This window comes from Sapajus apella, unplaced genomic scaffold (genome assembly GCF_009761245.1).
Source record: "Sapajus apella isolate SASKATOON/1434 unplaced genomic scaffold, GSC_monkey_1.0 scaffold89, whole genome shotgun sequence".
Lineage (NCBI taxonomy): Eukaryota > Metazoa > Chordata > Mammalia > Primates > Cebidae > Sapajus > Sapajus apella.
This window is the reverse complement of record NW_022437029.1, coordinates 4,944,495-5,016,583: the sequence shown is the minus strand read 5'-3', so window position 1 is coordinate 5,016,583 and position 72,089 is coordinate 4,944,495. Positions and strand designations below refer to the sequence as shown.

Here is a 72,089-nt window from a genome sequence, read left to right as displayed (position 1 = left end):
AATGACGTTTCACCTATATTTAATGGGTGGAAACAATAGAGACGATATTAAATACTTAATTGAACTACATAATTAAGCAATACAAGCGGATGAATGTCAGGTAATCCAAGGTAATACACATTAGAGATTAATTAAACCTGCTTCTGTTCCTTCATGCCTGCTGAATTAGCTCTAATGACTTAAACAATCACACCAAAAAGCTACGCTCTTCTGATTTTCATTGCATCCATTATTCAGCCCTTGCACTCATCATCAACAAAAAGCACACCCTGTGTGTCCCATCTGCATTCATCTGCCATGAGTTAACACCCCATTTGGCTGCACAGCTGCGCAGCCTCATTCCCTGAACAATTTAGCGCTGGCCTGCACCTACAGTAACAACTGAAGTCAGCATTTTGGATTGCCATATCCATCTGTTCCTCTTCTACATTCTAGTGGCGTTCAAAACAGTCAGATGCCAATACATGGTTAAGAACAAACTGAAAAACTATAATGATATTAAATAATGAATTTGGGTCGTACTCCAGGATTACAGGGGAGAAAAAGAAACAGATTTTTTTAAGTGTCTCTTCACCTCTAGGGTAAAGGTGAAAACAATTTTTTGAAAAAGAAGAAAAATACCTTTTCATTGGATGGTGATGGTGTTTGTCGAATTTAGAGAAAGAGGGACACATACTTTCACGATCCTTGCATTTGAAGTAATTGTGCACACATCTCTATTAAAGTATACTAGCTTACAGGAGGTTTATGGATGAAATCAGACCAAGCAAATACATTTCTGTTGGTTTTAAAGGAGTCATGGCCAAAGATTTGCAAGTCTTCCAAGTTTCTCGGAGCTAAGGGAGGGATGATATATTTGCCATTCTCTGATAGGAAGATGTGCTGGGTCAGCTGAAGTGGCCGAGGAGAGCTTCAGCTAACTTAGAACCTCCACACCTCTTGAATCTCTTCCTTGCCAATTGAGTAACCAATACCAGATTGCTGTTTTTATAGGTTCCTCCCCACCCCCATTTAATTGTTTATTTGATGATGGGGGAAGGAGAGGCTGTGTGGGAATTTGACCCGACTATGTCAGCTCCAGAGACTTGTTGAGAATGTGGGGATTAGTACCTGTCTGGAAACTCCCAGATTGATGGGTGCTACAGCCACATGGAGACCGTGGGTGCCTTTCATAGGCTCCCTCCTGACTTTCACGACCCATCTGCTTTCTCCAGTGTCTGTCTGTTCTCCGGTGTCTGTTAAGGAAGAGTGTTGGTTTGCTCTCACGAGGATATTTCTCACAAATTGCAGAGCCCTCTTCCTTTCCCTAAAGAGAGCCCATCAGCTCCCCGCCCCTGCACCATCTCTGCCTTGCAAAGCCTCCCACGGAGTCCTCCCCGGACCCTGAGTGTTTTCCTGAGAAATCAGGAGTTCTCTTAGTAAGAATAAATGCATGGGCCAGGCACAGTGACTCACGCCTGTAATCCCAGCACTTTGGGAGGCTGAGGCAGGTGGATCACCTGACATCAGGAGTTCGAAATCAGCCTGGCCAACATGGTGAAACCCTGTCTCTACTAAAAATACAAAACTGGGCATGGTGGCACATGCCTATAATCCCAGCTACTTGGGAGGCTGAGGCAGGAGAATCGCTTGAACCTGGGAGGCTCAGGTTCCAGTGAGCTGAGATGGTGCCATGGCACTTCAGCCAGGGCAACAAGAGTGAAACTCCATCTCAAAAAAAAAGAAAGAAAGAAAGAAAAAGAATAAATGCATGAACTTCCCCTTTACATCCCAGGGCAGGAGCACAGGCTTGGTAGAAGAGTTCAAATGGTAGTTCCTGCGACAAGGAATGGTGTAACTGTCTCTTTTTGTCTTCTCCCTTTAAACATTTCCCTCTTGCAGCTCATCCAGGTGCTGGTGGAAGACAAAGCCACTGACAGCGCAGTTAAGCTCAGCCTTCCTATGGGACAAGAAGCCCTCGTAACCCTAAAGGATGGACAACAATTTGTGATTCAGATATCAGATGTACCTCAAAGCTCTGAAGACATTTATTTCAGAGAAAGCAATGCTAATGTGTGAGATTATTTATTTGAATAGAGAATAAGAAAATGGATAGACTTACATTCTTTTTTTTTAAATAAATGTTGGCTATTTATTATTATCTTAATCAGCTGCAACCATCCATCATTTTTTTATCGCATTTTAGGTTTTGGGGTAGATGTGAAGAACATGCAAGATTGTTGCATAGGTACACACGACTTGCGTTCTTAAAAATATTAAACACTAAAGTTTTTCTATTGACTAAAGAAGATGTTATGTATATAATAGATGTAGCATTGTCTATTTTATGTTTATATGTATTTCAAGGAGGTGGTTTTGATAAATGTATAAACTGATTTGGACAATAATTTTTGTCCCTCTTGCTTTTCTTTTGAGGATTTCCAAGTATTTCTATTTTGAGACATAACAGAAAAGAAATTTGAGAATGCCTGTTGGGAGTAAAGAAATGGCTAAGGCTCCAAAGAAAGAAAAAGTTCAAAGTATACCAACTGGTGCAATCAGTAAAATGCCAGTGGTAATATTTTTCTTCCCTTTGGTGGAGCGCCTCAATCGAAATAGAATTTGTAGATAGATCCTTCTCAGGCAATGAGGAACAGAAAAAAAAAATCAATGTAATATCACTGTTAAATTCACTCACTGGTCCATTAAACACCTTTGGTTCACTATCCTGATTTTCTTACAGTGAGATAGAATTTTGAATGCAACAATGTCTGTAGCAAAGGCTAATGTCCTGCTCTGAATCGCTCTTTAGTTCTCTTTTTGTAGCAAAATCCTACAAACTGCTGAAACTAGGAATAGAGCATTGTTACACAAAATCCATTTTTATGTAACTGATTATAGTATTTCAAAGAAATTTTAAAATTCGTGCTAAACATGATTTCCAGTGTATATGGAAAAAATAGAGAAAATTTTATTGATCTCATATTATACATGAAATGAACTAAATTTCACATATATTTCATATGGAATGAATTAAATTTACTTATGAAATGAATTACATTTCCCTAAATACTTGGAAATTTTTTTTAAAAACCTAGGAACTACATGTCTGTGGATTCATTAAGAATTATTCATCTTTATGGTTAAAAAAATAATCATTTTTAAGAGCCCTTTGCAACTACATTTAATATATTATTTCAAGCTATCTGGGAGGAGTTGTTCTTTGTCAAAGAATGAGTCAGAGAGACATTTATTGTTTTGCTCACTGCTCAGTGACTTTGCATGTCAAGTGTTTGCTAATAAGTAAGTAGACAGTTGGTGAACTGAGTCACAGAACAGAGGCAACAGGAGGATCTGTAAGTCTGGGAATGGTGAATTTTGTTTGCATATTTTGGGATAAACTGATTAGCTAAGAGCTAGCAGAAGTCATTCAGGGCATTCTGTCCTTGAATGCCCAAGCTTACCAAAGAAAACAATTTTCACTGTTTCTCTGTAGTGTTAACATTAGGATAGGGGATGAGGATGGGTAGCAACAGAGAAGAGGAGGGACTTCTGGGACTGTTGTGATTTGTATTATGGTTTCTTTCTTATTTGATCCTGAAGCCTGTCTAGGAGAGCCCTGATAGAGTGGATGGAGGAGAGAGTAAGGTTTGGGTGTGTTGGTGAAACTAAAATGCAAGAAGCAGAAGTTTATTGCTCACAGACCCAGAGAGGTTAGGAGCACCGCGACACTGGGAGGCCCAGGAGGAGTCAGAGGCAGCAGGGAGCTCAACCAGCCTGCGGCTGAGCCTGCTGGACCTGCCTTTATTAAGGCTCAGGGCGCTATTCCTTAGGCTTTCCCCCAGGACTTAAGGATCCGGGTCATTTAAAGAATACATGCATAAAGGAGGGAACTCATTTACACGACTCCAGTGTTGACCATTAGACTTTTCCACAGCCAGCAGCTGTGGCCTGAGCTGGGTTTGGTGTCAGTGAGAAGAAGAACAAGCAGGCTCTATTGCAAACACCACACAGAGAGGAGAAGCCTCACTAAGGCCAAGGATGACAGGATTCAGCTGGATTTCAAACGGCTTATGTCAGGCCTAAAAATGGGTGTCAAGCCTGCAACTCCATGAAGCCTATGCCAGGAACCCTCATGGTGCTCCCATTCTTGGTCTGGGGGCTAGCCATACAGTATAGTGAGTTCACCTTGCAAAAATGTGTCTCTAAGCTTGTGATTTGACTCGATTACATTTCTGCATATGTTATATATGAAAGTGTATCTTAAAAAACATAAGGTGGCTGGGCATGGTGGCTCACACCTATAATCCCAACACTTTGGGAGGTCAAGGTGAGAGAATCGCTTGAGCATAGGAGTTCAAGACCAGCCTGGGCAACATAATGAGATCCCCATCTCTACAAAAGAAAAAAAATTAGCTGGATGTGGTGGCACGTGGCTGCAGTAACAGCTACTTAGGAGGCTGAGGCAGGAGGATTGCTTGAGCCTAGGAGTTCAAGACTGCAGTGAACTACGATCATGTCACTGCACTCCAGCTTGGATGACAGAGACCCTGCCTTAAAAATAACTAAATAAATGGCATTGCCCACTTTATGGGACTAGATGGAAGAAAGACTAAAAAGCACACGAGACGATTTCAAGAGAAAGTGAGCTGGGCTTGAAAAGCCATCAGGTGCAGTGGCTCATGCCTGTAATCCTGGCACTTGGGAGGCCAAGGTGGCTGGATTGCTTGAGCTCAGGAGTTTGAGACCAGCCTGGGCAATGTGGTGAAACCCTTGTCTTGATGAAAAATATACAAATTTAGCTGGGTATAGTGGTGAGCGCCTGTAATCCCAGCTACTTAGGAGGGTGAGGCAGGATAGCTTGAGTCCAGGAGGTTAAGGCTACAGCGAGATGTGATTGTACCTCTACACTCCAGCCTGGGCCACAGGGCGAGGCACTGTCTGAAAAAAAAAAGAAAGAAAAAGAAAGAGAGAAGGGAGGAAGGAAGGGAGGGAAGGGAAGAAGGAAGGAAGGAAGGAAGGAAGGAAGGAAGGAAGGAGGGAGGGAGGGAGGGAGGGAGGGAGGGAGGGAGGGAAGGAAGAAGAGAGGAAAGGAAGGAAGGAGGGAGGGAGGGAAGGAAGGACAGAGGGAGAGAAGGAGGGAAGGGAGGGAGGGAGGGAGGAGGGAAGGAAGGAAGGAAGGAAGGTCGGTTCATCAGGGCCAACAAGCACTGATGTCAGAACAGAGCTGCACTTGCCTCATGGGCAAGTCTTTGTTTTTGATTCCCAATCCCCCTCCTTGATGAGCTGGGATAGAAGGTCCAGTAAGGAGGAAAATTAAAAGAGGATCCAACCACATCTGCCTCACCCACCTCAGCCCTCATGTCCTAGAGCAGATAGCAGGAGAGAGGAGATGTCAAAATGTTTGACATTTTGATTATCACACTGACATGTTAATTGCCAAAGAGAGATGGTTCCTATGATTGAATGTAACTGGTGGTCTATTACTTGAAAGTGAACGTGAATATGAACAGGAAATCCCCCTATCCTCTACCCCAAACTTAGATTTTTCTTCAGGAGCCAGAATGAATCCACAGAGGAGGTTGCAAAGATTGCTTTCTGCTTGTACCGTGGATCAGCTCGCTGTTACAGCATAACAAACGAATCCTTCATGGCTTAAAACAACCACCATCTGTGTATTATTCCTCGCCAGTCCACAGTTCGCTTGGGTGGCTGGTTCTGCCGTTCTGGGCTAAACTCAACAAATCTCAGCTGGGCTCACTCAGCCCTTCAAGGCTCCTGACAGGTGTGTAGGGGGCTGGCTAGTCTAGGATGGCCTCAGCTGTCCTCCAAGTGGTTCCCACATCCCTTCAACAGGCCAGTTCATGCATGTTCTTATGGCAGGAGGGAGTCCAAGAGAGCAGATACGGAAACACACAAGCATGTTTTCACACCTCCTTTTGCATCAAGTGTGGTCTTGTCCCACTGACCAAAGCAAGTCATGTTGCCAAACCCAGGGTTAGCAAGGTAAGGTTCTCCTAATGGGTATGGGTGCAGGGAGGGGTCAAAGAACTGGAGTCGTCAATCACGTCACTCTACCACCTACCTTATCCAGTTCAACTCACTCAAAATAACATCTAAATCATCCCAACAGCTCCGTTCACAAGTGGAAAAGACCTGCTCAGGGCCCTCAAGCAGCAGTGAGATCCTGGTCATCTGAAGATTCCACAATCAATCACCCCCATCAGTTGTGACATTATTACAGCACTGCCCTCCATGCAACTTAACTTGATAGGAAACAAATGCATAGAGTCAATATTATTTACTGAATCAGTAATTTGAAACAGGAATAGTAATGAGAACCTGTACAGACAGATATCCCCCTAGGGCTGGTTATTGGTAACCTGGTTACCAATATGGTGAGCACAGAAAGAGGCACATCACATTTCTTTTCACGGTAATAATAACTGCACCAACATGTATCTTGGAACATAAATGTTCACTCATGATGATGATAAGTTGGAAGCCCACTAACATGCTGGCAGCAGGTTTTTCAGAAACACATATCTGATAAAAAATGTACAGTAATATATTCAAAATTGTATTTGTCATGTATTTTTTCTTTTACCAGGTGCTCTTTAACACTTGGAATTGTAGGGGTAGAAAGCTGTGATACCTTTCCTCACCCATCATAAAGGTCATGGCCAACACTCCTGTATCAAAAGAAAAATAAGAAAAACATAATAAATGTATTTAATATTTGATCAAATGTATTAGGCCATTCTCACACTGCTACAAAGAAATACCTAAGACTGCCGGGCGCGGTGGCTCAAGCCTGTAATCTCAGCACTTTGGGAGGCCAAGGCGGGTGGATCACGAGGTCAAGAGATCGAGACCATCCTGGTCAACGTGGTGAAACCCCGTCTCTACTAAAAATACAAAAAATTAGCTGGGCGTGCTAATTACAGGTGGTGCGTGCCTGTAATCCCAGCTACTCAGGAGGCTGAGGCAGGAGAATTGCCTGAATCCAGGAGGCGGAGGTTGCGGTGAGCCGAGATCGCGCCATTGCACTCCAGCCTGGGTAACAAGAGCGAAACTCCGTCTCAAAAAAAAAAAAAAAGAAAAAGAAATACCTAAGACTGGGTAATTTATAAAGAAAAGAGGTTTAACTGGCTCATGGTTCCACAGGCTATACAGGAAGCATGGTGGCATCTGCTTAGCTTCTGGGGAGGCCTCGGGAAACATACAATCATGGCAGAAGGTGAAGGGGAACAGACACGTCTAACACAGCCAGAGCAGGGGGAAGTGGACAGGATAGATGCTATACACATTTTTTTTTTAATTACATTTTAGGTTTGGGGGTACATGTGAAGAACATGCAAGATTGTTGCATAGGTACACACATGGCAGTGTGATTTGCTGCCTTCCTCCCCATCACCTATATCTAGCATTTTTCCCCATGTGATCTCTCCCCAACTTCCCACCCCCTACTGTCCCTTCCCTATTTCCCCCCCACAGACCCCAGTGTGCGATGCTTCCTTCCCTCTGTCCATGTGTTCTCATTGTTCAACACCTCCCTATGAGTGAGAACATGCGGTGTTTGATTTTCTGTTCTTGTGTCAGTTTGCTGAGAATAATGGTGCTATACACTTTTAAACGACGAGATCTCACTAGAACTCACTCACCATCAGGAGAGTAGCACCAAGGGGGATATCCACCTCCGTGATCCAATCACCTCCCAGCAGGCCCCACCTCCAACTTTGGGGATTACAATTCGACATGAGATTTGGGCAGGGACACAGATCCAAAGCATATCATTAAAGTTTTATGTAATGTGGAAGCCTAAATAAATACTCAACCACTCAGGGAAAACCGTCCATTTTCATGCTTAGGTGCAGTGAAGAATGAACTATAATGAAGAAAGTGATTGAACAAAAAGTGAATGATCTAATGGTAATAGGCTGAGTGGGAAAGCCCAGCAAGACCTGTCTATTCAGATTCTCCTTCTTCCCTCTGTGTGTCATTCCCTGCCCCAAGTGTAGGTCAGGACCCTTTCTGGAATGAGGTCTCATGACCTACTCACAGACAAGGTGGGTCCAAGAATCTCTTTATGGCCAGCTCCTATACAGAAAGGCAGAGGGGTTTAGAGTCATATTTCTAGGCTTTATGACTGGCTTTGAAGGAGAGGGGTTCTAATTTCTATGATCCATCTTTGGGAAGAGAAATTCTAGTTCCTATGGCCTGCCTTGTGGGAGAAAAGGGAGCAGGAGAAAGAAGGGTAGGAAAAGGCCAGAAAGAGATTTTGCTTCTGAGGCTCTTCCACCATCCTTTACTTCAAAGTACTAGCATGTGCAAGCGTTATACTCTAGGCATCATTTTCTGAGCCCCAACAGTATCAACCATGAATAAAACAGACAAATCTCTGCTCTTATTAAGCTTATGTTCCTGGTACAGGAAGACTGATACTGAACTAATCAGCAAATAAAAGCAAAATACCTTAAGTAGATAGAAGTGTTATAGTGAAAATTCACTATGGGGATGGGATTGCTGCTGCTGGTGCTTTTTTTTTTTTTTTGAACAGAGTCTTGCTCTGTCGCCTAGGTTGGAGTGCAGTGGCACGATCCGAGTAGCTGGGATTACAGGTGCATGCCACTATGCTCAGCTAATTTTTGTATTTTTTAGTAGAGATGGGGTTTTGCATGTTGGCCAGGCTGGTCTTGAACTCCTGACCTCAGGTGATCCGCCCACCTCGGCCTCCCAATGTGTTGAGACTATAGATGTGAGCCGCCACACCCAGCCAGATTCTGCTTCTTATAGGGCATTCAAGCAAGATCTCTTTCACAAAGTGTAATTTGAAAAGAGACCTGAAGAAAGCAGGAGAAAGGAAAGGTGTTAGAGTTGCATAAAAAGGAGAGGAGAATGAATCAGAGAAGTAGGAAAGCACTACCAGCAGTGCTAAATGCCCTTTTAAAGTTAATGGCCATAAATCTGAAGTGATTAAGGAACTTAAAGTCATATATATGCTCTATATATACAATGTATATATATATTTAAAATCATATATGTACTACATATAAATCATATATACTGTATATAGAAAATCATATATACTATACATGTATATGACTTATATAGAGAGACTTTTGATTTATGGCCATTAGCTAAATTATACACATATATGATTTTAAGTCCCTTAATCACTTCAATATATATAGCATATATAACATATTGATAAAAGAAATTAAAGGCAACACAAGTTAGTACAAAAACATCCCATATTTATGAATCAGAAGACTTAATTTTGTTAAATTGTTCGTACTACCCAAAGGAATATATAAATTCAATTTAATCTCTATCAAGATCCATATAGTGGCTGCAGGCAGAGGCTCACACCTTGGGAGGCCAAGGTGGGAGGATCATTTGAGACCAGGAATTCAAGACCAGCCTGGACAACATAGCAAGACCCCATTTCTACAAAAAAACTTTTTAAAATTAGCCATGCAAGATGCCATGTGTCTATTTATAGTCCTATCTACTCCAGAGGCTAAGGAGACAGGATTGCTTGAGCACAGAAGTTTGAGGTTACAGCGAACTATGATCATTACCACTTCACTCCAGCTTGGGCAACAGAGTAAGACTCTGTCTCTAAAACAAACAAATAAGAATAGTTAAAAAAAAAAAAATCCTGCCATGATATCACCTTACATTCATTAGAATGGGCATTATAAAAAATAACAACAGGGATCTTCCGGGTCCACTGGCAAGGTCACTGAATAGGAATAGCTCCAGTCTGCAACTCCCAGAGAGATCGACACAGAAGGCAGGTGATTTCTGCATTTCCAAGTGAGGTACCCAGTTCATCTCATTGGGACTGGTTGGACAGTAGGTGCAGCCCCTGGAAGGCAAGCCAAAGCAGGGTGGGGTGTTGCCTCACCCGGGAAGCACAAGTGGTCAGGGCAGTTTCCTTCTCTGGCCAAGGGAAGCCTTGAGAGACTGCAGTGGGAAGAACAGTGCACTCTGGCCCACATACTGTGCTTTTCCCACAGTCTTCACAACTGGCAGACCAGGAGACCCCCTCCGGTGCCTACGCCACCAGGGCCCTGGGTTTGAAGCACAAAACTGGAAGGCCATTTGGGCAGACACCGACCTAGCTTTAGGAGTTTGTTTTCATACCCCAATGGCACCTGGAACACCAGCAAGATGGGACCATTCATTCCCCTGGAAAGGGGCTGAAGCCAGGGAGCCAAGTGACCTGGCTCGGTGGGTCCCACCCCCACAGAGCCCAATAAGCTGAGATACATTGGCTTGATAGTCTCACTGCCAGCACAGCACTCTGAGGTTGACCTGGGACACCTGAGCTTGGTGAGGGGAGGGGTATCCACCATTGCTGAGGCTTGAGTAGGTGGTTTTACCCTCACAGCGTAAACAAAGCCACTGGGAAGTTTGAAGTGGGTGAAGCCCACCACAGCTCAGCAAGGCTGCTATGGCCAGACTGCCTCTCTAGATTCCTCCTCTCTGGGCAGGGCATCTCTGAAAAAAAGGCAGGAGCCCCAGTGAGGGTCTTATAGATAAAACTCCCATCTCCCTGGTACAGAGCACCCGGGGGAAGGGGCAGCTGTGGGTGCAGCTTCAGCAGACTCCCTTCCTGACATCTCTGAAGGGAGCAGTGGATTTCTCAGCACAGTTTGAGGTCTGATAAGAGACAGACTGCCTCCTCAAGTGGGTCCCTGACCCCCTTGTATCCTAACTGGGAGACAACTCATACAGGAGAGCTCTGGCTGGCATCTGGTGGGTGCCCCTCTGGTATGAAGCTTCCAGAGGAAGCAACAGGCAGCAATCTTAGCTGTTCTGCAGCATTCACTGGTGATACCCAGGTAAAGAGGGTCTGGAGTGGACCTCCAGCAAACTCCAGCAGACCTAGGGCAGAGAGGCCTAACTGTTAAAGGAAAACTAACAAACAGAAAAGAATAATAACAGCATCAATAGAAAGGACGTCCACTCAGAGAAACCTGATCCAAAGGTCACCAACACCAAAGACCAAAGGTAGATAAATCCACGAAGATGGAGAGAAACCAGTGCAAAAAGGCTGAAAATTCCAAAAACCAGAATGCTTTTCCTCCTCCAAAGGATCAAAACTCCTTGCCAGCAAGGGAACAAAACTGGATGGAGAATGAGTTTGATGAATTGGCAGAAGTAGGCTTCAGAAGGTGGGTAATAACAAACTCTTTCAAGCTAAAGGAGCATGTTCTCACCCAATGCAAGGAAGCTAAGGACCTTGAAAAAAGGTTAGATGAATTGCTAACTAGAATAACCTGTTTAGAGAAGATCATAAATGAACTGATGGCACTGAAAAACACAGTACAAGAACAAGCATTCACAAGTATCAGTAGCCAAACTGATCAAGTGGAAGAAAGGATATCAGAGATCGAAGATCAACTCAATGGTGAGAAGACAAGATTAAAGAAAGTGAAAAGAAATAAACAAAGCCTTCAAGAAATATGGAACTATGTGAAAAGACCAAATCTACATTTGATTGGTGTAACTGAAAGTGATGGGGAGAATGGAACCAAGTTGGAAAACACTTCAGGATATTATGCAGGAGAACTTCCCCAACCTAGCAAGGCAGGCCAACATTCAAATTCAGGAAATACGGAGAACACCACAAAGATACTCCTTGAGAAGAGCAACCCCAAAACACATAATCATCAGATTCATCAAGGTTGAAATGAAGGAAAAAATGTTAAGGGCAGCCAGAGAGAAAGGTCAGGTTACCCACAAAGTGAAGCTCATCAGACTAACAGTGGATATCTCTGCAGAAACCCTACAAGCCAGAAGAGAGTCGGGGCCAATATTCAACACTCTTAAAGAAAAGAATTTCAACTCAGAATTTTATATCCAGCCAAACTAAACTTCATAAGCAAAGGAGAAATAAAATCCTTTACAGACAAGCAAATGCTGAAAGATTTGGTCACCACCAGGCCTGCCTTATAAGGGCTCCTGAAGGAAGCACTAAACATGGAAAAAAAAAAAACTGGTACCAGCCACTGCAAAAACATACCAAACTGTAAAGATCAATGATGCTATGAAGAATCTGCATCAACAAATGGGCAAAATAACCAGCTAACATCATAACGACAGGATCAAATTCACATATAACAATATTAACTTTAAATGTAAATGGACTAAATGTCCCAATTAAAAGACACAGACTGGCAAATTGGATAAAGAGTCAAGACCCATCATTGTGTTGTGTTCAGGAGACCCACCTTACATGCAAGGACACACATAGGCTCAAAATGAAGGGATGAAGGAATGTTTACCAGTAGCAAATAGAAAGCAAAAAGAGCAGGGGTTGTAATCCTAGTCTCTGATAAAACAGACTTTAAACCAACAAAGATAGATCAAAAGAGACAAAGAAGGGCATTACATAATGATAAAAGGATCAATGCAACAAGAAGAGCTAACTATCCTAAATATGTATGCACCCAATACAGAAGCACCCAGATTCATAAAGCAAGTTATTAGAGACCTACAAAGAGACTTAGACTCCCACACAATAATTGTGAGATATTTTAACATCCCACTGTCAATATTAGACATATCAACAAGACAGAAAATTGACAAGGATATCCAGGACTTGAACTCAGCTCTGGACCAAGCAGGCCTAATAGACATCTACAGAACTATCCACCCCAAATCAATAGAATATACATTCTTCTCAGCACAACACTGCACTTATTCTAAAATTGACCACATAATTGGAAGTAAAATACTCCTCAGCAAATGCAAAAGAACGGAAATTATAACAGTCTCTCAAACCACAGTGCAATCAAATTAGAACTCAGGATCAAGAAACTCACTCAAAACCACACAGCTACATGGAAACTGAACAACCTGCTCCTGAATGACTACTGGGTAACTAGCAAAATTAAGGCAGAAATAAAGATGTTCTTTGAAACCAATGAGAACAAAGACACATCGTGCCAGAATCTCTGGGACACATTTAAAGCAGTGTATACAGGGAAATTTATAGCACTCCATGCCCACAAGAGAAAGCAGAAAATATCTAAAATCCACACCCTAACCTCATAATTAAAAGAACTAAAGAAGCAAGGGCAAACAAATTCAAAACCCAGTGAAAAACAAGAAATAACTAAGATCAGAGCGGAACTGAAGGAGATAGAGACATGAAAAACTCTTCCAAAAAATCAATGAATCCAGGAGCTGGTTTTTTGAAAAAATCAACAAAATAGACCACTAGCAAGACTAATGAAGAAGAAAAGAGAGAAGAATCAAATAGATGCAATAAAAAATGATAAAGGGGATATCACCACCGATCCCACAGAAATACAAACTACCATCAGAGAATACTATACACATTGCTATGCAAATAAGCTAGAAAATCTAGAAAAAATGGATAAATTCCTGGACACATACACCCTCCCAAGACTGAACCAGGAAGAGGTCAAATCCCTGAATAGACCAGTAACAAGTTCTGAAATCGAGGCAATAATTAATATCCTACCAACCAAAAAACAGCCCAGGACCAGATGGACTCACAGCAGACTCATACCAGAGGTACAAAGAGGAGCTGGTACCATTCCTTCTGAAACTATTCCAAACAATAGAAAAAGAGGGAATCCTCCCTAACTCATTTTATGAGGCCAGCATCATCCTGCTACCAAAACCTGGCAGAGACACAACAAAAAAAGAAAATTTCAGGCCAATATCCCTGATGAACATTGATGCAAAAATCCTCAATAAAATACAGGCAAAATAAATCCAGCAGCTCATCAAAAAGCTTATTCACCATGATTAAGTCAGCTTCACCCTGGGGATACAAGGCTGGTTCGACACATGCAAATCAATAAACATAATCCATCACATAAACAGAACCAATGATAAAAGTCACATGATTACCTCAATAGATGCAGAAAAGGCCTTCAACAAAATTCAACAGCTCTTCATGCTAAAAACTCTCAATAAAATAGATATTGATGGAATGTAGCTCAAAATAATAAGAGCTATTTATGACAAACCCACAGCCAATTTCATACTGAATGGGCAAAAACTGGTTTGAAAACCAGCAAAAGACAAGGATATCCTCTCTTACCACTCCTATTTAACATAGTATTGGAAGTTCTGGCCAGGGCAATCAGGCAAGAGAAAGAAACAAAGGGTATTCATTTAGGAAAAGAGTAAGTCAAATTGTCTCTGTTTGCAGATGACATGCTTGTATATTTAGAAAACCCCATCATCTCAGCCCAAAATCTTCTTAAGCTGATAAGCAATTCAGCAAAGTCTCAGGATACAAAATCAATGTCCAAAAATCACAAGCATTCCTATACACCAATAACAGACAGAGCCCAATCATGAGTGAACTCTCATTCACAATTGCTACAAAGGGAATAAAATACCTGGGAATACAACTTACAAGGGATGTGAAGGAACTCTTCAAAGAGAACTTCAAACCACTGCTCAAGAAAATGAGAGGACACAGCAAATGGAAAAACATTTCATGCTCATGGATAGGAAGAATCAATATCATGAAAATGGCCATATTGCCCAAAGCAATTTATAGATTCAATACTATCCCTATCAAGCTACCATTGACTTTCTTCACAGAACTGGAAAAAAAACTGTGGAACCAAAAAAAAGCCCACATATGGAACCAAAAAAGAGCCCACATAGCCAAGATAATTCTAAGCAAAAAGAGCAAAGCTGGAGACATCACACTATCTGACTTCAAACTATATTACAAGGCTATAGTAACAAAAACAGCATAGTACTGGTACCAAAACAGATATATAGACCAATGGAACAGAACAGAGGCCTCGGAAATAACACCACACATCTACAACCATCTGATCTTTGACAAACCTGACAAAAGCAAGCAATGAGGAAAGGATTCCTATTTAACAAATGGTGTTGGGAAAACTGGCTGGCCATATGCAGAAAGCTGAAACTGGACACCTTCCTTACACCTTATACAAAAATTAACTCAAGATGGATTAAAGATTTAAATGTAAGACCTAAAACCATAAAAACCCTAGAAGAAAACCTAGACAATACCATTCAGGATATAAGCATGGGCAAAGACTTCATGACTAAAACACCAAAAAGCAGTGGCAACAAAAGCCAAAATACACAAATGAAATCTAATTAAACTAAAGAGCTTCTGCACAGCAAAAGAAACTATCATCAGAGTGAACAGGCAACCTACAGAATGGGATAAAATTTCTGCAATCTATGCATCTGACAAAGGGTAAATATCCAGAATCTACAAAGAAACAAATTTGCAAGAAAAAAAAACAACCCTATCAAAAAGTGGGTGAAGGATATGAACAGACACTTCTCAAAAGGAGACATTTATGCAGCCAACAAACTTATGAAAAAAAGCTCATCAGAGACAGATCCAAGATGGCCGATTAGGAGCAGCTCAGGATTGCAGCACCCTGTGAAAGCACGGAGGGCAAGTGGATGCCGCATTTACAGACGGATTTTTAATGCCCACAGACCAGGAAATTCCCAGGCGGAGGAGCCCCATGGGTCGCCAGCATGGCTGCTTTGGCCAGCGTGGCTGTTCTGGCCGGCGCCCTGGCACGGCAGGTCTCTGCACAAAATACACAGGTCCAGGTGCCATTTTAGCTGGCAATTGGAGCTGCTGGGAGACAGAGTCACCCATTTAACTGATAAAAAAGGGGACTGAAACAGGGAGCTAGGCCAGGAGATTCCCGGACAAAAAAGTGCCATGAATCTCAGTGCGGCTGTTTCAGCTGGCACAGTGGGTCGTCCCACGGGAAATCACACAGATCCCAGCGCCTTTTCAACAGGCGACTGGAACACCTGGTAGACAGAGTCACCTGTTCAACTGAAAAAAAAAGGGGGGTCTGAGGCAGGGAGCCAGGTGATCAGGCTCAGCTGGTCCCACCGCCACAAAAAAACAGCAATCTGAAATGCTCTGGATTGAGAGTTTCACAACAAGCACAGCTGAACCCAGGATGGTCCAGCTCTGTGGCGGAGGGGCATCTGCCATTACTGAGGCAGTCCACCACTATGGAGGTAGTCCACCATTGCTGAGGCAGCCTGCCATTGCCAAGGCAGCCCACCATGAGAGAGAGACTCTGCCATTACAGAGGTGGGCCGCCATTGCCGAGGCAGTTCTAACTATACCCGTACAAACTGGACTGTAGGGAAGTTCACACAGCAGCTGGGCAGAGCCCACAGCAGTTCAGCAAAGCCTCTGCAGGCAGACTGTGACTAGGTTGCCTCCTCGCTGGGCAGGGCAAAAAGGCAGCAGCACAACAGAAACTTATAAATAAAGCCCTAACTCCCCAGGACAGAGCACCTGGGAAAAAAAAGGGGGGATTATTAGTTCAACTGCAGCAGACTTAAATGTACCTGCCCAGCAGCTCTGAATGAACAACAGAGCTCACAGCTCAGCACTTGAGCTCCTATAAAGGACAGACTGCCTCCTCAAGCAGCTCCCTGACCCCCATATATCCAAAGAGTCACCTCATAAAGGAGAGCTCAGACTAACATTGGGTGGGCATCCTTCTGGGACAAAGATAGCAGAAGAAACTGGCAGCAACTCTTACTGTTCTGCAGCCGCTGCAGGTGATCCCCAGGCAAGCATGGCCAGGAGGGGACCTCAGCAGTCCTACAGCAGAGGGGCCTGAATGTTAGAAGGAAAACTAAGAAACAGAAAGAAATAACGTCATCCTCAACAAACTGGATGTCCACTCAGAGACCCAATCTGAAAGTCAACAACTACAAAGACAAAAGGTGGATAAATCCACAAAGATGGGAAGAAACCAGCACAAAAAGGATGAAAACACCAGAAACCAGAACACCTCTCCTCCTACAAGGGATCACACCTCTTCAACAGCAAGGGAACAAGGCTGGATGGAGAATGAGTGTGATAAATTGATAGAAACAGGCTTTAGAAGGTGGGTAATCAGAAACTTTGCTGCACTAAAAGAACATGTTCTAACACAATGCAAAGAAACTAAGAACCTTGAAAAAAGATTTGACGAAATGCTAAGGAGAATAAACAACTTAGGAATATAAGCGAATTGATGGAGCTGAAAAACACAACATGAGAACTTCGTGAAGCATACACAAGTTTCCACAGCTGAATTGACCAAGCAGAAGAAAGGATATCAGAGGTCAAAGATCAGCTCAATGAAATAAAATAAGAAGGCAAGATTAGAGAAAAAAGGGTAAAAAGGAATGAACAAAGTCTCCAAGAAATATGGGACTATGTGAAAAGACCTAATTTACGTTTGATAGGTATACCTGAATGTGATGGAGAGAATGAATCCAAGCTGGAAAATACTCCTCAGGATACTATTCAGGAAAACTTCCCCAACCTACCAAGGCAGGCCAATATTCAAGTCCAGGAAATACAGAGAACACCACAAAGATATTCCTCAAGAAGAGCAACCCCAAGGCACATAATCATCAGATTCACAGGGTTAAAATGAAGGAGAAAATGCTAAGCGCAGCCAGAGAGAAAGGTCAGGTTACCCACAAAGGGAAGCCCATCAGACTCACAATAGATCTCTGAGCAGAAACCCTACAAGCCAGAAGAGAGTGGGGGCCAATATTCAACATCCTTAAAGAAAAGAACTTTCAACCCAGAATTTCCTATCCAGCCAAACTAAGCTTCATAAGTGAAGGAGAAATAAAATCCTTTATGAACAAGCAAGCACTCAGAGATTTCATCGCCACCAGGCCTGCTTTACAAGAGCTCCTGAAAGAAGAACTAAACATAGAAAGGAACAACCAGTACCAGACACTCCAAAAACATATGAAATGGTAAAGAGCATCGACACAATGAAGAAACTGCATCAACTAACGGGCAAAACAGCCAGCTAGCATCAAAATGGCAGGATCAAATTCATATGTAGCAATATTAACCCTTAATGTAAATGGGCTAAACGCCGCAATCAAAAGACACAGACTCGCAAATTGGATAAAAAGCCAAAATCCATCGGTGGGCTGTATCCAGGAAACCCATCTCACATGCAAGGATACACACAGCCTCAAAATAAAGGGATGGAGGAAGATTTACCAAGCAAATGGAGAGCAAAAAAAAAGCAGGAGTTGCAATCCTAGTCTCTGATAAAATAGACTTTAACAAAGATCAAAAGAGACAAAGAAGGACATTACATAACAGTAAAAGGATCAATGCCACAAGAAGAGCTAACGATCCTAAATATATACACACTCAAATACAGGAGCACCCAGATACATAAAGCAAGTTCTTAATGACTTACAAAGAGACGTAGACTCCCACACAATAATAGTGGGAGATGTTAACACCCCATTGTCAATATTAGACAGATCAACCAGACAGAAAATTAACAAGGATATCCAGGACTTGAACTCAAGCCTGGACCAAGCAAAGCTAATAGACATTTACAGAACTCTCCACCCAAATCCACAGAATGCACATTCTCCTCAGCACCACATCACACCTACTCTAAAACTGACCACATAATTGGAAGTAAATCACTCCTCAGCAAATGCAAAAGAATGGAAATCATAACAAATGGTCTTTCAGACCACAGTGCAATCAAGTTAAACTCGGAATTCAGAAACTAACTCAGAACCACACAGCTTCATGGAAACTGAACAACTGGCTCTTGAATGTTGACTGGATAAACAATGAAATGAAGGCAGAAATAAAGATGTTCTTCAAAACCAATGAGAACAAAGAAACAACGAACCAGAATCTCTGGGACACATTTAAAGCAGTGTCTAGAGGAAAATATATAGCAATAAATGCCCACATGAGAAGCAAGGACAGATCTAAAATTGAAACCCTATCATCAAAATTGAAAGAGCTAGAGGAGCAAGATCAAAAAAACTCAAAACCTAGCAAAAGACAAGAAATAACTAAGATCAGAGCAGAACTAAAGGAGTTAGAGACACAAAAAACCTTTCAAAAAATCAATAAATCCAGAAGCTGGTTTTTCAAAAAGATCAACAAAATAGACAGACCACTAGCCAGATTAATAAAAAAGAAAAGAGAGAATAATCAAATAGATGCAATAAAAAACGATAAAGGGGATATCACCACAGATTCCACAGAAATACAAACCATCATCAGAGATTATTACAAACAACTCTATGCACATAAACTAGTAAACCTGGAAGAAATGGATAAATTCCTGGACACTTTCATCCTCCCAAGCCTAAACCAAGAAGAAGTCAAAACCCTGAATAGACCAATAACAAGGGCAGAAGTTCAAAAGTGGGTGAAATATATGAACAGACACTTTACAAAAGAAGACATACATAAGGCCAACAAACATATGAAAAACTGCTCATCATCACTGGTCATTAGAGAAATGCAAATCAAAACTACATTGAGATACTATCTCACACCAGTTAGAATGGCGATCATTAAAAAATCTGGAGACAACAGATGCTGGAGAGGATGTGGAGAAATAGGAACACTTTTATGCTGTTGGTGGGAGTGTAAATTAGTTTAACCATTGTGGAAGACAGTGTGGCGATTCCTCAAGGACCTAGAAATAGAAATTCCATTTGACCCATCAATCCCATTACTGGGTATATATCCAGAGGATTATAAATCATTCTACTATAAGGACACGTGCACACGAATGTTCATTGCAGCACTGTTTACAATAGCAAAGACCTGGAACCAACCCAAATGCCCATCGATGATAGACTGGGCAGGGAACATGTGGCACATATACACCATGGAAAACTATGCAGCCATAAAAAACGGTGAGTTCGTGTCCTTTGTAGGGACATGAATGAACCTGGAAACCATCATTCTCAGCAAACTGACACAAGCACAGAAAATCAAACACCATGCGTTCTCACTCATAGATGGGTGTTGAACAATAAGAACACGTGGACACAGGGAAGGGAACATAATACTCAGGGACCTGTCGGGGGGGTTGGGAGGCATTAGAAGGAATACCTAATGTAGCTGACAGGTTGATGGGTGTGGCAAACCAACACGGCACGTGTATACCTATGTAACAAAGCTGTACATTCTGCACATGTACCCCAGAACTTAAAGTAAAATATAAATAAATAAATAAACATAGCAACAGGTGTTAGTGAGAAGATGGAGACATTAGAACTCTTGTGCACCACTGGTGGTAATATTAAACGATGTAGCCGTTTTGGGAAACAGTACACAGGTTCACTAAAAGTAGAACTATCTTATGATTCAGCAATCACACTTATGGATATTTACCCAAAAGAATTCAAGACAGGACCTCAAAGAGGTATTTACACTCAAATGTTTATTTCAGTAGTATTCACAATAACTACAAGGCAGAAACAACCTAAACGTCCAACAATGATGAATAGAAAATGTGGGCCCGATGCAGTGGCTCATGTCTGCCATCCAAGCACTTTGAGAGGCTGAAGTCAGAGAATTGCTTGAGCTCAGGAGTTTGAGATCAGCCTGCACAACATAGTGAGACCTCATCTCTACAAAATATAAAAAAGAGCCAGGTATGGTGGTTTGCCTTTAGTACCAGCTACTCAGGAGGCTGAGGAGGGAAGATCACCTGAACCCCGGCTCTCCAGGCTGCAGTGAGCCATGATGGTGCCACTGTACTCCAGCCTGGGCAACAGAGTGAGACCCTGATTAAAAAAAAAAAAAAAAGAAAGAAAACGTGATATATACCTGTGCGGACTCAGAAAGCTAATCAGAAACTCAAAAGAATGCAACTATTTGTGTCTCACCTATCGGTGGCCTGGAAGCCCCCTCCCTGCTTCAAGTCTTTCTGCCTTTGCTTCAAGTTGTCCTGCCTTTCCAGACCGAACCAATGTACTTCTTACTTACATTGATTAATGTCTCATGTCTCCCTAAAATGTGTAAAACCACATGCCCAACCACACTGGGCACATGTCATCAGGACTTCTTGGGGCTGTGTCATGGGAGCATCCTCAACCTTGGCAAAATAAACTTTCTATATTGCCTGAGATCTGTCTCAGGTTTTGATTCTGAGGGCCCAAGATATTTTCCTTTCACACATGCGATGGAATATTATTCAGCCTTTAAAAATAGTAACCTCCTGTCATATGCTACAACATGGATGAATTTTGAACATCATGCTAAATAAGGTAAGCCACTCACAGAATGGCAAATACTATCTAATTCCACATACAAGTGATACGTAATTATCTAAATAGTCAAACTCATAGAAACAGAAAGTAGAATGGCGGCTGCCAGGTGCTGGGGGAGGGAAAATGGGAGTTGCTGTTCAATGGATAGAGTTACAGTTATGCAAGGTGCAATTCTATAGATTCGCTATGAGCAATTTTCTTTTCTTTTCTTTTCTTTTCTTTTTTTTTTGAGACGGAGTTTCGCTCTTGTTACCCAGGCTGGAGTGCAATGGCACGATCTCGGCTCACCGCAACCTCCACCTCCTGGGTTCAGGCGATTCTCCTGCCTCAGCCTCCTGAGTAGCTGGGATTACAGGCACGTGCCACCATGCCCAGCTAATTTTTTGTATTTTTAGTAGAGACGGGGTTTCACCATGTTGACCAGGATGGTCTCGATCTCTTGACCTCGTGATCCACCCGCCTCGGCCTCCCAAAGTGCTGGGATTACAGGCTTGAGCCACTGCGCCTGGCCAGAGCAATTTTCTTATAGTTAACAATGCTGTACTGTACACTTAAACACTTGTTAAGAGGATAGATCTCATGTTACGTTTTTTACCATTTTTTTTAAAATGGACAAAAGACATTACAAGCATTTTATAAAAGATTTCAAACTAAGCAATAAATATATGTAAAACGATCAGCCATATTAGTCATTAGGTAAATGCAAATTAAAATAACAATGAGATACCATTGCGCATCCACCAGATTTGGTGCGGGGGGAAGTGCGGTGGACGGACCAAAAAAACTTTACAAAGTCTGTGTTGATGAGAATGTAGAGCTGTAACCGTAACTCTCACACTCTGACGGTGGCAGTATAAATTGGTACAATCATTTTGAAAATGTTTGTTTTTCAAGTATATATATTTCAATATATATATAAATATATTCCTACCTATATCTTTACTACCTGGCATGTCTCTGCAAAATAAATCCCTATATCTCTCCGGAAAGACACTATCTCTAGCTTTTCAAAGTTGTTAAAACAGGTTTGGACTCTGCAGAAAAGCAGGAAGTCTATGGAGAGTTATCTTCCAAAATCTGAGTTTAGGAACCTGTTAAATATTCAGGGGTAAATGGGCAAAACAAGCAACACCGGCTGTCACTGACGAAGCACTTACTATGTTCTGGCACAAATTGTGTGATAAGGTTTGAAGAGTGATTATTGATCACCCTCTTAAATCCCCTTTGAGTGTGGAGCTAATTTGGAAAATAAAACAAGAATCAAAAACCTTAACGGAGGTAAAGCCCGTGGGAAAGTTTGACCAAATAGGATTCCTACTAGATTCTACAACTGAACCTACTCCCTTCCTCTTGAACAGGGCGGGGAGACCTCCCACCTGCTGAAGGGGCAGGGCAGCTCAGGCAAGACGGAAGAGAAGAGTGAAGAGACCATTCAGAAAAGAACAGCTTTGCAGGGGCTGAGAAAATCATGTTAAGCTTGCCTTTCGAAACTCATCCATCAGAGGAGTCACTTCTCCCATGAGGAGGCAGGAGTAAGAAAACAGCCAAAAGCCTGCAATATTCCTCCACAGTTTTCCTTTCCAGGACTTGGACCAGAGTTCTGGTCACCTAGAACAAGGGGCATGGCCAAGGTGGTATTTGTCCACGTGGCTTTGGCCAGATTGTTTCAGCTTAAATGCAAATAACTTGATTCTGCTACTAGATGTACTAGCTGCAATGCCCTCCGGACACAGCAAAGTGTAAGAAGGTTATTGTCCTTGCAGAGAAGGAGAATGGGCATCAGAAGGAATTGGTGCTAATCTCACCTCCACCATTTACTCAGTTTTCTCCTCTAGTACATCTAATAACGATCCCTACCTTGTATCTAGATAATGAAATACAGTCAGCCCTTCATAACTATGGGTTCCCAACCAACCACAGGCTGAAAATATTGGAAGAAGAAGAAGGAAAAAAAAAAAATCTGGATGCAGTAGTTCACCTCCAAAAGTAATCCAGCACTTTTGGAGGCTGAGACAGGAAGATCACCTGAGCCTGGGAAGTTGAGGCTGCAATGAGCTGTGATTGTGCCACTGCACCCCAGCCTGGGTGGACAGAACAAGACTCTTCCTCAGAAAAATAAAAAATGATAAAGGATAACTGCATCTGTACTGAACATACACAGGCTTTTTTCTTGTTCTATTCCCTAACAATACAGTAAACAACAATTTATGTAGTATTTACATTGTATTAGGCATTGTGTAAGCAATTTAGAGATTAAAGGAGAATGTGCATGGGTTATATGCGAATGCTGCACCAGTTTCTATAAAGGAGTTGAGCATCTCTGGATTTTGGTATCCACGGGGGTCCTGGAACCAATACCCCTCGGATACCAAGGGACTACTGTATAGCGTTTGCTCCATGCCACGCACTGTTCTAAGCCTCTTCAAATATTAATCGTTTAATCGTCCCATCCATCACCTTACGAGGTAAACATTACCTTTGTCAGCTAACGAAGGAAATGGGCAGTGAGAGGTTAAGTGGCTTGACAGATCCCACAGCTGTTGAGCTAAGGCGCCTATCGCGCTGGGATTTGAACGCCCACCCTCTGGCTGCGCAACCTGTGTCATCCTGCAGGAAACGAAGCCATCCCCGGACCTGGAGCGCGAGGAAGACTCCGCAGGATGCGCGGCGTGTGCGCGGAACCTGGTCTTCTACGAGCCTGGACTTCCGAGCGTGGCGCGCGGCTGCAGGGATTGATTCTCCGGGACTCGTGCCGGGGACCGCGCCCGGGAATCCTGCGGGGGTGGGAGGGGGGTTCGGGCTCCGCGCCTCCGCCGCAGGGGGGCGCTGCGGGGCTCCCCGGCGCTGGCGCTGCTGGCCGCCCCCGCGGCTGGGCGTGCCGCCTGCAAGATGTCCGTGCGCCGCGGCCGGCGGCCGGCGCGGCCCGGGACCCGCCTCTCCTGGCTGCTGTGCTGCAGCGCCCTGCTGTCCCCGGCCGCGGGCTACGTGATCGTGAGCTCCGTGTCCTGGGCCGTCACCAACGAGGTGGACGAGGAGCTGGACAGCGCCTCCACCGAGGAGGCTATGCCCGCGCTACTGGAGGACTCGGGCAGCATCTGGCAGCAGAGCTTCCCCGCCTCGGCTCACAAGGAGGACGCGCACCTGCGGCCCCGGGCGGGCGCCGCGCGCGCCAGGCCGCCCCCCGCGCCGCCCGGGATGTTCTCCTACCGGCGTGAGGGCGGCCAGGCAGGCGGTGCCTCCCCGGCCCCGAGGCTGCGAGCTGCCACCGCCCGCTCCCTGGCCCACGCCAGCGCCTGGGGCTGCCTGGCCACCGTGTCCGCCCACGAGAAGGTAAGCGCCCGGCGGCGAGCGCGAGGGGGCTTGGCATTCAGTCGGCGGCCAGGGAACGGGGACGTGCTCGCGACCGCTCGGGACTGGGATCCGGGTCCACCAGACGTGCCCCGTGCGGTGGATGGGACCCTCGACACTGTGCATAATGGAAGGCGATGGTGCCTCCGTGAGCCTGGCGAAGTCGGGGGAGGTTTGGAGAGGGACGTAGACAACCAGGCTTCCTGCCAGGTAGGGTTGGGTACCGAATCCCCGCCTAGAGATGGCCAGGCAGAGAGACGGACACCTAACCAGCGTCTGACCCAGACCTGAACCAAAGCAGCCAGAGCCGCCTTGGAATCTCAGAGTAGGCGGGGACAGCCCTTCCCAGCGCAGGGCACAGACCCATAGACCCGAACTCCCCGTCACCTCCCGACCTGGACCTGGAGACGGGGACAGAGACAGCACCAGGGCTTCTTTGGAAATCTACCTTTAAGAAAATGGAGCTCAAGATTTTTTTCTGGAAAGGAGATTTATTATGCAAAGTGTGTAAAACCTGGAATAAGCTATCCGCTGCACTTTTTATCTTCAGTTCGGAAAGGCTTTACTCACCTGTTAGACATGATTCCACGTAGAATGACATGGACAAATAATGCGCATGTAACGTCCATGCCTCCAGAAAGCTTTTAGGGGTGTTAAGAGAGATAAAAGAGCTACAGGGCAGTAACGTGAACTCCTATTTACTTCCTACAAAAACAGAATTAGTATTTTATAGAATGCATAGGACATTGGCCAGGTTCTGGCCCCAGCTCTGGGTCTCACCAAGACTGTGGCCGAGTCACTGGCTTCTCCACTTTGCTTTCCTCATCGGTAAAATTAGGTGGTTAACCAGGCAATTTTTAAGGTCCTTTTTTTGGCTTAAAACTTCCTAAATGGCAACTTTATTCCGATGTTGGCAATGGTCTTAACCTCTTCAGTGTCAAATGCAGATCCAGTTGGATATTCTCAGCACCCAAATGATTTTCACAGCTGTATTTTGCACTCCTAAGACACATCTTAAAAAGACAAAGGTTAAAGATGATACTAATCTTGGTTGAAAACACAAATCTTTTCAAGAAATTAAAAGTCTAATGCCAATGTATTAGAGATATTTTGAATTTCAACATTTCTTCTCTTAGCTTTGTTAGGAGTTCCTCTTTCTAATCCTTATTGACATTTAATCTAAACAATAAATTCAGAAAACATTTACAATGTACTGCCATGTATGCAAAGCATGACTCTGGGCAGCTATGTCAAGCTGAAAAATGGGATATATGAATGAAGTTATATTACCATTTTGGAAGATTCCTTAACATTTCCTGTTCTTAAAAAATTGAAGCCCTGCCTTTTATAATTCTACACACCATTCTCAAACAACCCTTCAAGAACAAAGTTAACTCCTGGATTCTGAGCTAAGTAACAAGGTGCACTTCGTTAGGAATGAAATCATGGAAAATTGGGATGTTTGGCAGGATTTGGGAAAACCTAAGCACTAAATATTTTTGTTGGCCAGGCGCAGTGACTCACACCTGTAATTCCAACACTTTAGGAGGCCAAGGAGGGCAGATCATTTGAGGTCAGGAGTTCAATACTAGCCTGGCCAGCATGGTGAAACCTTGTCTCTACTAAAAACACAAAAATTAACCAGGTGTGGTGGCACACACCTGTACTGCCACCACCTGGGGAGGCTGAAGCACAAGAGTCACTTAACCCAGGAGGCAGAGGCTACAGTGAGCCAAAATTGCACCACTGAACACCAGCCTGGGCAACAGAGTGAGACTCTGTTTCAAAAAATAATAATACTAATAAATAAATATTTTTGTTTATATCTGCAATCACAGAAACATGATATACCACCTGTCTTAGTCCATTTGTATTGCTATAAACAAATACCTGAGGCTGGGTAATTTATAACGAAAAGAAGTGTATTTGGCTCACAGTTCTGCAGGCTGTTCAGAAAGCATGGCGCAGCATCTGCCTCTGGGGAGGCCTCAGGCTGCTTCCACTCATGGTGGAAGGTGAAGAGGAGCCAGTGTGTGCAGAGATCACATGGCGAGAGAGAGAGCAAGAGAGAGGGGAAGGTGCCAGGCTCTTTTTATTTTTATTTATTTATTCCCAGGCTGGAGTGCAATGATGCAGTCATAGCTCACTGCTGCCTCAGACTCCTGGGCTCAAGCATCCCTCCTTCCTCAGCCTTCCAAGTAACTGGGCCTACAGGTGTGTGCGACCATGCCAAGCTACTATTTAAAAAAAAAAAAACTTTTTGTAGAGATGGGGGTCTTGCCATCGTGCCCAGGGTGATCTTGAACTGTTGGTCTCAAGGGATCCTTCTGCCTTGGCCTCCCAAAGTGCTGGGATTACAGGGTGAACCCCCACTCCCAGCTGGCACCAGTCGTTTTTAAACAACCATCTCTCAGGGGAGCTCTTAAGGAACTAACAGAGGGACAATTCATTCATTACCTCGAGGAGGGCACCAAGCCATTCATGAGGGATCCACTCCCATGACCCAAACACTTCCCACTGGGCCTCCCCTCCAACACTGGGGATCAGATTTTAACATGAGGTTTGGAGGGAAAGATATCCAAACTATAGCACCACCGTCCTCCCACCCTACTGCGTGATCATGAAGAAAAATTGGCATATCATGTTTCTGTGACTTCCTTTATACAAAATGGTTAACAAATCAATTTCTGATAACTTGCTGGGTCATACAATGAAATATTGTTGATTACAATTTTTAAAATGCAGCTAATAAATGAGGAAGTGATGTAGCCCTAAAAGAAACAATAAAAGAAAGTTCCTGAAGTCCAAAGAGCAGGCAAGACGTTAAAGACTTAAATTTCCTCCCTAAAGTTGCTAAAAACATGGGAGCGGCAGCCAACCTTGGGAGCAAAGGCAGTGGGACTATAACAGGCAGCTTGTGGGAAAGGCTTAGTGCCATCCCCCATAAATGTCATTGTTCCTCCCCCAACATGAAATTTTTTTTTTTTTTTTTGAGACGGAGTTTCGCTCTTGTTACCCAGGCTGGAGTGCCATGGCGCGATCTTGGCTCACCGCAACCTCCGCCTCCTGGGTTCAGGCAATTCTCCTGCCTCAGCCTCCTGAGTAGCTGGGATTACAGGCATGCACCACCGTGCCCAGCTAATTTTTTGTATTTTTAGTAGAGACGGGGTTTCACCATGTTGACCAGGATGGTTTCGATCTCTTGACCTCGTGATCCACCCGCCTCGGCCTCCCAAAGTGCTGGGATTACAGGCTTGAGCCACCGCGCCCGGCCCCCAACATGAAATTTTAAAAGTGAACATATATTTGCCATGCACAGGCAGCTTCAAGAAGAACCCTTTCACCACCCCTTCCAAACAGAATGCCATTGCTAAGCATCTCCTGTAGAGGAATTCTAGAGCCACCACAGAGTGAATTGGGCAGACTGGGGACCACCTTACCTGGATTTACTACCTGTCAAAGCCACTGTGATGCCATGATCCTCCCTCCTCCCTGGTGCTGTATTTTCTAGCCAGAGGCATAAGCTAAGCTCCCAATAGTTCAAGTCAAGCCACAACTCAGCACTGAAAAAGCTTTTTTTGGTGTTTGTTAGATCCAAGGACTGCCATTTGGGAACTGCCTGCCCATCAGTGATGGCCCCTTCAACAATAGCACTGGGATTCCTTTCTTCTACATGACAGCCAAGGACCCCGTGGTGGCCGATCTGATGAAGAATCCCATGGCCTCGCTGACGCTGCCGGAATCAGAAGGGGAGTTCTGCAGGTAGACGAGGGTTTGCCCTCACTCGCATGGGTCCTGGGAAATTTTTGACAGAGAGTTGGGCATGGGTTTCTCTCTGGGTCACATGACTTTAACAGACTTCTAAGATTCATGTCGACGTTCACTCTTGAAATCAGATCAATTAGAATTCCACCACTCACCAAGCAGTGTGATTTGTAGCAAGTTACTTAGCCTCTAGGAGCCTCAGTTTCTTCATCTGTAAAATGGGAATAATAATCATTGCCTCCGAGGGTTATTGCAAGTGTTGGATAACCCTTGCAAAATGCTTTGTGCAGCACTGGCAGGAGTCTAGACAGCTCCTGTTAGTATGGAAAAGGGCTAGAGTAGGAGTGAGGGTCAGTAAAGGAGGAGCCAGTAGTTCATCTCCCCAGCACAGAGTCATGCAACACAGAGTCTATTTACTGTCTTTCCAATTTATTTCTATCCTGTCCTCAGAGATATGTGCAATAAAGAGCCAGCATTTTTTAATATATCTTTTCAAAAACTCTCTGAAAGAAAATGTTTCTAAAGACATTTAAGCACTAACAGAACACTGATCCAGGCCCCTTTGTCTGAATTCAAACTGCAAAGCCTGAACTTGTATTCTGCCAGAGAGATGTCTGCATGGAGCTGGTATGGGGGCTGCATGTGAGATCCCCTTATCCTTCCCAGAGGAGCAGCAAATGCCCAGGGTGGCCTGGGGTGAGCCCTTTAACCTCCAGGACCTAAACCACTCCACCTAAATGTAGTGATGCTTTAGAAAATCAACAGGCCGTGGTAGGGCTCGGTGACTCACACCTGTAATCCCAGCACTTTGGGAGGCCGAGGCGGGTGGATCACAAGGTCAGGAGTTCTAGATCAGCCTGGTCAATATGGTGAAACCCTGTCTTTACTTAAAATACAAAAATGAGCCGGGCATGGTGGCAGGTGTCTGTAATCCCAGCTACTCGGGAGGCTGAGGCAGGAGAATCTCTTGAATCTGGGAGGCCAATGTTGCAATGAGTTGAGATTGTGTCTTTACACTCCAACCTGGGCAATAGAGTGAGACTCCATCTCAAAAAAAGAAAAAAAAAAAAAAAAGAAAGAAAAGAAAATCAAGAGGCCTCATCCCTCCTCTGAAATTCTCTTCTTCTTTATGCACAGCACAGAAAACATAATAACCAAACAATATATTAGTTCTTACAGAGGCTAATCAAAGCACCTATACAAGCAAGGTGCTGCCTGGGTAAGCCATTGTTTCCCTTCAGCCATGATAGACCATGTGGAGATACTTCAGCTGACCCTGTTCCCCGCCAGGTTACAGCAAGAAGCCAGGAAAAGAAATGTTTCCTTTGTCATGGAATATTCTCCTTGTTCTTCGTCAATCAAGCTTGCTGTTACTAGAAGTGTATTTCTAGGATTATGTTTTTTTTGTTTTTTGGTTTTTTTTAAGACAGAGTTTCACTCTTGTTTCCCAGCCTGGTGTGCAGTGGCATGATCTCAGTTCACTGCAACCTTGAACCTCTACCTCCCGGGTTCAAGCAATTCTCCCTGCCTCAACCTACCAAGTAGCTGGGTTTATAGGCACCTGCCACCACGCCTGGATAATTTTTATATTTTTAGTAGAGATGGGGTTTTGCCATATTGGCCAAGCTGGTCTTGAACTCCTGACCTCAGGTGATCCACCTGCCTCCACCTTCCAATCCAGGATACCTTTCTAAGCTTCTCAGGCTTTCCTCATTCAGGTATCCTGAAAGCAGTCTTGCTGAAGCGTGTGGCTCCCAGAACCCAGAGCACAACCGCTCTGGGGACAGGCGACAGAATACGTGCCTGGGACAAAGCTGCAGCAGCACTCCAGCTTGGGGAGGTTTTGTCAACTGGCAACCCCCAGGCAGACGGCAACAGAAGCTGGAGCTAGGAGCAGTGAGAAATCTGACTTAGGAGAGGTCCTCACAGGGGAGAGGGTCTCAGGGTGACTTCCTTCAGCCCCGGGGAAGATTGCCTGCATGGTCTAGAGCCACCTATGTGGACGGTCTTCATGCCAGGCCACATGTGGGATGCGCAAACACCTGTGCAGCCCGCCAACTCACTGGGTGAGGCAGTTCATGGCTGGAGGTGAGCACCCCAGGGCCAAGGGCAGGAGCACACCTGTTACTCTGTCCTGGGAGAGGAAGGAAGAGACACATTCATGGGTACCCCTTAGTTTATATCTTCCTGTAAAGCTGTTTCTCAGAACTGCTGAACACCCAACACTGGTTAAGCTTCTGAAGTATTGAAATATGATGTAAATAAATACCTATAAAACCAAGTTTTGCCTTAGTAAGCCTCATACTTCAATGCAAAGGTTACCCAGCAATGGGGCTTTTGCTGTCACCCTAGGGTCTACGACTTCCCATAATTGGCGTAAGCCCAGACGTGACTCACCTGTGTGAGATTCACGTTCCAGGTAGAGCATTACATTTTAGATTTCACCTTCAGAATCTTGGTAATGTTGAACACAGGGACTTAACAAGTCAAAGTCATGCGGCCTGCATTGAAAAAGAATAAACAAGCCCAGCAGGGGGTGCCTAGGGCCACCGAGGCATCTGGTAGAAGTGTCCACAGCTACCCAAACACCTGTAGGAGTTTTGAAGGACAGCCAGGCAAGGTACCAGCAGGGGGCCCCCTCCTGCCTGCCCCCGGGCCTGAAGAGGTCACCAGCAAAGGCAGAGCTCATCGTCAGGTGCTTCAGAGCTTCACAGCTTGAATCTCCCACAGGAGGGAGGAGATTCAAAAAGGTGTCCATGTCTTACGATGATAATGAAAGGTCAAGGCCACCTGATCCTCTCAGCTTCAGAAGGTATCTCATACTCAGAAAAGTGAAAACTACCTTCCATCCTGTGTATGGAAAATTTGCAACAGCATTTGTTACCATCCCATGTGGCGCCTTCTGGGGGCCCCAACTCCTCTGCTGGTCTGTGCAGTGGGGAGGGCGTGGGTTATCCCTCTTTCATCCCAAGGGGGAAGACAAAGCCAGAACTAGGCTTTACTGGTCCGTAAAACAAGTCCTGATAGGGAGGAAGTCGGGAGGCCACTGACCTCTGAGAAAGGAAAGGGGGTGCCTTCACAGTCATTTCCTACAGACCACTGGGCATCTCTGGGAGAGGGGGCATTTCAGCGGCAAGCCTGCCTCTGCATTCATCAGGTTAGCCCCATTTACTGAAGACTCTGCATTGGCATGGGCTGGTGAGTGCCACTCCACCAAGGACACAGCCCAGGAGCAAGTTGCTCCAACAACTGGGGCAAGAACAACTTAGGCTTTGGGAGGGAGGAAAGCAAGTCTGAGACTATTGAGAGGCTGTCAGAGCTCCCTTTGGTGCCAACAATTGTGTCTATAATGTGTACGCATTTAATAAGAAGATACATAAATGGAAAGATCGATTATACATAGATAATAGGTAGATAATTGATAGAAGATAGATTATAGATAAGAGATAGATGGATGATGGATGGATGAATAGATGATGGATGGATTGGTGAATAGAGAGGTAGATGGATGAATTGGATGAATAGATAGATGTTAGATGGATGATGGATGAATAGATAGATGAATAGGTAGATAAAAATCTGACTTAGGAGAGGATGATGGATGATGAATAGATAGATGAATGGATGGATGAATAGATACATAGATGATGGATGGATGGATAGATGAATAGATAGATAGACAGATAGATAGATAGATAGATAGATAGATAGATAGGTAGATAGATAGATAGAAGCTTTTACACATTTCAACTGTTCTGTATTCAAAAGAGCAAATATTGGCCAGGCAGGGTGGCTCACACCTGTCATCCCAGCACTTTGGGAGGCTGAGGCGGGTGGAGCACAAGGTCAGGCATTCAAGACCAGCCTGGCCAAGATGGTGAAACCCCATCTCTACCAAAAATACAAAAATTAGCTTGCCATGGTGGCGGGCACCTATAGTCCTAGCTACTCGGCAGGCTGAGGCAGGGAATTGCTTGAACCTAGAAGGCGGAGGTTGCAGTGAGCCGAGATCATGCCATTGCATTCCAGCCTGGGCAACAAGAGCAAAACTCTATCTCAAAAAAAAAAAAAAAAAAAAAAGAGCAAATATTACAGTTGCCCCTACTTGGCCTCCCCAATCCACCCTTCATCACCTTGAATTCATCCTTATTCCAGCAGCTGAGGTACTGTCTTAAAATCCACATCAGATCCTGAGGAAAAGCAGCAGAATCCTTAATATGGTCTAGGAGGTCCTTCACAGCCAGGCACCTGCTTCCCTCTAAGAATAAATAATAGTGTCTGCCTCTTAACTGATTGACTTAATATTTGATTTATACCTAGTTTTATCAAATTAAAAGCATTAACCTGATAGCTTGTTGTAGTCAAAGCTGACATATGTTCTTTGGCATGGAGCTAAGAAAATGCTTTTCCATTAGTAATCCCCGCATGTAGGTTAACAAGTCATATCCCTCAAAAGTGATATTTAGATCCATTAACAGGACTGTGTCTTAAAGTTAGATCCAAGTCAAAATAGGTGAAGGACATTGAGTATCCATGGCCTCAAGAGTCTCAGGAAATGTAATGAAGAAAATGCCCAGTAGAGCCAGGCGAGATGGCTCACGCCTATAATCCCAGCACTTTGGAAAGCTAAGGGGGACGGATCACGAGGTCAAGAGATTGAGACCTTCCTGGCCAACATGGTGAAACCCTTCTCTGCTAAAAATACAAAAATTAACTGAGCGTGGTGTCGTGCACCTATAATCCCAGCTATTCAGGAGGCTGAGGCAAGAGAATCGCTTGAACCTGGGAGTCGGAGGTTGCAGTGAGCCAAGATCGCGCCACTGCACTCCAGCCTGGTGACAGAGTGGCTCTGTCTCAAAGAAAAAGAAAAAAAAAACCCAGCAGATGTAATTTCCTTAACCACAGCCATGAGAAGGCAATATCTTGAGAATGATGAAAGGAATGAATATCTCTTCATATTTTACAGCTTTCTAGGGACCTTCAAGAGTTTTTAAATGAATCTGTCAAGTTCAGCCTGGGCTAGTTCATCACACCCTGTTAGGGAATTTTTCCAGATCTTTTCGTTTCCCTGATCCGCAGGTCCCCTAACTTTCCCCAAAATGTCACATTGAAGTTCCTAGATTTAATTGAACTCATTTGTCCTGACTCCCAGCCCAGGGCATAATGATTAGGTGTTATCCCAGGGCATAATAATCGGGCATATTTGCCCTGCCCTTCTTTTTGGAGGGGATAATTTGGAAGATGAATCTGACTGGATGATAAGTAGCATGTGACTTTCAGCTGGAAAAGTACTAGGTTGGTGATTTCTGTGGAACAAAGTTGCTGGGCTAGAATGAAATCCCCGCCAGTTTAGCACATCAGTTTTCTCACTGGTATGACATAGAGGGGAGGGGAGGATATCTGAGGGCCTTCTGGCTCCATGGTTGACTGGAGGTAGGATACCCCAAGAATGGTGGAGACAGAATAGGTGAGCACAGCCATCAGGGTATGTATTTGGTATATGGATTTCTACATAGACTGTTATAAAGTGTGAACTCCTATAAATTTAGAGTAGAAGAGTGACTTTCAACTGCTTGAAGGACAAGGATGAGAGAGAGGGACACATTATTATCTGGACAGCTTTGTCCCTACCCCAGAACCCCTTAGGGGAAGCAGCATCCAAGTGATGCTAACATCACTCTAAGATAATGAGGATATTAATTAGGTCTTATATGCATTTCCTGGGTTTCTAGTAAAGGCATATTAAGAAATGTGATTTAGGCCGGGCGCGGTGGCTCACGCCTGTAATCCCAGCACTTTGGGAGGCCGAGGCAGGCAGATCACGAGGTCAAGAGATCAACACCATCCTGGCCAACATGGTGAAACCCTGTCTCTACTAAAAATACAAAAATTAGCTGGGTATGGTGGCACACGCCTGTAGTCCCAGCTGCTCGGGAGGTTAAGGCAGGAGAATTGCTGGAACCCAGGAGGCAGAGGTTACAGTGAGCCAAGGTCGTGCCACTGCACTCCAGCCTGGCGCTTGGTGACGAAGCAAGACTCTGTCTCCAAAAAAGAAAATGAAATGTGATTTAAGGTCAGGATGGCTTATGTCATTTGTAAATGGAGTCAAGATTACAGTCTGACAGAAAGACAAATCCTGAGTGATCTCACTTACATGTGAAATCGAGAGAAGTCAACTCATAGAAGCAGACAAGGCTTTTCGCCCAGGGACAAGGTGAAAGGGGGAATGGGGAAATGATGATTACCGGGTGCCGAATTTCAGTTAGAAGACAAACATGTTCTCGGGATCTAATGTACAGCACAGGTTGGAGGTGTGAATTAATGTGATTTGTATATACATCAAATCGTCACATTGCAGATGTTGAATCTTTTCAATCTTTATTTGACAATTAAATATTTTTTAAATGTTAAAAGATTAGCGTAAAAAAAACATGAAAGGAAAGTGGCTTTTCCACTTGTCAGACATTATACCCAACAAGCCAGAGCCTACAAACATGTCTTGACCAATAATTGTTAGTGTATTTAAAGTCTGTTTTATCCAATTATTCTGTTTACTCCTGGGTGCTGTGATGCCTTCATTTAATTAATGAGATGAATTAGGGGTGGGAATCTATTTCCCAGCTCAGGTTAAAATGGCAAATGGAGAATAAGAGTCTAGTTTAAAAGAGTCACTGGCAATCAGTAACCCCCTCTGCTCTTCATTTCCCTCTCCCTCAATGACGTAAGCATGGACACGTGCCCCTTAACTAAATGAATTTATGCTCAACCAAGAAACTCACTTTATGAAAATTCAATAAATATTGATTTACAAAGAAAGGCTGTCCAAAAACGTATCTTTCCCTGTAATATCTTCCCTTACAGAGCATGCAGCCTTGAACAGCATGGGTTAGAGGTTTGCACCTTCTTAGTGAATCAGGGCAGCGAGCCCTTGGGACGAGGGAGGACTCGTCCGTGCGGTGATATTCTCCCTGATCATATTGGATCAATTTTCATTTGAAGATCAGGATGTAAATGAAACCCAAAGAGGTTTATCAGATGCTTTTCCTGAAATAAAAACATTTCTTCTTTTAAAAAAAAACAGAATACATTTTTATTATACAACAGTTTGTGTGATTTAAACAATTTCTTTTCATAGAGTACATTTTCACATCGGAGATTCCCACAGTGGGAAAAATAACAATTTATCACTTAGAGTTTTATATTTGTGGACAGATTGTTTTAGAACAAGGAAAACATCTTTGAGAATTAAGTCTCAGTTTAGAATTTATAATATTTTGATACATCTCCAAGGGGGCCTAATCTTTAAATGGAACTTCTCTATATTCAGAAGCTCTCCAAGCTTTTCTTCCTATGATTTAGAAATTCATGATATGAGCGATCAGCATTTGCTAATTTTAAAGTTTCCCTAGTGTAGCTGGCGTCTACTGACGAGAGAAGGAAGTTTTCTAAAATTAAACACTGTCTAATTTTCTGCAGTTTTTCTTCATGAATTAACAGTATTTCCTTCTGTCCATTATTCCCAAGGCAAATAGAGGAGAAATTTGATCATGTGATAGTAACAAAGCCAGATTCTCTTTAAGAGATTATTAAACTAAAAAGCAAAAGCGTGGTGGCTCACGCCTGTAATCCCAGCACTTTGGGAGGCCGAGGCGGGTGGATCACGAGGTCAAGAGATCGAGACCATCCTGGTCAACATGGTGAAACCCTGTCTCTACTAAAAATACAAAAAATCAGCTGGGCATGGTGGCGCATGCCTGTAATCCCAGCTACTCAGGAGGCTGAAGCAGGAGAATTGCCTGAACCCAGGAGGCGGAGGTTGTGGTGAGCCGAGATCGCGCCATTGCACTCATTCCTGGGCAACAGGAGCGAAACTCCGTCTCAAAAAAAAAAAAAAAAAGCAAAAGCTCATTTTATGTTGTTTTACTGTAAGTCTTGTGAGAAGCTGGGAGGCAACCCCACCAGAATACAGACCTCAGTCTCACAATTTCTTGGACACGATTCTTCTCAAACCTTTTCCTCAAAGATGAAATTCTGTGCCGGGCACAGTGGCTCACACCTGTACTCCCAGCTATTTGGGAGGCCAAACAGGCAAATTACTTGAGGTCAGGAGTTCAAGACCCACCTGGCCAACATGGTGAAACCACATTTCTAATAAAAATACAATAAAATCAGCTGGGCATGGTGGTGTGCACTGGTAGTCCCAGCTACTTGGGAGGCTGAGGCAGGAGAATCGCTTGAACCCAGGAGGTGGAAGTTACAGTGAGCCGAGATTGGGCCGCTGCACTCCAGCCGGGGTGACAGAGTGACACACTGTCTTAAAAAAAAAAAAAAAGATTAAATTCTGGAAATAACCACGTGATTGAGAGATGTCTGTTCAATGGACTTCTCTGTTCTTTCCTCCTTATTGTGAGGTGAATGGCACAAGAAAGCAGAGGCAAAGAGGCAGACACCAGTTTCCCTTTCCTTCAATAACATGGACAGATGTCCCTCGCCTGCATAAATGCCTGGGTTTAAAGTATTCCATCAAGATGGTCAGAGCTTCCACAGCATGGCAGCGGCTTTGCAGATGCCCATATCGTGACAGTTGAACAGCACAGACCAGCAAAGCTGAAAGCTGAAAGTGCCGAAAGGCTTGCTTTGACAGCTTTCTGATGCACCCCCTTGAACGCAGTCAACAACAACTTGTCCAAGGCCCCAGTGACTGTGGAGAGGGAAGAGTTCAAATAAGCAGCTGGGAGCAGGCCCAGGAGCAAAACACTGTCAGCCCTTTTGCTAGTCCAGTGGAGAGACATCGCCTTGGAACCAGAATGGTGGCTCGGTGTCAGGTGAATGTGCTGCGCTCCACCGCATCCTGGAGCAGGGTGGTCCTGAGAAAATGCTGAGGCGTCAGCAGGTCTGACCACTGGGGTTCAGAGAGGCGGAGCTCGGCCTCCCTGGGCACCAAAGAGGGCACTCAGCCACCTCGTTCCTGAGGGCTCCTGAAACATTCCTATTGCTGTTTCGAACAAATGCTACTTTCGTAGGTAGACTGGTTTGATGATCAAGAAAGGAGGGTCCAGGAGTACTTTTTCCTCTTCCTCCAAAGGCTCTTAATGAAAGGTGGCCATGGGTCACACCCCCTCTTACTCCCCAGGGATGAAGGTGTCCCTGCCTCACCATGACCAGTGGCTCTTGGCAGAGCCCTTTGATTGGCCAGGCCTTGGTGTGGTTTTGCAAACTGAAAAGATTCCAGTTTGCAGAGGAATCTAGTTTCTGAGGGGAGTGCCGACCATGGAAGGGATTGAAGCCCAATGGGCCTCGATGAGACCTAGAATGGAAGCCTCTCAGAAACCAGGATCCCTCAGAACGACTTGCTGGCAGGGGCACATATTGAAGATGCAGATCAGCACTGAGGAATCACACACCAGAGAGGGACTGCTCACACCGGAGCAGCCAGGGTGGCGTGCCGGGACACAGACGAAATTCCTGCCCGGTCTCATAGGCAGCTCTCTATGCTGCAGACACATCAGCAGGAGGAGGAGCTGTGTCTGTGAAACAGAGGAACTGAGGGGAGGGTGTCAGCGGGAGGGTTGGTTTGCCTTTATGTCCTTGGTTCAAGATAAACCCTTCGTGCAAACAACTGAATTAGTGTGCACCAAGTTTAATTGTTTCTTCTTTATGAAAAGTAAAAAGAGATTCTGGAAATGCAAATGCCACTCCTCCCCCTCCATCTTTTTGACTATACTTGTAGGAAGAAACTGTCGAATGATAGATGAAAACCTCAGACCAACCTAACTCCAAAGGCAGGCCCTGAGATTTGTTCCCCTAGAGCTGGGTTTAGAAAGCACTCTGTTCATTCAGTCATTTTTAGATGGGCTGGATCAAGCAAACACACAGTGGGCACCTGCTTGCTGCAGCTGGCTTGCTAAGAGCCAAGATTTGTCTCTGTCTGGAGTCTGTGTCCACCTGAGATGGAACGTGCATTTCAAAGCCCAGGGCTGACCTAATCGGATCTAGAAGCTGAATCCAATTGCTCTTCACTGAATCCTGTTCATTCCTTTTGAAAGGAACATGTAAGTCTAAATAATTCCTCTCTGTTCTGATTCATGTTACCTCTTCTCCTTTGCTGTGCTTTCTTGTATTCCTAGAACTAACATTAACCTGAGTGGTTTTATTTATTTTTTTATTTTATTTTATTTTTTTGAGACAGTCTCACTCTGTCACCCAGGATAGAGTGTAGTGGTGTGATCATGGCTCACTGCAACCTCCGCCTCCCAGGTTCAAGCTATTCTTCTGCCTCAGCCTTCCGACTAGTGGGCCCACAGGCAGGCAACACCATGTCTGGCCAATTTTGTATTTTTAGTACAGGTAGGGTTTCACCATGTTGGCCAAGCTGGTCTCGAACTACTGAGCCTCAAGTGATCTGCCCACCTTGGCCTCCCAAAGTGCTGGGATTACAGGCATGTCCAGCCCTGAGTAGTTTTTAAAAGAGCTGTCTGCCAGGGGCAGTGACTCACGACTGTAATCCCAGCACTTTGGGAGGCCGAGGCAGGCAGATCACAGGATCAAGAGATCGAGACCATCCTGGCCAACATGGTGAAACCCCGTCTCTACTAAAAATACAAAAATTAGCTGGGCTTGGTGGTGCGCACCTGTAGTCCCAGCTACTCGAGAGGCTGAGGCAGGAGAATTGTTTGAACCCGGGAGGCGGAGGTTGCAGTGAGCCAAGATCGCACCACTGCACTCCAGCCTGGGGCCTGGCAACAGAGCGAGACTCTGTCTCTAAAAAAAAAAAAAAAAAAAAAAAATTAGCCAGGTGTAGTGGCGCACATCTGTAGTCCCACACTCAGGAGCTGAAGTGGGAGGATCCATTGAGCCTAGGTGGCCAAAGCTGCAGTGAGCTGCGATTGTGCCACTACACTCCAGCCTGGGTGACCCTGTCTCAAAAGAAATAAATTGCAGACACTGTCTCAAAAGAAATAAAAAATAAAAATAAATAAAAGAGCTGTGTAGGAAAAGTCAGAGAACTTTGCAAAGAAAAAGCTTGATGAGCCAGTGTTCAAATATTCTCTTTCACCTGCCTGTCGTTTGTGAGGTCATATCTCATAGTAACCTGCAGGCACTTCTTTCTCCCGAATTTTATTTCAACCCTGTTAAGGTTTGTCTCTGTGGTTCTTGTCCATTACATGAATTCACTAATGCCTGTAGTTCCTCTGTCAGTACACTACCCTTTTCCTCCGTCTTCTGGCCACCTGTCCCCATCCAGCTTATCAAAGTTTTATTTATCTGTTAGCCATGACTCCATCTTAAGCAGAAATGATACAAATAAGTGATGAGGATGTGACACCCGTAAATATACATCCTCCAAAAAGCTTTCGGGGCTTTTAAGATGGACATAAGGGTTTTATTGCAGGACTTTTAGCACCTAGCAATCGTTAAACTTCTTTCTGTCTCTGTGGATTTGCCTATTCTGAACATTATATAAATGGAATTATGTAATATATGACTTTCTATGGCTGACTTCTTCCACTTAGCATAATGTTTTCAAGGTTCATCTTATTGTAGCATGTGTCTATAATTCATTCCTTTTTATGGCTAATATTCCATTGTGTGAATTTACTACATTTTATTTATCCATTTTTATTTATTGATTCATCATCAGTTGATGAACATTTGTTTCCATGTTTTGGCTCTCATAAGTAATGCTGCTATGAGCATTCATGGACAACTTTTTGTGCAGATATGTGATTTCACTTCACTTTGGTATATACCCAGGAGTGGAATGGCTTGGTCTTATGGTAACTGTGTTTAACTTTTTGAAGAACTGCCCAGCTGTTTTCCTAAATATACGAGGGTTGTGATTTCCCTGTGTCCTTACCAACACTTATTATTGTCTGTCTTTTTTATCATAGCTGTCCTAGTGGGTGTGAAGTAGTATCTTGATGTGATTTTGATTTGCATTTCCCTCATGACTAATGATGGTGAGCATCCTTTTGTGTGCTTATTGGCCATTTGTATGTCTCCTTTAGGGAACTGTCTAAGCCCTTTACCCATTTTTAAATTTGGTTATCTCTTCATTGTTGAGTTGTAAGAGTTCTTTATATCTTCTAGATATGAAAAAGTATATATGACGTTTTAGATATATGACTTGCAAATATTGTGCTTATGTGCCTTTGTCTAATTTTCTCTTCTTTTGTCTTGGAAGAAGCAGGAAAACTGCTGAGGATTCCATACTGACATTCCAATTGCCCATGCTTTCTGTCAGTGTCCTTCCTCTCCTATAGGCTGGGCTTTCCCCACCAGACAAGCAAATAATGGAAGTAACATTCCTGAGATGACAAAGAAGTGTACCCAAGTCATCTAGTGTGTAGAAATGGCAAGAAAGTGTATAAAAATGAAAAAAGATTTCAATTAATTGAAAGGAATTTGGGAAAAGCTGTTACTCCAAACATATAAAGACAAGGTAGAGAGATATTAAGAATAAATTCAGTTCAACATGAATTAAGCATACCGTGTACAAGACAGCGTGTTAAATATTGTGATGAAAATAAGACATTTCTCCTTCAAATGAGATTTATTGAGCACTTACTATAGGCCAGGCATGCATAGGCATGAACACTTAAAGGCACAAGCTCTTCTTGCCTCCCTGCTTATTTGTCACCATCATTTGAATCAAGACAGCAAGCTCCAACATGTGACCACATACACGAAGTCCCCTGACAGTTAATACAAAGGCTCTCCACAATACAGGAGTTGAGTAGGGTCCCACAGCGTGACTGCAATTTCCCCCACCTTGACATCCTCAGACCCCATCTGCATGTCTGTCCATCCATCTACCCATCATCTCCAGCTCAGCCTGCCCAACCTGACCTGGCCTTCAAAAATAAGACACTAAGCTCCTCCTTGGTGTATCCTTCCCTTCTTTACCTCTTTCTTCTCATCTTAAGACTGTACCTCAGTTTTCTAGTCCTAGTGATTTATTCCCAAGGATTTCATTTTCTTCCTCTCTTGTGACTCAGCCTCCTGGGACTGCCCAATCCAAGGCTCCTCCCTCTGAAAATCCCGAACCCTTCCCTGGTTTTCTAGGACAGCCTTGCTGATCTTGGTTTGTTTGAAGCCACTTCCTTCCTGCTTGTTTGTCCTTGAGGTCTCTGCAGCATGGGCAGAGCTAACGCACGCTGGGGCTGCTGGCCAATGTGACCTTAAAGCAGCAGAGCTCCCTCTATAAAATGAGATGAGACTCCAGGGTGCTTAGAAGTATTTATAAAAGGGCCCTGGCCATGCACTCCTGCCTTTCACCATTCAGACTAGGAGGCTGAGGGGCTGAGAACAGCAAGACAGGAAAATGGACGGTGCAGTAGTGAGTCTTCATGACCACACCCTGCTCTCTGCTGCATGGTCTCCACAGACAGCTCCAATCCTGGCTCAGCCTCCCTTTCCCTCTGGCCTCTGCTCTCCCTGTAGTCACCTTCTTTCCTTTTAAATGAATCATGCATTCAAATGGCAGGCAGGTCCCTTTTAAAATGCACTGTTTGTGGAGCATCTCTAACGAGATGATTAGCAGGCTTCTGGAAAGGACGATTGAACATGCCATGCAGGAAGGGCGTCACTCCATAGCATATGTCACGTATTAAACTAGGGGGCACCCCCTGGATCTGCTGTGATACAGAAAGAGGAAAAAAGCAGAGCACCCCCTGAGGTTCCTTTGGTCTATGGAGGCCTCTACGAGGGGTCATGGGTCTATTCCTGACATCTGCCATCCAGGCTGAGGCATAGTGACCCAGGGCTGAGCAGCGAGAGACCTGCCTGCCCAGGACAGGTCCTGGCAGTGTCTGTGGAAATGGCAGAGGGAACTCAGAAGGCATCTGAGAAGTGGTTTCAGGGTGGCCTCCAATCAGGTCAGCACTGCAGCAAGACCCTCAGCAGGCAGAGAGCTGCCAGGGTGCTCCACTTCAGTCCCAGAGGATCACCTGATCCTGAAGATGAGCCAAGTGGGCCGTGGGGTGACCTTGAAGCCCACAGTCTCAGCCCAGCTGTTAGCTCAGGGCCTGGGAGCAGGTCTGAGGCCAGCCTGACCCTGTCAGGCTTGATTCTGGAACCGTCTGTTGGGCTGTGGTATGACTAAACCCTGCTGAGGGGCAGCCTGAGCCCAGGAGAGCCACCTGATTCTCTTGAAAATACCAATTCTGGGCTCCAGCAGTTCTGAACATAAGGGCCTTGGGATCTGCACTTTCAAGGAACAGCCAGGGTACTCTTGATGCACAGTTAAATAGGACAATTACGACATGAGAGAAAAGGACTTGTGATTTGAGGCTCACTGATTGGAGTCCTAAGCCCTCCAATTAATATCTGCCTGGCTTTGAGCAACTTAATTTGTCTGAGTCTCAATTTCCTTCACCCTAAATGGGAAGATAGTACCCTAAGTCCACTGTGGGGATAAAATGTTTCAATGTGTGTAAAGTTTTGAGCACATGCTCAGTACTAAAAAATGGTAGGTATGGTCAGTAACAGATGTTTCTTCTGCACTGGACTGGGATGGCAGAGACCAGAAAAAAAAGATGGAAATCAATAGTGCCCTATTTACACTGTGCCCCTCCTGTGTATAAAGGGAAGTACAGTACATCATATACATTGTAATAGAAATAACTCATGTGTTGCTTACAAGAGTCCCAAGAGAGAGGTACCACTTGTTAGCCCCTTTTTAAGGATGAGGAAACTGAGGCACAGAGGGTGTGAGGGACTTGCACAAGGATCCACAGGTTAAATCCTCATGGGGCTGAGATTCACTCCCAGGCAACCTGGTTCCAGAGCAGGGCTGTCACTCACTGTATCCCCTTCCTCTGTGGGATCAGCTGCATCCCAGAGGCAGTGAGAACCCCCATTCACGTTTCAGAAAGCACTGATTCAGAAGCTGCAGAACACAAATGCGGAAGTATTTTTTAAGTTGATTTGAGTTGTTTTAATATCATGTCCATAATAGGCTTGCACTGAAATAGAGGCAAGACATGAAACTTGCTCTAAATGCATGCACGCAGGTCCATGCAGGCCATCTCTTCCAATAAAGCATTCGTGTGGACAAATACCCACCAAGCATCTGCTGGGTAACGAGCCATGCTAAACACCGTCATGGATAAATGTGAAGAAAGCATCTGCCTTTGAGGGGAGGGAGAAGGTATAAGATGCACGCAGGTGGAAATAAGCATCATTCAAGCTGCATGTCCTAGATCCCCTACAAGTCATCGGCCTGTAGAAGATTGGAGAAGAGAGAGAAGCTCTTATTAGCCAGTGGTGTCTTCTCAGTCTATACCTCTTCCTGCTCTATCCAGTCCACTCTCAAGCCACCACCCATATGTGCCAGTGACTCCCAAATGTATAGTCCCAGTTGAGACCACTTATCTGAGCTCAAGACCCCAAGTCCACCTGCTTCCTAGGCACATCAAGCCCAGCCTCCTCTCCTCCCCACAGGCCTCCTCTGCCTGGGCTCCCTGTCTGCATGGCTGTTTGGAGCAGACCCAGCTGCCAGCTGTGGCTCCTTCTCCCCCCACACCCACACCCGGTCTGCAAGGCTCACCTGCCCTATCTCCTAGGCCTCTCCTGGCCCACTGCTTCTCTCCACCCCCTAGCCCAAGCCCTCAGCGTCACTCAATGTATTCCAGATTCTCCTGATTGGTCTTCCTTGATCAACCCATTCTCCGTTCTAAAGCCAGAGGGATATTTTCAAAACACCTGTCTCATCATTCTACTGTCCAGCTTAAAACTCTTCAGTCTTTCCCATTCCTCTTAGAAGAAAATTCTAAAATCTTGGCATGTCCTGTGAGGCCTAAATGGCCCACCCCCGCACGGTTCTAGCCTCGGAAATCACTCTCTCGCCTTGTCTTTTTCCTGATCTCAGTGGCTTTTTGGCTCTTTTTTAGTCTGTGCAAATAATAGTAACAAAATACCACAGACTGGGTGGCTTATAAACAAAAGAAACTTACTTCCCACAGTTCTGGAGGGTGGAAGGCCAAGGCTGAGGCAGACTTAGTGTCTGGGGTGAGCACCTGCTCTCTGGATCATAGGTGGCATCTTCTCGCTGTGCCCTCACATGGGGCAAGGGGCCAGGGAACTCTCTGGGGCCTCTTTTATGATAAGACACTAATCCCATTCAAGAGGGTGGAAAGCACTTTTGTCTCTCATGCTTTCCCTGCCTACCCCTTATCTGATTCCCACTCATTTTCTAGGGTTCAGCCTTCATTGACCCTCAGAACTTCATTGCCCCTCAGGATTCCATGCTGTAATAGCAGGTGATGAAATCATTAATTGCGTGTCAAGCTGTCTGGTGTCTGCGTCTCCTGCTGGAGTGCAGCTTGCTGAAGGCCAGGACCACGTCTTTCTTGCTCTCTGCAGCCCTCAACAAGTGCAGGGCCCGGAGCACAGTGTGGGAATATTCATGGGGGTGTTGAGGAAGGGCATTTTCATTTCTACTCCATTGCTACTGTAAGAAATTGCCACAGATTTTGTGCTTTAGAACAGCACAGATGTATTCTTTTACAGTTCTAAAGGGCAGAAGCCTGAAAAGAGTCTCACAAGACTAAAACTAAGGTGTCGGCAGAGCTGCTTCCTTCTGGAGGCCCAGAGGAGCAGCCATTTCCTTGCCTTTTCAGCTCCTAGTGGCCACTTGCATTCCTTGGCGCCTGGCCCCTTACTTACCTCACTCTCAGGGCTTGCTTCTGTCATTCCATCTATTAGTGCTCACTTGAGACTTCTGCCTCTGCCTAGGAGGATCTCCTGTTTGCACCGGGCCCACTGGATAATCCGGGATAATCTTTCCCTCTCAAGATCCCCAACTTAATCACATTGGCAAAGTCCCTGTTGCCATATGAAGTTGCGTTCACATACTCTGGGGATTAGGACACCTTTGGCATCGGGGGATCAGGACATCTTTGGGGGAGCTGTTATTCCATCTACCGCAGGATGGATGTAACAGTTTCAGTGGATTCTAAGTGGAGATAGAAACGTGGTGATTTATTCTAATGTATGCTACGACCCTCTTTGGTATGTTGGAGGTGTCATGATTGCACTTATTTATAATATAAATGTTTTAAATATAGAAATTGAAATGGCTCAAACACGTGTGAGATTCAGTTGATGAAGATAAATTTTAATATATTCTCAGCCTGTCAAAGTTATAAAGAAATGTGAAAGCTCAAAGGAAAGGGCTCATACATTGAACCGTCGTGCTAGACAGTGCCTCTCCGCACTGAGTGGACCGTTCAACACGCCTGCTCCTCTCCTGTCCGGGAAGTGGATCCACATCCCCCCTTTTCTGGTCTTGTCTCTTGTGTGTGGCTGGTCAGTGTCTGTTGAATCACAACATTTGACAGTGGATAAGAGAAAATTCCAGCCCAAGATGAGAAGGAAATGTAATGGACCACTCTTCCAGTTACACACATACATTCATCCCTTGGTATCCATGGGCAACTGGTTCCAGAAACCCTCCTCCAGCCTCTGCACCAAAAGATGCCAACATCCACAGATGCTCAAGTCCCTGATATAAAACGGGATAGATGCATATAACCTACACACATCCTCCTGTGTACTTTAAATCATCTCTAGATTACTTATAATACCTAATACAATTTAAGTGTTCTATAAATAGTTATACTATATTGATTTCTTATTTGTATCATTATTATTATGTGAGACAGAGTCTCACTCTGTCTCCCAGGCTGGAGTGCAGTGGTGCAATCTCGGCTCACTGCAAACTCCACCTCCTGGGTTCAAGCGATTCTCCTGCCTCAGCCTCTCAAATTGCTGGGATTGCAAGTACGTGCCACCACACCTGGATAATTTTTGCATTTTTAGTACAGACGGGGTTTTGCCATGTTGGCCAGGCTGGTCTCAAACTCCTGACCTCAGGTAATCTGCCTGCCTTGGTCTCCAAAGTGCTGAGATTACAAGTGTGAGCCACTGTGCCTGGTCTATTTGTATTATTTTTTTATTTTGTACTGTAGCTTTTTTTTCCTAAATATTTTCAATCCATGGTTGCTTGGATCCACAGATGCAAAATCCATGGACGTGGAAGGCCAACTGTATGTGCAAAGCTTCTGAACAATACGCATTTCATTCAGAGAAACTTAGGGACGTCATGGATGGGAACATTGAATTGAGGAGTAAAAGAGACATCAACAGCCTGAAAATGGTCAGGCATCATTCAGAGTCTCAAAAATCAAAGGTTGAGAGGATCTGTGGGTGAACCCAACTTACACAGTGATTCTGGAAAAGATGGTTTCTGTGCCCTAAGAAGAAGTGACCACCTACAGGCAGTATTGGTTGGGAAGAATGTCATGTCAAAAGACCATCCCTTTCTTTTATAGTTTCCCTATGATGATGAGTCAGGAAACTATTGTGGATTTCCCTGAGGCATTTGAAGAAACTTGCAGGGTCATATTCTCATAGACAAGGTGGAATAATGTAAACTGGGGAATAATAACTTGGGCAAATTTATATTTGTTTATTTCTCTTATGTCTAATTTCTGTTTGGTGGATGTGAAACTGCGGATGAATGAACAATTGGGTGAATGACCAAAAGGGTCTCTTAGTAGGGTGGGTTTTATTGAACTCTATGTAGGAGGTTTCTGGTTTCTTGACCTTTTGCAATATCCTGAAAAGTGGGGGGAAAGGGTTCTGGGAGCCAGAGGAAGGAGTCTGGGGTTGAACTGATTGGAAGCTTGATACAGCGAGAGACGTGGAAAAATACATATTTCGGAGACACAGAAAATTGTCAAGAGACGTCAATGTCATAACCAGGAAAATGGTGCCAAGAAGGTGAACAAAACTGGGAAAAAATTAACTAGGACCGTATGAGGCATTATACTGGCATGCCGTAAAATAAAAATAAAATTAAATTAAAAACAAGACAATAAAATAGACAAGCTTCTTCTGTGCCCTAAGAATAGGAAGAAGTGACCACCTACAGGCAATATTGGTTGGGAAAGATGTCATGTCAAAAGACCATTCCTTTCTTTGACAGGTTTCCTATGATGATGAATCAGGAAACCATTGTGGTTAGCATCCCTAGGAGGTTGGAGTAGAGAGTGGTAGAGGTGAGACGCCTTCCCAACCTTGCTCACCTCCTGCTGGAGTTTCGAGGGCAGTTCTGGATCCCATTGTTTAACAGGGACACCAATAAGCTAGGATGTCTGAAAGCAGCCAGCCTGGAAAGGAGCAGTCTCAGGAACAACACAGTGCTTTCTGCAGATGCTGGAAAGGCTAGCACCGAACAGGAGAATCCTGTTTGTTCTGGGGTTACCCTGGGGAACAGGAGTGAACCTGGCAGTGGAAGCTGCAGGCCTCACCATTTTCCTCTCTGCTGCCATTGCTCTTGCCTTCAGCACTGCGTGGAGGGCGCATCCTACACTCCAGCTCTCCAGCCAGGTTCTCACCACCCACACTCCAGATTTGCTAGCAAACGCACCACATGCAGAATTTCCATTCCAAGACTCCTACTCTGTATCCTTCTTGCTTGGGCAACCCTCCTGCAACATGCTGGGACCACATGGAACTGCCAGCGCTTTGCTCCCATCACGATCCTCCCACCCATCAACACATCCTGGCTCCCCTTTCTCTTTGCCCAGGTTAGACTCCATGGTCTATCTTTACGATTGCCCTGAGACCACCTACACCTCCTCTGACGCTTTTGCCTCCTGCCTGGCCATACCCAAACCCTACTTCCACCTCCTCTGTTCCTGCACCCAGGTGGCTCAGGTTTACCCAGGCAAACCAGGTGGCCGAGCTGAGGCTGCCCTTTTCAATTTATGACAGAATCCTCCCATGCATTCTCAGCACGCATAGAAAATCCCATTTCATTTCCCTAGTAAGATCACTTTTTTTAAAGAAGAAACCTAAGCGTTCCCCTTCATTCTCTCTCAGTTGCGATGGCACTCATACTTATTTGACACAGTACAAAATCATAATAGGCAACTCACTCCTCTCCCTCCACTAAGTTGAAAGATTTACCTGCATTCCCACCAGTGGATCTCAAACAGGGAGCTGGGAGACTCCTCCCCAGGGACATTTGCAATGTCTGGAGAGCTTTTTGGTTGTTACAACTTGGGTTGGGGTAGGGTGCTGCTGGCATCTAGTGGATAGAGCCCAGGAACGCTGTTAAATACTCAATTATGCGAAGGGCAGCCCCTCACCTCAAAAAATCATCCAGCCAAAATGTCAGTAGTGCCAAGGTTGAGAAAGCCTAGTCTACACCCACCTTCTATCTGTCACTATCTGGCTGTACACATCAGGGAGAGACAAAGCCTAGCGATGTGTCTCAATTGGTTCTATTGGCATTTGGGGTAGGACAGTTCCTTGTGTAAGATCGTCCCTTGCATTGGAGGACATTTAGAATTCCTGGCCCCTGGTGGGGTGCAGTGACCCCTGCCTATAATCCCAGCACCTTGGGAGGCCAAGGTGGGTGAATCATCTGAGGTCAGGAGTTCAAGACCAGCCTGGCCAACATGGCAAAACTCCATCTCTACTAAAAATACAAAAATTAGCCAGGCGTGGTGGTGTGCTACTCTGACGCTGAGGCAGGAGAATCACTGGAACCCAGGGGTCGGAGGCTGCAGTGAGCCGAGATTGTGCCACTGCACTTAAGCCTGAGCAACAGAGCAAGACTCCATCTCAAAAGTTCTCCCAGTTGAGAACCATTATACGATGATGGTGATTTTATCATTCACAGGATTGGGTGGTCCAATCCATTTCCTTTTTGTGTGTGTGTGTGTGTGTGTTTGAGACAGGGTCTCACTGTGTCACCCGGGCTGGAGTGCAGTGGCATAATCATAGCTCACTGCAGCCTCAATCTCTTGGGCCCAAGTGATCCTCCTGCCTCAGCCTCCTGAACTAGGACTACGGGTGTGCACTACCTGCCCGGCCAATTTTTTCTAAATTATAAAAAATCAAAGTAAGGTCAAACAAATATTTTGATGTCGTTTGCTCAGTATGTTTACATATATATATTAGTATAACTTCCTAAATCTGCAAAGAACAAAATACATCCTTTCCTCTAACATTTTTCTTTACCACTGAACACAAACACATAAAAATAAAACAGACTTTTAAATATACTATCAAGATATAAAGTGTGTGGGCAGGTTATACGTATTTTTAGAAAAACGCATCCCTTGTGAAGCTCTTACAAAATCATAGCCCATAAAAATATGAGCGTAAAATAAATTGTAGCAAGAGGAGGATTACTTATCTCAGAGAAGTTTAACTATCCAGAAGGCAAACTTGATGTTTAATTGAAGATCATTTGAATACAAGAACACTGCTTTATTGTGTCCTTTATGACTCCCCAGGTCATGTAATCCACTCTGTTGCATACAAAGTGTGACTGATCATTCTCCCGATTCAGAAGACTTCTGGAACCCCGATACAATGGGGTCCATGCCTGTGGGCGTGAAACCCACCCCCTAAGAACAGAGCCTTTTAATATTTTGGTCCCTTGACTCCCTGGATTGAATCTTCACATACCATATTATTATCTGTTATAGGAAAAATAAAAATAAAAAGGTTAAAAATCGAGATCATCCTGGCCAACATGGTGAAACTCCATCTCTACTAAAAATACAAAAATACAAAAATTAGCTGGGCGTGGTGGCATGCACCTGTGGCCAGGCATGGTGGTGAGCGCCTGTAGTCCCAGCTACTTGGGAGGCTGAGGCAGGATAATCACTTGAACCCAGGAGGCAGAGGTTGCAGTGAGCCAAGATCACGCCACTGCGCTCCAGCCTGAGTGACAGAGCAAGACTCTGTCTCAAAAAAATAAATAAATAAATAAAAAGAAGAAGCCCCTGGCTGGGTATGCAAGCACTTCACCCAGCAGAGGCCACCTGTTGAGTGCTGGGTGGGCACCAGGGCATCCTTGATGAGTGAGTGCAGTCAGGGTCCAGAGGGCAGACATCAGGACTGCTCCTGCCACTCTCCACCATGGTCCTCGGGCAGGTAGGACATCCCTCTGGGCTCCCCAGGTGGCCACTATGAGAGCATGGATCAGGTTTTTCTGGTCCTACTCTTGAAACTTGAATCCTCTTGGTTTACAAGCTGCCCATCCTCACAGGGCATGGGTGGCCAACTCTAAAGTCAGGGGAAAAGGGGAGAAATACCCAACAGAATGTCCACTGGCCTGAAGGAGAGCTGCAATCAGCACAGTCCACGTCCATCAGCTCCGAGGGTCACCCACACCAGTGAAACACAAGGAAAATAAGTAAGCTCACTCAAGTTGCAGGAGGTAGAGAGCCCAATGGAGCACCCCACGATGCTTCTTTACAGCCTTTATGAAAAATAGTTCATTGATCGCTACTAATACATCTAACATTAGGTGGGCATGTCTCCACCACGTCTAAGAACAGAGACAAACAGAGCTCCAGAAACATGAAGCCCTGTAATTAGTGAGCAATCTTTCAGTTGAAAGAAATAGAAAAGTAAGCTCATATGGACTTAAAGAACTGAGAAATTTTACAGTTCACTAACTGAAAAATTCAGAGGTAGGCTTTTCTTAGGGGCTAAACAATGTCAACCAAATGAGGCTTTTTCCCGCTCCCTCTCTCCTGTGGTATCTGTTTCATGTTTAGAGTGGCTCCATTGTAATCCACTGTGGCTGCCCTCCAGGTACAGATGCTCCTCTGTGTATGTCCAACAAAAGTGAGCATCTCTCCAGGTGGACTCCGAAGAAAGTTGGGAGGGTTTCCACCCCAGAAGTCCTCAGCAAGTAGCTCCTTGAGCTTTTGTGACCAAACTTGCTGTTGTGCCAGTCCCTGAATCCATCATTACAGCCAGGGATTGGAATTTGCTGGTTGGTTTAGGCAATCCAGGTTCTCAGGGCCTGGGGATGGATGGACTAAGGTTTCTGAAGCTGTATGTGAAAGGGAAGTAGATGCCTAAACAAAAGATTAGATGCAGCCAGGCATGGTGGCTCATGCCTATAATCCCAGCACTTTGGGAGGCTGAGGTGGATGGATCACAGGTCAGGAGTTCAAGACCAGCCTGACCAACACAGTAGGGTAAAACTACAAAAATTAGCCAGGCATGGTGGTGGGCGCCTATAATCCCAGCTACTCAGGAGGCTGAGGTAGGAGAATTGCTTGAACCCGGGAGGCAGAGGTTGCAGTGAGCTGAGATCACACCACTGTACTCCAGCCACTCCAGCCTGGGTGACAGAGCGAGACTCTGTCTCAAAAAAAAAAAAAAAAGGATGAGATCTGTTACCCAGAGGAAGGGCAATACCTACTACAGCCCCTTTTAACCAAAGTAGCCTCTGATCAATCGACAGCATGCATCAGGGTCCTCTCTACTAGCTGGTATTGCATTTCCTGGCCATTTCAGGGGCGCAGCTGCCGGTAACCACATTTGTGTTGCACTCCTGTGACTAAGGGAGGGGCTGCCATCCAACTTCCTTTAGACGCTGTATTCATTTCCTATAGCTGATGTAAAAACTTACCACAACTTACTGGCTTAAAATAACCCAGATTTATCATGTTATTGTTCTGGAGGTCAGAAGTCCAAAAGAGGTCTCACCAGGTTAACATCAAGGTGTTGGCAGGACTCTGTCCTTTTTGGAAGTTCTGGGTCAGAGTCTTGTTTCCTTGCCTTTCTCAGCTTTGAAAAGCTGCCGGCACCCCGGGGTTCATGCCCCTTCCATATTCAAAGGCAGCTGCAGCCAGGAGGGTCTTCCTTAGTCAAATCACTTCGAGGCTTTCCACATAATGATCTTTTGATTGCCTTGGGCTCAGCCAAATCATTCAGCTGATTAGCAACCGACTTACAGGAAACATACTCACTGTTCCAAATATTAGGATGTGGACATCTTCGGGGGGCCATTAGCTTGTCTACCACATGTGTAAGAAAGTGACACAGAGTTTAGCTGGGTTTTCCACTGTGTAAATGCAAAGTTTTCTATTTACCTTTAAAAATATATAATCTCCTTTCTATTTCTATGTAATAACCCACAGTAGAGAAGCAAAAATGCTCCCTATGTAAATGTACTGTGTTATTATTCTATAATGACTTACATCTGAGGGCTAATTCCATTGCTTTCATCACAACAATTTTATGAAGAAATTAGCTTTAATAGTGAACAAATAAATTGGGTGCAACTAATGACAGCCTCATTCAGCCACAAATTCTAAATATTTCTCATATATGTGAATTCAGTTTCTTCTTACTATTTTCACTTCTTTTCTCCTTTGCAACTCAGTTATTTTTACAAAGATACAGCCGGGCGCGGTGGCTCAAGTCTGTAATCCCAGCACTTTGGGAGGCCGAGGCGGGTGGATCATAATAAGGTCAAGAGATCGAGACCATCCTGGTCAACATGGTGAAACCCCGTCTCTACTAAAAATACAAAAAATTAGCTGGGCATGGTGGTGCGTGCCTGTAATCCCAGCTACTCAGGAGGCTGAGGCAGGAGAATTGCCTGAACCCAGGAGGCGGACGTTGCGGTGAGCCGAGATCGCGCCATTGCACTCCAGCCTGGGTAACATGAGTGAAACTCCGTCGCAAAAAAAAAAAAAAAGATACAGATGTGGCTTTTGTTATGCAGGTTACATCCTATCATTCTTTCATCTTAACTCACAAGAAACATTTACAATTTAACAACCACATTTTTTGCAGTATTAAAAATACCACAGATTATAATTTTCTTTCTTTTATTTTTTTTTCTGAGACTGAGTCTCGCTCTATTGCCCAGGCTGGAGTGCAGTGGCGCAATCTCGACTTGCTGCAACCTCCATCTCCCAGGTTCAAGCTATTCTCGTGTCTCAGGCTTCTGAGTATCTGGGGTTACAGGTGCCCCCCACCACGCCGAGCTAATTTTTGTGTTTTTAGTAGAGACAGGGCTTCACTATGTTGGCCAGGCTGGCCTTGAACTCCTGACCTCTGGTGATCTGCCTGCCTCAGCCTCCCAGAGTGCTGGGATTACAGGCGTGAGCCACCACACCCAGCCTCTTTCTTCTTTTAATGGAACTGCACAGCACATATTTTTCTTGATAACCAAAATGAGTCACTGAAGCAAGTGTCAATAGATTGAGATTTATTAAGCCAACCTCAGGGCATGTCCCGGAACACACAAGCCACAGACCTATTTGTGGCAATTTTCCTAAACAGGTTTTCAGGAGGTTTACTATTTGTACATTTTCTTCAAGGGGAGAAAGGCATGTAGGAAGAGGCAGGTAGGTGGTAAGGCAATGGTTATATCTTTGCGAGACTTTAGTTAGTGCCCAGTAAGTCAACACTTTGCATAAGATAAAGTGAATGTTTGAAAGAAAAAAGGGAGTAAAGGAAGGATTAATTATGCAGATGTCTCTGGGCAAGTGGAGGAATGATTGATCCAGTCTTGTCTTTGTTCTGCACCTGGGAAGAAAAGCTTGCAATTGACATTATCAGTGTAGAATCAGACTTAGTTTCAGGAGCTAGACTTAGATTGCAGACCTAAAGTTAAAATTGGCATGTCCTTGTTTATGAGAGGCCAGCAAAAAATTTACTTATGAATGGTCTGTGGGGGCAGTCATTTGGAGATCCCTGAGGCCTTTTACCTTTTCTCAGGGAGCCTGGGTGATGCATAATGCTGGTAACAGCAATTCATTTGGAAGGGGGGTTGCATGACTCAACCTCTAGGCTTAACCTTCCCTTTGGTATAAGGAGTTTGAGGGTCCACAGATGTGTTTTTTTGTTGTTGTTTGTTTGTTTTGAGACAGAGTCTCACTGTGTCCCCCAGGCTGGAGTGCAATGGCGCGATCTTGGCTCAGTGCAACCTCTGTCTCCCAGGTTCAAGCGATTCTCCTGCCTCAGCCTCCTGAGTAGCTGGGATTACAGGCACATGCCAACACATCCGGCTAATTTTTTTTTTTTTCTTTTAGTAGAGATGGGGTTTCACCATGTTGGTTAGGCTGGTCTCAAACGCTTGACCTCTTGATCCACCCGCCTCAGCCTCCCAAAGTGCTGGGATTACAGGTGTGAGCAGGCCAGGAGAGAGTCCACTCCTAACCCCACCAGAAATGTCAGGTAACCATCAGGTGATGGCCAGGTGGTTGTTAACTGTCTCTCTAAAATAACAATTAGTCACAGCCAGCTCCAGGGAAAGGCTGTCTCCCAATAGATAGAAAAAGCCTGAAGATGGTGAACAGCAGTATCTCAGGAGTTGGGTGAGGGGCCTCACACATGTGTGCTAAGAGGCAAATGGCAGAGTTTAACTGGTATAAGTTAGACTGGTATAAGTCTTCCTTATAGGAAGACTTGACTGGTAAGGGAAGAACACCTCAAGTGAGCATGTGTGCAGCTCCCATAAATGAACTATGCATGCTCCCCTCCCAAGAGCTGGCAGACCACTGCACATGCAGATGGCCCACCCCAGTGGAAGACTCAGGGAGAAGGGATGCAAGACCCCACAAGTGTGCCAACATATAAAACCCTAAGTTAAAAGTCAAACCATGCACTTGGTCTCTCAAGCTGCCTGTTTGACCCCCTTCCAAGTGTACTTTACTTCCTTTCATTCCTGCCCTAAAACTTTGTAATAAACTCTCACTCCTGCTCTAAAATTTGCCTCAGTTCTCCCTCTGCCTTATGCCCCACTCTGTTGAATTCTTTCTTTTGAGGAGGTAAGAACTGAGGCTGCTGCAGACCCATAAGGATTCACTGCCTGTAACATTTTTACTTATATCTTTATCATGGACATCTATAGTTCTACCTCATCGATTTTAAAGGCTGTATGTTATAGTATTGATAAAACTTGATTTGTATTTCCCCACTGCTAAGCATTTTGGTTACTTCCATTTTTGCCATCATAAATGATTCTATAACAAACATCCTTGCAACAGGCTCTTTTTTCCCCCATGTTGTAGTATATTTTTTTTTTAACCCCCAAGGCAAGCTTTTGAGAAAATGTCCCAGCAAGATATTTAAAAGTTTATAATCAGATAATGGGATAAAGAATCCATAAACCTTGGGAACTGATTGGATCTGGGACATAGAGGAGAAGTCAAGTCTGGGATATACCCAGATATAAGGAACCAGATGGGGTCAGGCTCGGTGGCTCACGCCTGTAATCCCAGCACTTTGGGAGGCCAAGGCAGGTGGATCACCTGAAGTCAGGAATTCGAGACCAGCCTGACCAACATGGTGAAACCTTGTCTCTTAAAAATACAAAAATTAGTTGGGTGTGGTAGCGTGCTCCTGTAATCCCAGCTTCTTGGGAGGCCAAGGCAGGAGAATTGCTTGAACCTGGGAGGTGGAGTTTGCAATAAGCCAAGATTGTGCCATTGCACTCTAACCTGGGCAACAGAGAGAGACTCCATCTCAAAAAGAAAAGGAAAAGTTTCCTTCCCCATATCCTCACTGCCAAGTGACCTTTACAATGGGGACAAGTCTTAGGATAATCCTGTTACCACAGAAACATTTCTTAGCAAGCAGTGACTAATATGATCACACTACTGTTCTTATTTCTCATACACTTCTTGCTGATTAAGGAAACCGCCAGTGCAGGTTCTGATGGCAAATATTTGAAACCCCTTATTCCAGTCACTGTGGGATCCAGACAGATGCATGTACTACTCCAGAGATGCCATTCATATTACACAGACATCCAACACCTCCCAAAGTTTTCTTGTGTTCATTTGCTTTGTTTTGTTTCTGCAGCTTAAAAAAAAAAACAAACCACCTAACGTGAGATCTACCCTCTTAGTAAATTTTTATGTGCACAATATCATTTTGTGAACTCTTATGCTGGATAGCAGATCTCTAGAACTAATTCATAGCAGAATTGAGACATCCTTCCCTTTATAATAACTCCCCATTTTGATATGGATGGGAGGCAAAAGGGCAGGGTCCCTGGCAAGGGCTCCACCCTTAAGCCTGGACACGCAGCCCTAAATGAAAACAGGCATTCCTGTTTTTGTGCCTGAATGTTGCTTTTTGGTCTGCCCCACCTCCACATCCTGTGCTTATATAAACCATGGACCTTAGCTGGGATTGGGAAGAGCAGCTGAACTTCTAGAGAAGAAGTAACTGATAGTTGGAGACTATGGATAGACATGGCTTAACTTCAGATGACAAGACTTTGGAGAGGAGCCTGGCTGGAGATGGGCAGGCCTCAGGGAAAGATCACCTTCCTGCACCAGCCCCTTTCCAGCTCTTCTTCCTCTGAGAGCCACTTCCACTGCTTCATAAAACCTCTGCACTCACCATCCTCTAAGTCTGCATGGCCTGATTCTTCCTGGATGCCGGACAAGAACCCAGGTACCAAGAGGACAGGGTATACAACACCCTGACTCTCCACCATGCTGGTTAACACTTAGCCATCCCCGGCAACCGCTAAAAGTGCACTGTTTGTAACACATGCCCTCTGGGGCTCCAGAGTTTGCAGGCAACTGTTAGATGCCACCACAGGCTGGTACGAGGTTCATTCCTACCAGTGCCTACAGGCACTTGCCCCAGCTCCTGCACCTGCTCACCTGTGTACTCCCCCTCCTCTAAGGGTTTGAGCTCAGCAAAACAAGCCACCCCTACCTGCCAAACCACAGCCTACCCTGCTGTCGCAAGTCTCTGGAGGAGATCAGGGAACTTTCCCACCTGAATTTCCTCCACCCTCAAATGTGCACTTTTGGCTAGCATACTTCAGATGTTATCTCACTGCCCCGGAACCAAACTGATAGCTCACCTACACAAGCGCACCTATTACACAGCCTCTGCCTGAGTATTTTAAAGTAACTCTCTGTAACATAACCTGAATGATATAACCAGGAATGTGACTATTTTAAATTTTATAAAATCCTTAGAATTGCAGCTGATGTCCTATTCTTCTTCTAATACACAAAAAATGTTTTTCACATGCAGAAAAAACATCGTTGACCCGGAGGATCCCCGATGTGTCCGGTTAACACTCACCGGCCAGATGATTGCAGTGTCTCCAGGAGAAGTAGAATTTGCCAAGCAAGCCATGTTTTCAAGGTGTGTAGATGCTTTAACATTGATTTGCCCAGAAATACACAATAACAATAAGCCAAGGTCAGGCTACGCCATTTGATGCCTCTGATGCAGTGACAATGATTGGTCTGCACTGCCCTTTGGTGGTAACAGGGCCAGGCTCAGCCTGGCTGTGGAGATCACTAGCAGTGGCCACAGAAGCAGGCGAATGCCTCTGGAGAGCACACCACTGAGCTATTCCAGGCACAATCGCTACCTACTTCCAACCTTTGACAATTCCCTGCCTTGCCGTGAAAATAGCTGAGTCGTCGCCAACACAACAAACATTTTCAAGCATCCACTCTAAACAAAGCATACTGCCTGCCAGGGATGGCAGCATTTCTCAGTGTGGTGCTCTCACCCTTACATCAGTAGGATGCTGACTTAGACACGGCTTTACTCACCCCACCCCGACCTACTTACTGAATCAAACTCTCCAGAAATAAGGCTCAGGAATCTATATTGTAAAATGCATGCTCCAGGAAATTGATATGCTGCTAAAGTTTGAGAACCACTGCTGTAGGGGTCTACACAAGTGAGAAGGTGGCCAAGCCTGGAGGTCAGAGCTTGCGCAGGCTGAGGACGGCGCATGCACGCAGGGGTGGCCTTTCCACAGGTGTCCACGCAGGAGCAGCCAGAAGTGGAGGCTCAGAGCTGGGGTGCAGGATGGTGCAGCAATGGAAACAGGCTAGAAGGCAAGTGGTGAGTTGGAAGAGCAATTCACAACCTCATGGGAAGAGGAAGATTCTGCATGCAGGGATGCAGTGAATAAGCAAGGCTCATAAGGACACGGAAAAGGGCTAAAGGCACAATCAGAGGAAACTAGAATGATTGGGATTGGTTATGTTCACATGAACTCATGGCTTTCAATACTTAAAGACTCGATGCCGATGTGTGTGTGTGTGTGTGTACAAACATTTTTATTTAGTTATTTATTTTATTGCTAGCTTTTAAACTCAACTCTAACTCTTTAGTTCTTCTCCTCTCACATGTTATTATAAGCAATGAGTAAGGGGCCAAAATCTTCCCTAGATCCTAGATCAGGGGGTTCATTAGGTTCATTTCCTATTTTCTTTTTTTTTTAATTTTACGTTCTGGGATACATGTGCAGAACGTGGAGGTTTGTTACATAGGGATACATGTGCCATGGTGGTTTGTTGCACCCATCAACTCATCATCTAGGTTTTAAGCCCCGCATGCATTAGATTATTTCTCCTAATGCTCTCCCTCCCTTTGCCCCAACCCCCAAAAGGCCCCAGGTGTGTGATGTTTCCCTCCCTGTGTCCATGTGTTCTTGTTGTTCAGCTCCCACTTATGACTGAGAATATGTGATATTTTTTGTTCCTATGTTAGTTTACTGAGGATGATGGCTTTCAGTTTCATCCATGTCCCTGCAAAGGACATGAACTCATTCTTTTTTGTGGCTGCGTAGTATTCCATGGTTTACGTGTGCCACATGTTCTTTATCCAGTCTATCATCGATGGGCATTTGGGTTGGTTCCAAGCCTTTGCTATTGTAAATAGTGCTGCAATAAACATATGTGTGCATGTGTCTTTATAGTAGAATGATTTATAATCATTTGGGTGTATACCCAGTAATGGGATTGCTGGGTCAAATGGTATTTCTGGTTCTAGATCCTTTAGGAATTGCCACACTGTCTTCCACAATGGTTGAACTAATTTACACCTTACCAACAGTGTAAAAGCTTTCCTATTTCTCCTCAGCCTCACCAGCATCTGTTGTTTTCTGACTTTTTAATGATCTCCTTTCTAACTGGCGTGAGACGGTATCTCATTGTGGTTTTGATTTGCATTTCTCTAATGACCAGTGATGATGAGCTTTGTTTCACATATTTGTTGGCCACATAAATATCTTCCTTTGCTTCATGACTAAAACACCAAAAGCAATTGCAACAACAGCCAAAATTGATAAACGGGATCTAATTAAACTAAAGAGCTTCTGCACAGCAAAAGAAACTATCATCAGAGTGAACAGGTAACCTACAGAATGGGAGAAAATTTTTTCAATCTACCCATCTGACAAAGGTCTAATATCCAGAATCTACAAGGAACTTAAATTTACAAGAAAAAAAACAACCCTATCAAAAAGTGGAAGGATATGAAATTTCCTATTTTCTGCCTAACGACAAACAACAACATTGCGAAGTTTGCCTGCCACTACACCTTTACCTCCAACTTTCAGTAGTCTTCCTATGCTTTTATTTTTAATTTTAGAGACAAGGTATTTTTCTTTTCTGCAGGCTGGAATGCAGTGGCATGATCATAGCTCACTGCAGCCTTCAACTCCTGGGCTCAAGGGATCTTCTTGCCTCAGCCTCCTGAGTAGCTGGGACTACCTACAGGCACAACATTTTTTTGAGACAGAGTCTCTGACTGTCACCCAGGCTGGAGTGCAGTGGCACAATCTTGGCTCACTGCAACCTCTGCCTCCCAAGTTCAAGTGATTCTTGTGCCTCAGCCTTTGAAGTAGCTGGGATTACAGATGTGCACCACCACGCCTGGCTAATTCTTGTATTTTTAGTAGAGAAAGGGTCTGCCATGTTTTCAGGCTGGTCTTGAACTCCTGGCCTCATGTGATCCTCCCACCTTGGCCTCCCAAAGTGCTAGGATGATAGGCGTGAACCACCACATCCAGCCGGGCACTACCATTTTATAAGCCCTCACTGTCAGTCTCCTCAGGGTCCTTCCAGCTTCCACCCACTGCCTGGGCCCAAAGCCAGTGCCCCATGGATGAGGGTTTGTTGCACCAGCACCACTTCCAGGTATCAAACTTTGTTTCAGTTATCAGTACAAAAATAGTTTGCTTAAAACAACAGCAATCGCCGGGCGTGGTGGCTCACGCCTGTAATCCCAGCACTTTGGGAGGCCGAGGCGGGTGGATCACGAGGTCAAGAGATCGAGACCATCCTGGTCAACATAGTGAAACCCCTTCTCTACTAAAAATACAAAAAAAATCAGCTGGGCATGGTGGTGCATGCCTGTAATCCCAGCTACTCAGGAGGCTGAGGCAGGAGAATTGCCTGAACCCAGGAGGCAGAGGTTGCGGTGAGCCGAGATCGCGCCATTGCACTCCAGCCTGGGCAACAAGAGCGAAACTCTGTCTCAAAAAAAAAAAAAAAAAAGAAACCCAGCAATCATGTTACTATCTTGGCTGCATAATATTTGGGGTGTTATAGCGAAAAATTAGCAACTTTTGTTCAAATGGATTAAGAAAAGAAAATAGTTTTGGATACTGTACTTTCAGTTTCCCTGTATGTTTATTATTGTTTCAAAACAAATTATTCTTTAAAAAGACGATTGACTGAGCGTGTGGCACACACCTGTCATTCCAGCACTTTGGAAGGCTGAGGCAGGAGGATTGCTTGAGGCCAGGAGTTCAAGACCAGCTTGGGCAACATAGTGAAACTACATTTCTACAAAAATTGTTTTTTAAATTAGCTGGGCATGGTGGCACGCTACTCATGAGGCTAAGGCAGGAGGATCGCTTGAGCCCAGGGGGTCGAGACTGCAGTGAGCTATGATCCTGCCACTGCAGTCCAGCCAGGGCAACAGAGCAAGGTCCCATTTCTAAAAAATAAATAAATAAATAAAGATCGTCAACCTATTGTTGCATTTCCTTTGTAACAAATTTTTTTCCCCAGTTTGGACCTGGTCTTTGAATTATGTTTATACCATTTTTAGATATAAAGGAAATGTTAATGAAGTTAAAAAAAAGAAAAAAAAAGTGAGCCACAGCTCCTGCCCTCAAAGACACTGCAGCAAGTTTAGGGGTATGCATCGGGGAGAGGCAAGTCAGTAAACAGCACGAGCCAGGATGTGACGTCGCCTGTCAAATCTAGCTGGCTGTCACTTGCCTCAGTAGCTCTCAGCCTGCTCCATGACTAAAAATCTTTCCATGGGCAGACTGATTTCACAGGCTCACTCCATTTTGTGAACATTTCCTATAGAGATGCATAAAACCTTTCTTTACATTTCCTAATAATGGTAACCAGCCTCCACTGAACACTTACTCTCTGCGGGTGTTTTGTGTGTGGTTCATTGTCTCCTTCCCCACACAGTCCTATGAAGAGCCCCGTCAGCATTACCCCACGTGACAGGTAAGGACACAGACGTTTGTGAGTGCCAATAGCCTACGGGCATCACGGCTCATTAGCAGTTGAACTGAGATTCACACCAAGGAGCCTGGCTCAAGACTTGAGCCTTTAGCCACATGGGGTAGGGTCTACAGTCCCTGCCTTCCTACTGAGGTCCCAGGCACTGACTCCCCAGCCCTGGCTCTGGCTGATCTGAGCAGCTGTCAGTGCAAATGAGGCCTGGACTCTGGAGGTTCTATGACTTGGCCCACGATGCACCTCTCTGATAATAACAGCTTTACTGTGGTCTCTTTTTATTTCTGCAGGCACCCAGGGATGAGGAAGTGGCCTCGTCAGTATGAATGGTTCTTTATGAAGATGAGGGTAGAACATATCTGGCTTCAGAAATGGTATGGAGGCGTATCCGATATTTCAAGGGAGGAATATTTCAAAGCAGTTCCCAGAAAGGCCTGATGGAGTAAGAAGAAAGTCCTTAGTGTTTGCACTTAAATGAAAACCTTTTCAGTGATGAAGCCAGACAGCTATTGACCACTGTCTCTTTGTTGAAGGGTTCATAGCAGCCCTGCCATCCCTACAGCAGAATGAAAGAGGGGGAACAGGGAACTCTATGCTAGATGTGAGATTAAAGTGGTCATTTGCAGATCTCCAACTCACACGGATACTTCGCATAGATAGTCTTTATTCCGTTGTATTCAATACAGACTCACCTATTCAGAAATCGTATAATAGTGGTGGTCAAAATGACATGTTGAGATTGTTGCTGTTTCCTTCTTTAAGAAAAAAAACATGGCTGTATGTACAATGTGATTGCTGTGTATTGTGAGAGTACTTTTGTTGCTTGCGGTGCCAGACACAGTCTTGGTTCTAAGCTCACTGCAACCACGAAGGAGCTGACTGTGCATCACACAGCCACAACATTGTATTAGGGTGAGGGTGGAGGACTGTGTGTCTATGGATTACTCCTCCTGCTGGTGGATTGCAAATGCATTATTAAGTCATACTGGCTAGAATGTACCGGTCACTTATGCGGCTTTTTTCCCACCATAACGTGAAAACATTTAAGAACATAGGATGCTTTCGGCACAGCCCTTCTCTATGTAACCCGCCATGGCAGTGCATTAAAGAGGAACAAGTAGCTTCGACATTAAGCTTCCCAAAAGGTTGAGCTGCTCACACTTCTAGCAAGGGTTCCCCTCTCGCCTGCATGAACGGGGCATCCAGAATAAGAAGTGCCCCATTCTGTGGTGGAGAAAGAGGAAAGGGGAGAGGGTGAAGCTGGGAAAGTAAAGGCAGCACATTAGGGAAGGAAGAAAGGAAGCCGGTAACTGAGGGCCTGCTGCCTGCCCAGCCCTGGGCCAGGCCCTCCATGGAAGCCATCACATTTAAGCCCCGCAACCAATGAGAGGCACATCATCATTGCCTCTTACAGACAAGAAAACCGGACTCAGAGAGGTTGAGTCCACATCCCAGACAGCGCACTGCAAACACGGGTGGAGTGGTTCCTAGAAGACACCCAGTTTTAAGAAGGAATGAGTTATTGAAATGCACGGGTAGAAACTGAACCAGGAAAATCAGCAAAGTGATTGTAGAAGAGAAGGACTAGCCTGCCTAGAGACGATGTTTCTTGCTTTTGGAAAAAAAAGTGTCTGAAATTTGATTCTTACTACAGATTTAAACTTTCTACATATTACATGTAGGTGCTTCTAGTGTTTTCAAGAAATTAGACTGTACCTGTGTACACTTCTAAGGCCCACATGGACCTATGTATATATATATCTAAGACCTCTGATCATTAAAACCTATAAAGGATTGAGCTGTCCCAAGTATCCTGTCTTTCTGTAATGGCTATAAAATTTATTTTGTAGGTTAGGGAGGTTGTGTAACATAAAAACACATCACTATATATATATATATATATATATATTTATTTATTTATTTATGAAATACACATTTTTCATGTAAATAAAAGTCTTATTAATGATTATATACTTTTGCTTAACAAAATAACACACGATGAGAGTTTGAGTTGCCAACATATATTTTAAGTATCTATTGCTAAAAACATAGTAAGATGCAGAGATTTCTTTGTCATAAGCCAATCCTCAAGAGTTCCTAACAATGGTGATGACTAATATATAAGAATAAGGTACCTCTGAGGGAGCTTCATATTTTCAGAGTTTAAAATTATTGCTACTCCCAATTTAGAAAAAAGGGAGAACGCTGGAAGAACAAATGACATGCTCAAATGCATTGCGTAGGTCAACCTCAAACCTTAATACTTGGAGCTTCGCTACCTCCTGATCCTGTCTTACAGATAAGGTCCCCATGCTAGGTTTGTTTTATAGTCAGGTTCCATTTAGCTCATTAAAGGTCACTGCTGCTTCAAAGGGCTTTGCAGAGTGGATGCCATTTATAACCACTGACGAATGTTATCAGCTATTTATCCAAATTACAGGAAGTGAAACCTGAAAAGGTTGGATAAGAACCGTGTTGAAAATTCATAGTTTTAAGTTTGATGGATTCCATTCGGGCAAGTGTGTTTCAGCAAATCTCTAGAAATTTACATTGATTAAAATTTTAGCGGCTGTATTGGAAGTTCCAGACATGGCAATAAGGCAAGAAAAAGAGATTAAATGCACACAGATCAGAAAGAAAAAACAATGTATCCCTATTTAGAGATGACAGGATTTCCTACACAGAAAATTCCAAATAAACTATTTTTAAAAAAGAAACTAGAACTAGCAAGTGAATGCAGCAAGGTCTCAGGACACAAGACCAGCACACAAAAGTCAATTACATTTCTCTATGCCATCGATGAACATGTGCGGGGGGGGGAGCGAGGGGGGCTGAAAACACAATACCATTTGCAATCACTCCAAAGTGAAATATTTATGTATAAACAAAACTTACCCAGGACCTGTGTAGTGAAAATTTTTTAATGCTAAGAAAAAAAATTAATGATCTAAACAAAGAAAGAGAGATAGCACGTTCTTGGATTGGAAGATACAAAACAATAAAGAGATGGGTTCTCCCATCTTTATCTCTAGGTTTAATGCCATTCCTATCAAAATCCCAGCGAGGATTTTGTAGACCTATATAAGCTTATTTTAAAAGTTATTTGAAAAGGCACAGGCATTGAAATAGCTAAAACAATCTTGTAAAAGCAGAATAAGGTTGGAGAAATCATTCTATTTAATACAAAGAGTTATTATGTAGCTACAGTACTCAAGAAAGTGGTATTTGATGACCTAGAAACACACATTGATGGAACAGAGTAGGGAATCTAGAAGGCCCACACAAATAGGCTCAACTGACTTTTTTTTTTTTTAACAAAAGTACAAAATTAATTCAACAGAGGATAGTCTTTTCAATACACGGGAGCAAGTGGACATCCATAGGCAAAAAGAACCTTGGTCTAAACTTCATACCTTATACAAAAATTAACTCAAAAGAGAGCATATCTGTACACATAAAATGTAAAACTATAAAACTATGGAATATAGAAAATCTTTGGGAACAAGAGCTAAGCAAAGAGTTTTTAGACAATACCAACAACACAATTCATAAAAGAAAATTTGATAAATTAAACTTCATCGGAATTTAAAACACTTGCTCTGCAAAAGACCGTGTTAAAAGGCCGAGAAGACGGGCTACATACTGAGAGAAAATGTTTCCAAGTCACACATCCAACAAAAGATTAGTATCTAGAACATGTAAAGAACTGCCAAAACTGAACAGTTAAAAAAATTTTAATTAGAAAATGTAGCACATGTACAGACATTTCACTGCAGAGAATATATTAATGGCAAATAAGCATATGAAAAGATATTCAACAGCACTAGTCACTAGGGAACTGCAAACTAATACTACCATGAGCTATCACCACATACCTACCAAAATGGCTAAAATAAAAAAATGATGATAACACCAAATGCTGACAAGGATGCAGATAAACTGGGTCAGGCATATACCAGTGGTGAGAATGTAAAACGGAACAGCCATTCCGGAAAACCATTTGGCAATTTCTTATAAAACTAAACATACAACTGCCATACTGACCCTCCATTGCGCCCAGAATTTATCCCAGAGAAATGAAAAGAGGTTCACACAAAAGCTTGTGCAAGAACATTCATATCAGCTTTATTGATAATGTTCAAAAACTGGGAGCAATCAGATGGCCTTTAACAGGTGGCTGGTGAAGCAGTGGATGGTGCCCCCATGCCTGGAATACTACTCAGCAATAAAAAAAAGAACTAATTACTGACATGGACAACTACCGGCATGAATTCCAGAGAATTATTCTGAGAGAGTGGAGCCAATCGTAAAAGTGTGCACACTGTATGGTTCCATTTACATAACCTTTTGAAATGTAAAATGATAGGAATGGAGAATAGATAAGGGGTTGCCAGGGAGGAGTGGGGAGAACAAGAGAGTTGGGTGTAACTGTAAAAAGATAACACAAGAGATCCTCGTGGTGATGGACATGTTCAGTATCTTGACCAAATCAATGTGAAAATCCTGGTTGGAATATTGTAGTACAGTTTAGCAAGATGTGCCATTGGGGAAAACTAGGTGAAAACAGCATAGGATCTCTGTATTATTTCTTAACAACTGCATGTGAATCTACAATTATCTACAACTATCTCAGAATCTACAATTATCTCTGAGTAAAAAGCTTAACATAAACAAGATTTAAGGATTAGCTTAATAAAGCATTTATACTCTCTCTCTTATTAGTCCCTAATAAATGAGGAACTGAGCTATAGACTAAAATCTAGTACAAAGAGATAGTATTTCATTTGTTAACCGTTAATATATGCATTTGCTGAAGAGATGTAAAGTTTAAAATTTTTCTAAATATGTTCAATTTAATGTTAAATACAAATAATTATAATTCAGCAAATCTGCTGTATAGATTTTCAGTGGGTCACTTAGGAGGAGAGGACATCTTCAAATTTCTGGTATAAATATGTTGAGTAAGCTATAGGTATGTAGGCATCCAAGTCTATGTATAATGATTTTCCACTGATTTTATAGAGAAGAGCTATATTTCCAGTAATCTTCCTCTAAATATTGCAGAAAAGAATTCTGTTTTAGTGAATAAGCTAATTAAAGCCTATCCAGACCACCATGTTTTTATTTACAGTGACTGTACGTATCCATGATTTTGACATAGAGTATAATTCTGATGTTACTTGTTTCAATATGCCTTGTATATATTGGCTGTTTATAAGATAGTCGCTTTTTGGTTGAAAAGTATTTATGCTGGGTGAGGTGGCTCATGCCTGTAATCACAACATTTTGAGAGACCAAGGCAGGAGGATGACTTGAGGTCAGGAGTTCAAGACCAGCCTGGGTAACATAATGAGACCTCATATCTACAAAGAATGTTGTTTTTCTTTTTTGAAAAAAAAAGTCCCAGCACACATGTAGTCCTAGCTACTCAAGAGGCTATGGTGGGAGGATTGCTTTGAGGCCAGGAGTTTGAGGCTGCAGTGAGATATGATCATGCCATCACACTTGAGTGACAGAGTGAGACCTTGTCCCTTAAAAAAAAAGATATTTCTAAAATTTTTCCAAAACATCTGTATTTATTTAAATAATTGAACTATCAAATATTGTTCTGAAAATAAAACCTCTCTGGAATAATTTATTGATGCTTATTTGATTGCTATTACAGAGAGTCAATTATTGTAAAATTTGAGCTGTAATGACGTGATTGTGCCGTGTAATGCATGTAGAATGCAAAATCTGTTTTCAAAGCTAGATCTATTTAACCAAAGACTATTCCATTCCTGATATGATTTGTGTGTTTGATTAAATGAAATTATGATATGAATATATAGTCCTTTTATGTCATACTACAAATTACCATTGCTAGATTTCTAAAAAAAAAAAAAAAAAGACACAACTACAGAGAATCAGCAGTTAATTTTCCAATAGAAAAGAAAGAATTAGGCCAGGCACAGCGACTCACACCTGTAATCCCAGCACTTTGAGAGGCTGAAGTGGGTGGATCACCTGAGGTCTGGAATTCCACACCAGCCTGACCAACATGGTAAAACCCTGTCTCTACTAAAAATACAAAAATTAGCCGGGGGTGATGGTGGGTGCCTGTAATTCCAGCTACTCAGGAGGCTGAGGCAGGAGAATCACTTGAACTTGGAAGGTGGAGTTTGCAGTGAGCCGAGACTGTTCCATTGCACTCCAGCCTGGGCAACAAGAGTGAAACTCAATCAAAAAAAAAAAAAAAGAAAGAAAGAAAGAAAGAAAAGAAAAAGGAAAAAGAAAAGAAATAATCAGCTGGGTTACTTTTGTTGGTTTCTTAAGGCTCTGAGTAAAATGTACCTGATTTGCAGACCTGAAAATGCCAGTGTAGCCACACTTTGGTATTCCTACTCTTGAAATATTTGCCATTTTAAATGTAGTTGTTATTCCTGGAGTTCAGGGCTAGGAAAAAGCCCCATCCCACTGATGAAAAAACAGGCACAAGGGGTCACGCATGTAAAGTGTGGCAAGAAACGATGTGTGCCCACGAGGTCAATCCTGGGTAGCTTCCACAGACCACCTGCCAACACCCTGGCTTCTCCAGGGTATTCTTGTCCTCTGCTTAGGGTGACCAACTGGCCTGGTTCACCTAGGAATCAGGAGGTTCCTGGAACGTGGGACTTTCGGCCATAAAGTCAGGAAAATCCTAGCATACTGAGAGAGGTTAGTACCCCCCTCAATGCCACCTTAGTCTCCCACATCCTGGGCCACCCCCTGGAGCAGGCCATCTCCAGGGCGACCCACTTCTGACCACACACTCAGACATCTCCACCCACACTTCTGCCCTTCCAGCCTTTCTCCCCTGCCGCCAGAGCACTTGATCAGGAAAGTGGCCGACAGCAGGATGGAACTGCAGTGGAGAACACGGCCAGGCCCTGCACTCAAGATACGTATGGTTTCTAAACAGTAAGTAAACAAGCACATTTGGACCCCAGGTCATCGTTCTGTGGATTCAGTGTCCTGTCACTTCAGCCAGTATTCTCAACATCCCCACTGTTTTCATCAGAACCACGTGGCAAACTCCAGTCTGGATAAATTCAGCACTCATCTCTGCAGCTGCATAACATTCACAAGGATTGCTTCGGCCTTAAATCCAAAGGCTGCCATCCCTGACTAGGCCCTGCCTGTAGCAAGGCTCTCCCTGCAGCTGCCTTCCGCCCTCTCCCGTATGCTCCCAGAGACCTGGGCTCTCTCCAATGAGCACTCCTTCAACTCCCTGGAGAATTTCTCCAGTGGCAGAAGCCCCTTCCTCCTCCTACCTGCCCTGCTGGATGGTTTTCTGGAGCTGGGTTACTCTGCCTGGATGTGGGCAGGAGCAGGTAGAGACAGGTGTGATGGAAGAAGGGGAAACAAAGAGGCATTTAGGGTGTTTTCTTTTTTTTCTTCTTTTTTTGAGACAAAGTCTCGCTCTGTCACCCAGGCTGGAGTTCAATGGCATGCTCTCGGCTCACTGCAACCTCTGCCTCCCGGGTTCTAAGTGATTCTCCTGCCTCAGCCTGCCGAGTAGCTGGGATTACAGGTGCATGCCACCACACCTGGCTAATTTTGTATTTTTAGTAAAGACAGGGTTTCACCATGTTGGCGAGGCTGGTCTCGAACTCCTGACCTCAGGTGATCCACTCGCTTCAGCCTCCCAAAATGCTGGGATTACAGGCATGAGCCACTGTGCCCGGCCATTTAGGGTATTTTCTAAGAGTGGCTAGGGCAGGAAGGAAGATAGTGCAGGCAGCAGGCGGCTGTGACAGCTGTAGCAGGGGACCTGAGCCCACAATCTGGAAGGCGCAGCATTGTCCACAGAAAGACATGTGAACGCCCAGTTCCAGAGAGATGACAGCGATGACAAGGCCAGGCTGAGGCTGTGGCCACGGATGGTGGTGGTGACTGGGAACATGGTGCCCGGGGTGAGCCAGATGCGGGTCACAGTGAAGGTGAGCAGGAGGGGGCAAGGCCAGCAGGGAAGAGGAAAGAGGCTGACTGGGAGCCGTGGGGGTGCAGGAGGGTACTGCCATCCTGCTTGTCAGCTATTGCTAAGGGCGACCGGCCTGAGTTTTCAAGGAGCTGGGTTGTTTTGTGTTGCTTTACCAGAGGAGGAGTGATCTGTAAAGCACGAACACAGCTTTATGATAGACTAGCTTGAATCCACTGCTTCTTAGCTTTGTGAATTTCGGGAATGAGTGAATCCTTCGACTCTCAATTTTGCCTTGTGTAAAATCGGATAATTATTATGCAATACCTGGCATGCTATAAAGGTTACAGACATGGTGGCGTTATAGGACTTCTCATTTGCACATCGTATAGATGACATTTGTCCATGTGTCAGCCTCCTTAGCAAGACTGGGAGCCAGTAGAGAGGCTGATTTTGCACACGGTCGTTTCTGGCTTCAGGTAGGTGCTCAGCAAATGGCTAGAAAGAAGGGATGAGTTCGTTTCCTGACGGCTTTGGGCCGGAGCCCCTGCCCAGGTCTCCATGGGCAGCCTTGCGGACCCGCTTGCTTTTTTCCTCCTCCCCCGTGACTCTCCTCCCTCGCCTTCTTACCCCGCCTCACTGATGTCTGCCACCCGCCTAACCACTTCATTAGCCGCTGAGCCTCCCGCAGGCTCTGACCAGCTCCTTGGTTTGCAAGCCTGGCGATTTTCACTGCAGCCAAGACAAAGGACCGCCGCGCCCCCTGGTGGCTCCAGCTTGGAAACCTCGCCTTTCCCGGAGCCTAGCATCCTGCCACGAGCTGGGCGCAGACCTGAACCGCATCTAGTGTTCACATCCGCCCTGCAAGAAAGAAATGCTTCAGTTTTTCACATGGGAAACCTGAGGCTCAGCAAGCTCACAGACCTGCTCTCCTGGGCTCCCAGGGCCAAGGAGGAGGCTAAGCAGGTATTAAACCCAGGACTGACTCCAACCTCCTTTCTCCTCTCAGTTTCCAGAGCGCTTTGGAGGTTTCCAGAGTGCAGTCAAACCTATGTTCCCCTCCTGGAGTTTTCCTTCTCTTCCTTCCGTTCTCAGCACCCCACCCTCTTCCTGCTCCGGACAGTGGCCAAGACCAGGCTCCATCTGCATCCTTCACAAGCTGCGTCTTCCCTGGTCCTACCGGCCACCCTGTGAGGCAGGTCCTCCTACTCTCGTTAATTGCCAACTCAGAATCACAAGGCTATTCTGAGCCTATGTTCATGCTCTGAACTACCACCCAATAGTCTTACCCTGGAGTATTTATGTATTTTTTGGTATTCGATTGTGATGGACATTTTGATTTTAATTCAATGATACTTACAAGAACCATAACTTCAGTGTGGACTCGTGATGGCCTCTCGTCGGGCTGAGGAGCTTTGGCCCCGCCCCGGCTCCGACCCTTCCTTTGTTAGGTCTTTTGCTTTGCCTGCCCTACCAACCTCTCTATAGCGAATCCCCTAAATTAAACCTCTGAAATAGTGTGTCTGTTTTCCTGATTGGACCTGACCGACATGCCTCCTAACAGACATTTTCAGCACATTGATCTCTTAGTTTCTCATGGAATGAAAGCATTTGTTGACATATATGTTGACATTTGTTGACATACATATCATGACATTTCACATTTCCTGTGTCATCTTATATTTTAATTATTTCTGAAACCAGGCTCTGGATCTGTCTTAATATGAAAGCCACTTTTAATAATTTTTTTTTAAACAGAGTCTGGCTGTGTCACCTAGGCTGCAGTGCACTGGCGTGATCTTGGCTCACTGAAACCTCTGCCTCCCAGGATCAAGGGATTCTCGTGCCTCAGCCCCTGGAGTAGCTGGGATTACAGGCGCCCACCACCACGCCCGGCTAATTTTTGTATTTTTAGTAGAGACGGGGTTTTACCATGTTGGCCAGGCTGGTCTCAAGTTCCTGGACTCCAGTGATACTCCCGCCTCATGCTGGGATTACAGGCGTGAGCCACCGTGGCTGGCCAAGATACTTTTGAAAGAATCATGTGGCCGGGCGCGGTGGCTCAAGCCTGTAATCCCAGCACTTTGGGAGGCCGAGGCGGGTGGATCCCGAGGTCAAGAGATCGAGACCGTCCTGGTCAACATGGTGAAACCCCGTCTCTACTAAAACTACGAAAAATTAGCTGGGCATGGTGGTGCGTGCCTGTAATCCCAGCTACTCAGGAGGCTGAGGCAGGAGAATTGCCTGAACCCAGGAGGCGGAGGTTGCGGTGAGCCGAAATCGCGCCATTGCACTCCAGCCTGGGTAACAAGAGTGAAACTCCGTCTCAAAAAAAAAAAAGAATCATGTAGTTGACCTAAAAGTACTTGGGTACAAAAAAAAAGGTACAAATGTTTTGGGTTTTTTGTTTTTTAACAGAAAAATTTTTTATTGTATTCATCAATGGTGTATTATATTCTGCAAAGTAGCTGGTGATATTTTTATAAAGACCCAAATAATTCTCCTTCCAGGCACTTTACTGAGAAGGTAAAAATCAAGTCAAATTGAGAAAGGAAAAATATTCCCTGCTATGAATCAGGCTAACCTAACAGACACAGACAAAGGCAGCTGTAAAGGTAACTGGAAACAATGTTTCTCCCAGGGTCATGCTACATCTGTAAAATGTCACAAACCCAGTTCTGAGTGATTTCTGCTTTCTGCCTCAGTGAGAAACCTTGTTCTGAGGTCTTAGGCAGTTAGAAACTTAGCTGCTAGAAATCAAATCAGTAAAAATGAAATGTTCCCCTTTTGCCCAGAGGATCCAAGTCTTTTAACATGGAGAAGCAGCCACTGATCAGTCTCCTCCCCCAACCCCC

The 72,089-nt window shown here is 44.4% G+C and overlaps 2 protein-coding genes, 1 long non-coding RNA gene and 1 pseudogene across 4 annotated transcripts in view; 2 read left to right on the top strand and 2 right to left on the bottom strand.

Moving 5' to 3' along the window:
* Positions 1-2,155, top strand: part of RFX8 (RFX family member 8, lacking RFX DNA binding domain) — a 65,782-nt gene extending 63,627 nt beyond the window's left edge. For both annotated transcript variants that reach the window (XM_032255488.1, XM_032255489.1), the window contains one exon: positions 1,882-2,155. In XM_032255488.1, the coding sequence (XP_032111379.1) occupies positions 1,882-2,058 (177 nt within the window). In that variant the 3' untranslated portion in view covers positions 2,059-2,155. The remainder of the gene's footprint in view (positions 1-1,881) is intronic.
* A 21,483-nt stretch (positions 2,156-23,638) lies between these two features.
* On the top strand, positions 23,639-64,604 carry CREG2 (cellular repressor of E1A stimulated genes 2). Its single transcript, XM_032255487.1, has 4 exons — positions 23,639-24,411; positions 28,022-28,191; positions 57,037-57,150; positions 61,586-64,604. The coding sequence occupies exons 1-4, from the start codon at positions 23,971-23,973 to the stop codon at positions 61,731-61,733; spliced, it is 873 nt and encodes a 290-aa protein (XP_032111378.1). The 5' UTR covers positions 23,639-23,970; the 3' UTR covers positions 61,734-64,604.
* LOC116534795 lies at positions 36,520-38,333 on the bottom strand (annotated as a pseudogene).
* On the bottom strand, positions 50,336-57,161 carry LOC116534796. Its single transcript, XR_004261877.1, has 3 exons — positions 57,031-57,161; positions 56,192-56,193; positions 50,336-50,346 (listed from the first exon to the last, which is right to left on the bottom strand). It is a non-coding gene; the product is annotated as an uncharacterized LOC116534796 (long non-coding RNA).
* Positions 64,605-72,089: the final 7,485 nt, after the last annotated feature.

What these genes read in the sequence shown, in the direction of transcription:
- CREG2 (XM_032255487.1), top strand. Translation starts at nt 23,971, where the DNA reads ATGTCCGTGCGCCGCGGCCGGCGGCCGGCGCGGCCCGGGACCCGCCTC. An exon ending in TCAGAAGGGGAGTTCTGCAG is followed by an intron (nt 28,192 to 57,036) that starts GTAGACGAGGGT and finishes TTTCACATGCAG; the next exon opens with AAAAAACATCGTTGACCCGG. An exon ending in AAGCAAGCCATGTTTTCAAG is followed by an intron (nt 57,151 to 61,585) that starts GTGTGTAGATGC and finishes TTATTTCTGCAG; the next exon opens with GCACCCAGGGATGAGGAAGT.